Source organism: Centropristis striata, chromosome 13 (assembly GCF_030273125.1).
Source record: "Centropristis striata isolate RG_2023a ecotype Rhode Island chromosome 13, C.striata_1.0, whole genome shotgun sequence".
Lineage (NCBI taxonomy): Eukaryota > Metazoa > Chordata > Actinopteri > Perciformes > Serranidae > Centropristis > Centropristis striata.
Genome location: NC_081529.1, coordinates 13,513,866 through 13,585,954, shown reverse-complemented (window position 1 = coordinate 13,585,954; position 72,089 = coordinate 13,513,866). Strand labels below are relative to the sequence as shown.

Below are 72,089 nucleotides of genomic sequence, written 5' to 3'. Positions count from 1 at the left end.
ACATACTGTAATAAAGTTTAATTTCAACAAATTTCAAATCACTTTTAATTGATCATGTTTTTCACGTTAAATCTCGACCTGTGAAGTAACTAAAGCTGTCATCTAAATGTAGAGGAGTAAAAAGTACAATGTTCACCGTAAAATATATTGGATTAGAATAATAAAGTTACATAAAGTGGGAAAAGTACAAGTTACTCAAAATTGTACTCCAGTACAGTACTTGAGTAAATGTACGTAGCTACTTTCCAACACTGCACTCTCCTTTTTCTATTTATTTGAAGGCAGCAGATTTAAGTTAAAGAACACAATTCTTCTGACATTACAGGATAAGTTCATTATTAACAAACCAAATCAGTAAATCATTGATATACAAACAAGACTAGCCTACATGACATTCACACAATGTCACTATAAGGAATGCACCATGGGATTTTATTTATACTGTCTATGGATTTGAAAAATGTCTAATGTAGTGTGTGCTATTATCCACTAGATGTCGCTCTAGCCTAGAAATAAACAATTTGAAAACAAAAGGGTGCAATGTTTAGTCTCTTTAATGTAGCGAGTATGATTTTAACCCACTCAGTATGAAAAGTGAGTCTCCATGGAATTGAGTGACTGAGATCTTTTATTAATCGGAATCATGATAAGCACTGCTTTATGCATGTGATTCCAAAGTGCTTGTTTCTGCCTTTTGCATAAACAAAGCTTTGTTCTCAAACACACCCAGAGTGCAACAGGGCCCTGCTGCTAGATGCAGGAAATGGTAGCAGACAAACTGGAGACTCATTTAAGCCTGTCAATGGTACAGGAACATGAAGGTGAATTTTTTATCTGAAGTGGCATCTTAACTCTTCATGGAAGTTGTGATCAGCCGCAGTGGTGGAATGCAACTAGGCTAAGTACATTTACTCAAGTACTGTACTTAAGTACAATTCTGAGATTTTATGTAACACTATACTTCTACTTCACTACATTTTGAGGCAAATATTGTACTTTTTACTCCACTACATTTAGCTGACAGCTTCAGTTTTTTCAGGTCGAGATTTAACATAAAAAACATGTTAAATCTAAAGTGATTATGGATATTTTCTTATAATTAAACCACATAACAGCATATTACATAGTTATTAGCCCTACCTTTAGGAAATAAATAATCAATAATAATAATAATAATCTAATAATATATTTAGAATATAGAACAATCTGAGTGGGACCATTCTGCATAACGAATATTTTTACTTTTGATACTTTAAGTACATTTTGATGCCGATATTTCATACTTTTACTTAAGTAAGTTTTGAATGCAGGACTTTTACATGTAGTGAAGTAATTTCACAGTGTGGTATTAGTACTTTTACTGAAGTAAGAGATCTGAATACTTCTTTCACCTCTGATCTGGTGTGTAAAGAAAAAAAATGAGTGTTGATATTCTGAAGCTTTCTTTGTTTTAATTTGCAAGAATGTTAAAATGTTACCTGACAAGAGTTTGCAAGCTCTTCCCATGTCAGAATTGGTTCACTCCGGGTCTTGTAGCTTCATCCCACAGTCCAAAGATTGCCCCAAGATGTGAATGAGTGTGTGCAGTGGTGGAATGTAACTAAGTACATTTACTCAAGTATTGGACTTAAGTACAATTGTTGAGGTACTTGTACTTTACTTGAGTATTTCCACTTTATGTAATTTTATACTTGTACTTCACTACATTTAGAAGCAAATATTGTACTTTTTACTCCACTACATTTAGCTGACAGCTTTAGTTACTTTTCAGGTCAATATTTAACATAAACATGATACATTTAAAGTGATTAGACATTTTTATTAAAAGTAAACAGTATATTTAGTAGTTAAAATGAGCCCTACCTTGAGAAAAAGGAAATACATCAATTATAATCGTATATATTTATAATATATAAAACAACCTGAGTGTGTCCATTCTGCATAACGAGTACTTTTACTTCTGATACTTTAAGTACATTTAGATGCTAATACTTTTGTACTTTTACTTCAGTAAGTTTTGAGTGCATGACTTTTACTTGTAGTAGAGTCATTCTGCAGAGTGGTATTAGTACTTTTACTTAATTAAGAGATCTGAATACTTCTTCCACCATTGAGTGTGTGAGACGAACTGTCTGTATGTGTGTGGCAGATCTGCGATAGTCTTTCAGGGTTCACTCGCCTTGAGTTTGACCCGGGTCCCGATAAGTGGTTAAAGATAATGAATGAATAAAATAAACCATATTACCAAATCTGATCAACCTTACCCACATAGTCCTGTTAAACTCTCTAAAGAGTTACACAGAACTATGTTAAATTCCCAATTGTAAATGTGAGCGTTGTTTATTTAGTCATGACTGTTTTTTTTTTAATACAAACTTTTCTGACAACTACATGTTGTTTTGATTGCAACATTATGGTTTGTGAGATTATAATATATGTGTTTGTCATGGATCATTTATTGATGGCATCTCTCTCTCTGCTTTACAGTTAATGGTACATTTTATTTTTGCGTTTTTACACCATGCCATCATGGTGATAGTCAAAAAAAAAGAGAGAAAGGGAGAGAGAGACATCCACCTGTTTTCCCTGATCACCAAGTCATCCTTTTAATTCAACTTTTTATTTTTTTTTATTTTTTTTTACGCTCGGTTCATGTTGGTATACAAAAAATAAATAAAATCAAAGAACATACAGGAAAATAGATAACATTTTATTAATACATGTGCACAGGTTATCACAAGGACAAAAAAATCTGTGAGATGAGAATAAAGATAACAGATTCAGGATACAGGAGATAATCGAGTCTTAGCACAGCCCCCCCCAAACCTGTCCAGCGTCACTGTGGTATTAAGACACTGGTACAAGGATTGGGAGTGACCAGACCAAGAAAGGCATGAGGAGAACTGGCAGCATACTAGAAGGTAGAGAGAGATTACAAAAAACTTAAACTGAACACTTGAACACTGTTACTGAACACTTAAAAAAATATCTTATTTTGTCAAGAAAATAAATCCCTTCTTTGAAATACAGCAAAAATAAGACACAAATGCAATGCATTCTAAATAAATGACACTGGATATTGAAAAGAACTGCATATTTGGAAGTCAAAAATAAGCAAAATGACTAGTTAACATGAAAAGAAATGCAGAGAACATGAAATGCATGCAGTTCCGACATATTCCACTGCAAAAAGTCAGCTCTTAAAAACAAGGGAAAAAAGTACAAAAATAAGGTGTATTTTGCTTAAAAATAGCAAAATTATCTGCCAATGGAACAAGAAAATTTGGCCTGCCAAGACTTTCCAAAACAAGTAAAAATATCTAATATAATGAACCCACAAATACCTTAGAATAAGTGTATTCTAACTAATAACAAGTTAATTTTCTTGATTCTAATGAAATACATGTGACCTATTTTCTCAATATGTTGAAAAATAATATTGAATTAATAATAAGTAAATGCTCGAGCCATCATCTTGACATAATGATATGCATAGGCATTATATTTCTTGAAACCAGCAAAGTCAGACTAAAAACTAGTGTACCTTTCTTGATATAGCTACAAAGATTTTGTAGAATATTTTTCATAAAATTCTTGAAATAAGGCAAAAGCGTGGAATCTTTATGTCAAACCAGTGAAACAGTCTAAAATAAAAACTGCTTACTGAGAAGAACTATCTTATCAGACAAAAATAAGCATATATCCCCTTGATCTAAGGTATTTAATCTTACTTAGATTTCAGTTTTTGCAGTGACCAATAAGTATAAAGTTAGTTTAGTTCTTGTGAGTGCATGCTTACCTCCTGCAACACAAAGCCATTTCCTCTCTGGCAGTGAAGCGTCTGCTCTCTCCAACTCTCATTCATCTGTTCTGAGCTCTCTTTGCACCGACCGACCTGTCTGCCTTCTGCCCATCCTGCAGCCTTGTCTCCCTGTCCATAGTCCGATCCCTCTATCTATCCTCCCGCGCTGCCCCCCCCCGTCTCCTCGTCACTCTCTCACCCCCCAAAAATCACTGTTCATCTGAGGCCAATAGGGAGCCAGGCGGCAGGGTGAGGCACTTCCTCTGTGACAGGAAACTAACAACAAACACCCAGAAACCACAAGCAGGGGGGAGGGGGTTAATGAGAACGAGAGAGATTAAGGGATGCAGATGTATAATGGCTCTAAACAGAGCTGCAGAGGTCAGGAGAAGGTCAGTAGCTATGTACTGTGTACGTTGATTTCTACTGTAAAACTCAGTTACTAAAATCCATATTTACATTACTGCATAGATTATTGTTAAATCTCAATTATCAATCATTTTATCTTCTAGTCAATACTCAATATGAGAACGTGCTGTATGTGTTACTGGTTACTGATTTGTTTTTTACTCAGATACGTGCACTGTGATTATTTTCAGTGTGAATTTACAGTAAATAACTGCAGAAGCTTCACCTGCAAAATATTCTTTTACACATTCTAACCAGTGGTGAAATGTAACTTAGTACATTTACTCAAGTACTGTACTGAAGTACAATTTGGAGGTACTTGTAATTTACTTGAGTATTTCTTTAGTATTTATACTTTATACTACTACTCCACTACATTTTGAGGCAACTATTGTAGTTTTTACTCCACTACATTTAGCTGACAGCTTTAGTTAGTTTTCAGGTTGAGATTTAACATAAAAAACATGATACATTTAAAGTGATTCAACCCTTTTTTAAATTAAATCTTATAACAGTATATCAAGTAATTAAATGAGCCCTGTCTTTACAAAATTAAAACACTGCTTGCATAAAAGCATCAATACAAATAATGTAATAATATATTTGGAATATATATAAAACAATCTGAGTGGGTCAATTCTGCATAAAGAGTACTTTTACTTTTGATACTTTAAGTACATTTTGATGCTGATACTTTTGCACTTTTACTTAAATATGTTTTAAATACAGGACTTTTACTTGTAGTGGAGTAATTTTGCAGTGTTGTATTAGTACTTTTACTTGAGTAAGAGATGTGAATACTTTTTCCACCACTGATATTAATACAGTAGAAAAAAATAATGCAACACCAACCAAATACAACAAGATTTATTTTAAACATGATAAAGATATTACATAAATGCATTGTTTTGATTTTTGTTTCATGAGGAAGTAATGGTTGACACATATTGTTTAATTTCCTTCATAAATCATCAGTCATCATCAGTACTTTTACTTAAATAAGGGATTGAATACTTCTTCCACCACTGGTTGTTACTATATTTTAGAAATACAGTGTATGACTAGAAATATATTTGCAGTATATTATGGTAATTTACAGTAAATTCCTGAAAATAATGGCATCCCCTTAAGTGCTGTAATCACATTCACTGTACACTTTATTAGTTAGCAAGGTGTACCTAATAAAGAGGCACCTGCTGTTGTCTTCTGCTGTTGTAGCCCATCTGCTTCAAGGTTGGAAGTGTTGTGTGTTCAGAGATGCTCTTCTGCAGACCTTGGTTGTAACGAGTGGTTATTTAAAATACTGTTGTCTTTCTATCACCTGGAACCAGTCTGATCATTCTCCTCTGACCTCTGGCATCAACAAGGCATCAAGGTTCACTGGATATTTTCTCTTTTTCAGACCATTCTCTGTAAACCCTAGAGAAAGTTGTGTGTGAAATGCCCAGTAGATCAGCAGTTTGTGAAATACTCAGACCAACAACCATGTCACGTTCAAAGACACTTAAATCACCTTTCTTCCTCATTCTGATGTTCGCTTTAAACTTCAACAGCTCGTCTTCAACATGTCTACATGCCTAAACACATTGAGTTGCTGCCATGTGACATATAGAGATCTAAGGCCAACGATCAAACCACAAATCTGAAACTTGTGTAAAAATTATATTACACTAGGATAAATAATATGACCAAGGACATTTAAATATGCCAATGAAAAAATAACGCAAAACATAAATGCCATGTGTACATCATGTTTTCCACATATTCCCCTTCATTTGGGGTTTGACTGTCACTCTTTTCATGACATCAACTCATCATAATAATAAAGATGGCACATCACTACCACCAGTGGTGGAATGTAACTAAGTACATTTACTCAAGTACAGTGCTTAAATACAATTTTGAAGCACTTATCCTGATAAACGGAGTCTTAAAAAAGAAAGAAAGCTTGTCTTGATATGTTCTTTTCTAGATGATGCAAATAAGGCAGATTTGTGTTGAAGACAGAAAGAATGTGCAGCAGACGTCAAGATGGGAAATGATGTCGAACAAGAGGGCAGGGCACTGATGGACTGATAAAGATGGGCTCATGTTTAAAGAGTGCAGATAAAGAGAATTGCTCCTGATAACTGCCGGACGGGCGGCCTGTGGGGGATAGTTGTTTATGAAGGGGGTCTAGTCCCACTTGTTATCTGCTATAGAATCCTTTACCACATCATACACTCCAGACTTTATAAACCTCTTAACGTTGTCCAAACGTTTATCTTCCAGATGTTGAAATGGGCTCAGTTTTAAAGCTACTGGTGAGATATTAGTATCATATGAAATTAAAATCCATTGGTAACATGTCATTAGTGGTGGAAAGTAACTAAGTAAATTTACTCAAGTACTGCACTTAAGGACAATTTTTGAGGTACTTGTACTTTACTTGAGTATTTCCATTTTATGTAACTTTTTTACTTCTACTCCACCACATTTTGAGGAAAATATTGTACTTTTTACTCCACTACATTTAGCTGACAGCTTTAGTACTTTTCAGGTCAAGATTTAACATCAATTTAAAGTGATTAAACTTTTTTTAAATTATATGTTAAGTCATTAAATAAGCCCTGTCCTACAAAAAAACATCAATACAAATAATATAATAATATAGTTAGAATATATCGAACAATCTGAGTGGGTCCATTCTGCGTAATGAGTACTTTTACTTTTGATATTTTAAGTACATTTTGATGCTGATACTTTTGTACTTTTACTTCAGTAAGTTTTGAATGCAGGACTTTTAGTGGAGTAATTTCACAGTGTGGAATTAGTGCTTTGACTTAAGTAAGGGATCTAAATACTTTTTCTACCACTGCATGTCATGTTATCTTGTTGGGAAGGGGGGAAAATGACGCTCCAAAGTTACGCAAAATTTTAGCAATTGAAAAATCTAGCATGCCAATTTTTAAAGAGGCCCTTTGACCTCTGACCTCAGAATATCTGAATAATAATGCGTTCTTGGTACCCTTGAGTCTCGCCTTTATACTAATACCATGCACTTTAAGACACATGCAGCAAACATCTAATTTTTTTTATTTAAATATTTTTGCATACTAGAGTCCCTAAACAGTCTTGGAATTGATAACACTGGAAAGCTGGGCCTCTCGTGGATTCAATGAGCCCAATATTATTCATACGTGATGATGTTAGTCCCCATAGCAGCCAGTTCACTGCAGTGAGAAACATATTTAAACTTGACCTAGCTGTATAAGATGAGCTGCTGTGACCTCCATGATAATCACAGGCAGTGGTGGGAAGTAACTAAGTACATTTACTCAAATACTGTACTTAAGTACAATTTGATGAAGTTGTACTTTACTTGAGTATTCCGGTTTTATGAAAATTCATGCTTCTACTACATTACATTTTGAGGCAAATATTGACATTTTTGCTCCACTACATTTAACTGACAGCTTTAGTTACCTTTCAGGTCAAAATTTAACATAAAAACGATACATTTAAATTGATTAGACATTTGTTGAAATCAAACCTCATAACAGTATATTAAGAAGATAAAATGAATCCTACCTTGAGAAAATTAAAATGCTCCTTACATAAATGCATCAAAAATAATAATAAAATAATAATATATTTTGCATATATAAAACAATCTGCGTGGGTCCATTCTGCATAACGAGTACTTTTACTTTTGATACTTTAAGTACATTTTGATGCTGATACCGTTGTACTTTTACTTCAGTACGTTTTTAATGCAAGACTTTTACTTGTAGTGGAGTAATTTCACAGTGTGGTATTAGTACTTCTACTTAAGTAAGGGATCTGAATACATTTTCCACCACTGATCACAGCCTGATGAATCTTTACAACCACAAACTAGAGACCTAGAGCATTCACAGGATGTGCAGTTTTCCTATTGCAGTTTATTGGCAATAAGGGGGTTTCTCAAAAGGTTCCCAGAACAGAAGTGCTCACCATTCAATCACTGAAAAATGATTGCATGGATGAAAAAAGGCAATATTTAGCACTAAATGTGTGTGACAAATGTACATTCATGACTAGAAATAAGTGTTGCATCTTATATTCATCATCAGGTTGCATGACAGCTACTGTTAACCTGCTATTTCCTCCCAAAAGTCCTCTGCTCCCACCCCAAATTTTCTAAAACGGAGCGGAACTTAAAGGGGTTAACTGTGCAACGATACCCAACAACCTAAATACATCTGACCTTATATGGTCTGGGCTGGACCTGCTGGTATGAACTAAGATGATAACTGCAGGGTGTTCTTCTCTTCTGCAGTATGTTTATCTGTGCAAGATGTGACTCTTTCCTCATTATGTTTATCACGATTCATTTTTTTTCTGGCTGTTTGTTTGTTCTTACTAATTTTGTTGACCAAACACTCCACCCTGAATATAAAGATCATGCTCCAGAAATAGTTTCGTGATCCCTTAAAGTTCATTTTCACTAAGATGCTGATGAACCAACTGAATGCAAAATAAAGTCTGTCTTTTAGGTGCCTTGAACCGGTCTAGTCATTACTTATATAAGAACTGAATAAAGAGTAGAAAAGCAGCAACTGTGTCACCCCACCGGTGGTGGAAAAAGTATTCAGATCCTTTACTTAAGTAAAAGTACAAATACTACAATGTGAAATTACTCCACTACAAGTAAAAATCCTGCATTCAAAACTTACTGAAGTAAAAGTACAAAAGTATCAGCATAAAAATGTACTTAAAGTATCAAAAGTAAAAGTACTCGTTATGCAGAATGGACCCACTCAGATTGTCAAATATAGTTTCAGATTATTATTATTATTATTGATGCAATTTTGTAAGCGGTGGTTTATTTTCTCAGGCCAGGGCTCATTTTAACCACATAATATATTGTTATGTGGTTTAATTTAATACAATGTCTAATCACTTTAAATTGATCATGTTTTTATGTTAAATCTCAACCTGAAAAGTAACTAAAGCTGTCAGCTAAATGAGTACAAAGTTCAATATTTGCCTCAAAATGTAGTGAAGTAGAAGTATAAAGTTACATCAAATGGAAATACTCAAGTAAAGTACCACTTCATCAAAATTGTACTTGTGTACAGTACTTGAGTAAATGTACTTAGTTAATTTCCACCACTGCACCCAATTAGTGATTCTTTTTTCTTTTAGGCCAACAAAATGTTATTCTGTGCATCTGTCAGTTGGCGCTTTATTTGCAATGCTGCGTGTAGGGATCTGCTAACAGGAAATCCACAGTCACATAGGCAGGAAATGCTGCTGTTCAGACACAGAAATAAACAAGACATGTAAGAGAAACACAGGCCCTGCTCGCATCACTGTTCAGGATACTAGTTTACTTACCAACCTGAAAGTTTATTGATATAGCATATTTTAAGAGCAGGAGTCACAAAGTACTTCACAGTATATTAACAATTTATAAAGCCACAATGACAGATTGCCAAAAACATAAGAAGCACTAAAGAAATTTTGATTGTGTGCTTACCTCTGGACCGTCATTCTCGTGGCTTTTCAAAAGGGACGGGGATTAAACAGGGACTTTGTCCTGAGTACACTGACACCTCATACAAGTCTCTAGGACAACCAACGGCACTGAGCGCATATTATCGGCGCCAGTAAGGCTCGACACAGCCTTAGCTGTTGGGAGGGCCGCTTGGTTCAGATGTTTTAGCTAAGAATGCCATGCGGGACCAACGACATTTAGCCGTTGGGGAGGGCCGCTTGGTTCTGATGTTCTAGCTAAGAATGCCATGCGGGACCAACGACACTGAGCGTGCTTGTACGGCGTGAGTGAGGCTCGTCACAGCCTTATTCGTTGGTAGGGGCCGCATGGTACTTGCAGTGGTGGTGTAGACAGGGGTTTGTCCACTCCCTAGGACTATCATGGCACAACGGATAGTATCATCTTGTCCTGTGTATTATTGTATGTATTTCCAGAGTACTCGCACTTTTCTTTGCTCTGTCTTTTACAGGGTGTCGAGCTGTGGTCCTGCTCGGCATCACTCCTGCTTGTCTCACTACCGTGGATCTGGTTCGGCCCCAGATGGGAATGCTCCTCTCCTGGTCCACTCTACACTCACCATCAATACTGGACAATGGTGGCGCTTCATCACCTGCTGTTGTGTCCTCCCAGAACTCCTGCTCCTCTCTATCTCTCTCTCAACCGTCTCTCAAATGTATTTTTTGACAATTCTTTCTCTCCCTCTACACTCTACGTGATGACATTACCACTCTAGACTCTCCATTGGGTTACATTGGGGGGATTTTTTGACGTGTTTTTGCCCAATAATTTGAAAACCGTATGTCGAAACCCTTAGAAAAGTCATAGCACACTTGTCATGGGTGAGCCGGTCGATTTGGTACCTTTTTTGTGTATGTGCGGCCAAAACTCTGGGAGGAGTGGTCGACCAAAAAAACACCACGGAAGAAACGGAAGAATAAAAACTAGAAAATTTCTAAAGAAATTTTGATTGTGTGCTTGCTTCTGGACCGTCATTCTCGTGGCTTAAATCAGCAGTTAAACAGGGACTCTGTCCTGAGTTCACAGACACCTCAAACAAGTATCTAGGACAAACGGTTCATTAGTTTACATTTACATTTAGTCATTTAGCAGACGCTTTTATCCAAAGCGACTTACAGGAAGAGTAAAAAGCAAACAATCAAGGTATAGTGCAATAAGAGCTATAAGTTAATAAAGGGGGCGTGGCTAATCAAAAGGGGTGGGACTTTATGAAATATTGTTATGTAGAACTGGTCAGTGATGAACCATCATCATGCATGACAAGTTTGAGGCAGATTGGACAATGTATGGTCAAGTTATAAGTTCTCATGTTTTATGAAAAAACGCCATGTCTGTTGAGTTAGAGCAGTATGGCGTCATATTTGAGTCAAAAGCTATGGTCAAAAGTCGCGCGAGCGATAACACATCTTTACGCGCATTTATTTCGTGCTTGTTTGATCTTCGCGCACATATTCAGCAACTGAGTGAAGCAGATTCTCCCCCGTGCTCGCTCGCGGTGGAGCCCTGCTCGCGCGGAGCGAGGACTTTTTAAACTTTGGGGGCGGGGCCAAGGCTGATCCCAGGCCTCTTATGATTGGTCATTTTACAGCCCTCCACGTGGGTGCCTTTTCAGTTTACTGCTGACAGCTGGTAGCGGCGGCATCTAAACAACAACAACGGTTGTTTCAAGACGTTCACGACCACAACTCTACGCTTCATCACTGATAATAAAAAGGTTAAAAATGCTGTTTCTTGTTTCTAAATGATCATACAGTAGTTAAAGTGTTAGATCCGGAGCTCGTCTGGGGGGCGGAGCGGGTCGGCAGCACCTGGTGTCGGTGTGTCCTGAGTCTATCTGCTGTCAGGAGGCTGACGTGGACCATACCATGCGTGGTGAAGCATGTGTAACAAATGTTCGCACATTTGGAGTACTGTGCCGGGAAGAGGACGTGCTGTCCCTGAAGGATGTCCGAGCTGAAGGATGTCCGAGCGGAGGCACCGGAGCGTCCTGTCAACAGCTATAGTGAGAGAGGAATATGATGGAGAAGATGCGAACAATGTTTCCATTTTCAATAGTTATCAGACGAAAACGTTTTAGTTTATGTCGCTCCATGCTAACGGTAACAGCTAATTACTAGCTAACATTAGCGTTAGCTAACAATGACATCAAATGGCCGGCTAGGTTGAAAGAACACGTTTTCTTGTGGACGAAAGAGTGTGATGCAAAACATTTCTGAGAAGTCTGGGTGACAACATGATGACACATGATGCATAATGATATTAATGACACATTCTTTTAGAAGCCACGGTATTATTCTTCTGTGACTATCAAAAGTATCAATATGCGGTTACTTCTAACATTTATGGACAATCATGTACCTTACTATATTAGCAATAACCACCTGACTTGACTTATGTATAGTGTATAACATATTAACATAATTGTGCACTGTATACAGCACATAGTGTAGCATCGTTATGGTTATATCTCTATATCCAATTATTTTTCAAAACATTTTCCATTTGCATCAAGTACTGTATAATGTTTTATTAATGGTTTGTATTCTGCTCTTCACTTTGTTTGTTTTTTTACGAAGTGATGTAAAAGTTGCTAGTAATAGTATAGAAACTGATTATGATAGAATCTCAAATACAAAAGCCATGTTGATTAATATAATATACTTGGTATACTGGCGCTACTATTGGTTCATGTTGTTGAGCTGTCAGAGTCAGAGCCAATCAGAGGCAGAATAGGGCGGGTCTTAACGGAACACGGGGTTCAAGGGTCAAAGGAACCCATGTGATCTAAGGTCAGCCTCAAGTGTTTTTTTTTAGCTAGGTACTGTCAATACTTCTGTTGAGTAAAATATTTTTCCAAAAGTAAGTGATTGTGCATTGTTTTGGTTCGTGTTGGCGAAGCTTTTTTTATTTTTAAAATCTGCCACTACACATGGAGACGCATTTGAAGCAGTTAGGCCAAGTAAAGGAAAAGCGCATGCTAAACTGCACGCATCACAAGAATATAGCCTGCAAGATGTGGTGAGGGAGGTCGCGGAATTTAGGATAACCTGACTGACTGACGTGGAGAAAGTGGAGTCACGGTAAGAAATAATAAGTAAAAATAATCATTTCTTTGGAGGTTTGCATCAGCTGTGATGAGCTCCTCTGGCCAAGGAATTAAATGATGTTGATGTGGAATTATTTGGGTTTTAAGACAGGTGTTTTTTTATTATTATTGTGGTTACTTTTTAATTTTTGACAGTCATTTCAGACCAATGCTGAGCTGCAGATATGTTCATGTTTAGGCTCAGAGTGGTGAGGGTATTTATGAGGGCTGCTGTTTGAGGTGAAAGGTGTGTTTAATAAGAGGCTCACAGAGGGACAGAGTCGGGCAGCTACGTTTCAATTATTGTGTTTGTGTAAGCGGTTTGTTTTGCAGTATGGACATAGTTGAATGCTTAATACCTGCTGACTTAACTTGACCTGTCTCACTGCCTGTCTGTCACTGCGGTGGATTGATGCCGCTGTACTGTAGCCTACTGAGTGTTGTGCTCTCAGTAGAGCTCCGGTTATAACGGCGGTGAAATTAAAAACACTCCAGCGTCTGTACTTTTCCAGCATTTTCTGGAGGAAGATTTCATAGAGCAGAAGAGTTTTGAGTTTGGCAAGCTAGTGGTCCGCCGAACCAGCAGACTAAAGCCTGGAGCTGCTCTGGCTGTTTCTAAGTTCACCGCCAGTCAGCGCAGCAGTACTGCTCTCCGAAGTTTGTGAAAATGGACTGTTTTGTCCTCCGCCTTAACTTTGTAAAACTTATTTTACACCCCAGTACAATACAGTAGTGTCCTCCCTTCTGTCTTCTCATCTCCTTTGGCTCACCAGTCTCCATCGTTCCCTCTGTTATCCCTGGATAACAGAGTCCCTGGATTTGTCTCCAGTCATTAATGAGATGTTGATTCTCTTCCGGTTATATCACTTGATTACGCGTGAATTCGCGAGATTCACTGATACACTGCACTCTGTTGGAAGAGCATTTAATTGTTCTGCCTCTCACCTCACGCCGCTCACTTAGAGTACCAATCAGGTGAAATCTTCCACGGCACACCTGATGACTTCTTACGGCACACTTGTGTGCCGCGGAACAGCGGTTGGGAATCACTGGATTGGAGCACAGTTATGGGGCGAATCTGATTGGCTCCTTGTGTTTTGGCTTGATGTAAATCCTGTCCGCTGGCGGGACTCGGCCTCTCTGGCTTTTCGTCTGAGGTAAGAAGACGTGTTTTGCTAGCATACTACCGTTACAATTGTGCCTTACAATGTTAGCATTTTCATATTTGAACTTTTAAACTACTGTCGAAAATTTTGTGAAATGTAGTTGCAAGTTATTTGAGTTTCATTTGGACGATGTTTGTCATTTTATTTTGCTAATTTATTCGCGGCTACTGGTCTTAGGTCTGAGCTAGCGCTCTCTAGCGAGCTAGCTTTAGCATCATGTAGAAGCAATTTATAAATGGTCTGTCGAGGCAGAATATCTTCACAGTTACTCCATGTTTCAGTTACCATGATGCTAACAGTTGTTATAACAGTAGATGTGTCTGGTGTTAGCAAACACTATTGAATCTAAGAGTGCATTGGGCGGCTGTGGCTCAGTTGGGAGAGTTGGTTGGCCCCCAACCGAAGGGTTGGTGGTTCGATCCCCGACCATCGCAGCCTACATGTCGAAGTATCCTTGAGCAAGATACTGAACCCCAAATTGCTCCCGATGTGCTGTGTTCATCGGTGTGTGAATGAATTCCCAATGGTGGCAGGTGGCACCGTTTAGGGTAGCCTCTGCCACCAGTATGAATGTGTGTGTGAAAGGGTGAATGAGCGCAGTCTGTAGTGTAAAGCGCTTTGAGTGGTCGCAAAGCGACTAGAAAAGCGCTATATAAGTGCAGGTCCATTTACCATTTACCATTGCATAGTTTGACTGATTAGATGCTACTGACAGACAGCCTATAATGCATTGTGGGTTGATAATCTAGGCCACAACAGTTTATGATTGCTGTGTTTGGTCTTGTGTCTATCTGGGAAGGTGTCATTATGCTAATCATAATATGATAATGCTAAAAAATTGCTAGCTTTTGCTATTTTCCTTGATTAATGTTGTCTAAATGCCATTTTTAATGTAGGGTTTATGTACAATGTTCGCCTGACTAATTTTTTAATTAACTGTGATATGTAGCTAATTGTATGTGGATTTTGATGGTAGCTTCTTGATAATAGTCCTGTTTTTTGTGAGGATGTTTTGGTATTCTTATGTAATAAGGTGTAATAGTAATACCAATGTCATACTCATCAATGGCTAAATTTGAACATTCGGTGTATTTGGATAATATTAAACTGAAACTCATGTCACTTGGTAATGAGAGGTTAAAAAGAAAAGATAATCATGGGGATATACATTTAACCATGGAGTCAGGGCTGTAAAAATTACTGTAATGATGAACTGGTAGTTTACTTCACCATTTAAGATTTACATTGTGTCAATGTCAATGTTACTCACTACTGTTAGCAGACTATTACCCAAACTATTACCATTTATTTTTTCCAATTTGTCATGTCAACTGGTACCTGAAGTATGTGCTCCTGTGACTAATATTGATGTACTCTGTGTGTGTATGTGTTTGTGTGTGTGTGTGTGTGTGTGAGTGTGTGAGTGAGAGAGAGATTTATCGGAAGTTGAAAATGTAGGCTTAAACAGCTTTGGATAAATTCGTGTGTGTGTGTGTGTGTGTGTGTCTGTGTGTGTGTGTGTGTGTGTGTGTCCTCAAGTGGTGCTGTGAAGCATTTTCCTTGTAGGCTTTAATCCTGTTTTCTTCTGATATTAATACTGCAGTACTATTTTGATAATAGAGGTTATTATGTAACAAGGTGTATTTGTAATACCAGAGTCATAGCCATTAATGGCTTAAATTTAGTATAGGGTGCATTTGGGTACTATTACATTGAAAGCTTTTGAAAGTATTCGCCACTATTATCAGATTATTACCTAACTATTACCATGGTGTAACCGAGCTGTGTTGTCAATAGAATTATCAACCTATCCATTCATATTCATCTTCTTTGCAAGCTTTAATCCTGTTTTTCACCTCACAAATTTACAGCTTGGCCATTTATTTACTGGTGAGTGTCTGTCAGAGACTGTTAACATAAACTACTTTCATAAATTATGTTGTTTTTTTTTTTTTAACCCTTGTGTGGTCCTCCCCTCGACTTTATACCCATGGTCCTCAGGGGTCAAAAAGGATCCCATGACACAAGACTATTTTTAGGACATGTAGAAAAAAAATATTTCCGTTTCTTTTTTTTTTTTTTTTTTTAATCATTTTATCATTTAAGGCAACTCATGCCCCCAAAATTAATTGATTGATGTATAATTTTCATAATTTTTTTCTTTATTATTGGTCAATTTTAGTCAAATATTCAAAATTAGGCCTCATTTCAAGAGAGAAAAAAGTAAAAAAAAAACTTGAATACTTTTTTCAATAGTAATAGTGGAAAAAAATAATTCTTGATTGGAATGCACAGAGTAGGTCATGTCAACTTTTAGTGAAACTTATGTTTTGATATTTGTATATTTGAATAAAATTGACCAATAATATTGAAAAAAAAAAGAAAATGAAATATATTTTTTTTTGGTCATGGGTTACCTTAAAAGGTGAAAAAAAAGTTGGTAATATTTTTTTCTACATTTCCTAAAACCAGTCTAATGTCATGAGGTCCTTTTTGACCCCTGAGGACCATGGGTGCTATAAAAATGTATAAAACACGTAAAAATGTATGAAGAAAGTTAAAATTTGTATTATCTGTAAAGGATGCAGAGGGGCACATATGCTGAAAATATTGCTATGTTTCTAGAGGTGCTATGTGTGTATTTAATTCAAATGATTATATTCAGCTTCATACTGATTTTTATGAATAAGTGTAGTACATTAATTCAGTTATTTAAAACATTAATAACACATTATTGTTACATTGCTGCAATGCTCACGGTTGTCATCCTGTTCTAGATAAACACTACTTCACCTAAGAGACTTCAGTATCCAGTTCTTCGTTGACCTTCAGCATTCAGTTGTTTGTCTTCACCTTTTCAGGTAAGCAATTTTAAAAAAATGCTTTTGTAATGTTGAGAAACACTGAAATTATTATTCATAAAGAACTTTCAACCACTGTTCTGTGATGTCATGTATAGTGATATACAAATATATCTGAAGGAACGGTGTATTTGGGATAATCAATATTATTAGTATTATTCATGTATTTATTTATTTTTAAATCAGAGAATGGGGGGAAAATAGATTATAAGTATAACTTGAAAATTTCCTCTGGGGGAAATTTTGAAAGGGCCACGGGGGCTACTGCCGGTGTGTGTACACTATGATGAGATTCTTCAGAGATTTCAAACAATTAATACTAGTAATGTTATGATACTATTCCTCTTCAAGTATTTATTTATACAGCAACCTATGCCCTTTAACCTCAAAATGTGTGTGTGTGAAACATTTGTATCTGGAGGAGTGTGCGCGCTTACGCACGCATGTGTGTGTGTGTGTGTGTGTGTGTGTGTGCGTGTATCTTTAACTGTTATTACATTAAATGACCAGTGTGTGTGTGCGTGCGTGTATCTTTTACTGTTACTACATTAAATGACCAGTGTGTGTGTGTGTGTGTGTGTGTGTGTGTATCTTTATCTGATTACATTAAATGACCAGTGTGTGTGTGTGTGCGTGCGTGTATCTTTAACTGTTATTACATTAAATGACCAGTGTGTGTGTGCGTGCGTGTATCTTTAACTGATATTACATTAAATGACCAGTGTGTGTGTGTGCGTGCGTGTAGCTTTAACTGTTATTACATTAAATGACCAGTGTGTGTGTGTGTGTGTGTGTGTGCGTGCGTGTATCTTTAACTGATATTACATTAAATGACCAGTGTGTGTGTGTGTGCGTGCGTGCGTGCGTGTATCTTTAACTGTTATTACATTAAATGACCAGTGTGTGTGTGTGTGTGTGTGCGTGCGTGTATCTGTAACTGTAATCACATCAAAGCATCAAAGCGTTGGGGTCGACCAATCAGAGCAGAGCAATCAACGGAATTAACAGCTGTGGAATCTTCTGGCAGAGTGAAAGCAGCCAGAGGTGGGCAGAGTGAAATTTCTGGCCTCGAACAGAAAGCATTTTTGGCAAAACCATAATACCTATCATTGATCCGACTTCACTTTGAGCGTCCTGAGTTCTCCCTGAACCTCTACATATGTTTTTTTTTAAGAAAAATGAAAAAAATAGCTTTGTTAGAGCGATCTAAAAAAACAGTGAAATCTCACTTTTTCCGAAATCTTCCTGCGTTTTTAATATGGGACCCAATGAGGCTGTTGGTGGTTTTGGTGGCGCATCTTTGCGTCGTACGCCCAAACTATAACTCTGATAGCTTTACCAGAGGATTGTGAGGGAGAAGACAAATTTTCCTACATTTCTATGTATAAATTATTTCTGTAGAGTGGAATTTGCGGCCTGGAGTGCAGTTTTAAAATTTATTTTTTGACAGTTTTACCTCTCCCTCTACACTCTGAGCGAGGACATCACACACTCTGACACGAACATTCCGTGCAATACACACCCATTATAATCTCAGAATTTCTCCAAAAATGATCATGGTCATTGAACAGGGATTGATAAAAAACTATATGACCTATCGAAACGCAAAGTAATACACCAATACACAAGACTTGTCTACTGTTTAAAGTTTAAATGGAGTCTCTAGGTGAAATTATGCCGGAGAAGTAGACGTCTGAAAATCTTCAATTAATGTTCTTTTTTGCTCATTTTCTTTCGGCCGTCCCATTCATTTCAATGCAAAATTTTGGGCATTTTTTCGCGACTTACGTCGCGAAAAATTCATATTTCGTAGAGAAAAGTAATAGCACACAGATACCGATCAAACCGCACATTTTGATATATAATTTGTCCTGCAACTCGAAGAGTTGCAGGACAAATTGGAACTCTTCGAGTTGCAGGACTAGTAGCGGGACGAAATTGCGTCCGGAAGAGGAATAAGAAGAAATCCACAGTATAACAGTGGTCCACTGGTCCCTACAGCTATTGCTGTATGGGACCAGTGCTCGGTGCGATTGCCCCGAGGACCTAAAAACTAGTAACTAGTAAAAAAAATTGGTAACAATAATGTTCATTCATTAATTGACGCTTGGTCAAACTCTCATCTAATTAAGTATTGCTGTCTCATTAACATGTTGTATTTATTTATTTTGTAGGCTAAAACCTGAGAAGCCATCACCATGTTGTTTTTTGTTGTATTTCACATTATGCAGATTTTTCAGCATGTGGTCCTCAATATATAGGATAGAAGTCACTGCATTTTCTGACTTTTCTAGGTTTCCTGTGTCCAGCATCTTCAAGACAGACTAAGCTAACTTTTCATATTTTTTGCACATTTATATTTAGGTTAGGTTAGGAGTAGGTTAGGTTTATAGTAGAGTATTTAGTTTGTATAGTTTAGCTTTTTATGCTGGTCTAGGGACAGTTAAGTTAGCAAATTAATTTAGTTCAGATCACTTGCAGTTGCATATTATTGTTACAATTGTGTTATTTTGTGGGTTACTGTTGTACAGGCTATTGTAAATTGCAGGACCAAGTGAGACGAGGAAGACCACTGCTTCCAAGATGCCGCTCAGAAAGTGCGTTGGACAAGTCTCGACCTTGCAGATCCTGCCCCACTTAGCCCAACCACTTCCGACCATGGGGTACCTCAAAGACCTCCGTCAACCAGCCAGCTGTGGATGATGGATAACGAACCCACAACTCCTTCTCCAGTCTTTTTCCCCATCACAGTGGACACAGACATGGCCTGATAATACAATCTGCTGTCTTAACTACTTCCTTTGAATAATAAAATATTAATTCACAATTGAGTATTTATAATGTATGAATAAATTTGGTATTGTGTGTCATCAGGTTCTGAAAATACAGACACCCCCACAGTCCAAGAACAGCTGGATGACCTCTGGACCCACTTGCCCCCGTTCACCAGTTGAAAAGATAAGCTTTTTAAAAAATTCTTCAATTGTTAATTCTGCACAAAGTGATACACAAAACATTGTCTGTATTCCATTTCAACAAACACAAACATGAAATGTATATTTAAATACATGACTTAATGCAAGTCAATCATACTAAACATCATCTTTTTTTTTTTTAAACCAACCATTGCACACACTTCCATCCAAGGAGAGGTTACATCTTGATGGTAACTTTTTAGATTAACAAAACTTTTGTGAGATTTGTAATTGTTGTTTCTGGGGAGGGGGCGGAGAGGGTAAGTCTAAACATTGCATGCAAGAGACCAACACTGGCGTCTGAGAGGAAAGCTATCTGTATACACAACTATCAATCTACTTGGTTGCTTCAAAATTTTATGATAGTTTTGCAAATCCTGACCCAGAGAGAAGCACATCAAACAAACAAAAAAAGCAATGGTAGATTTTCAAGGCCTTTCAATGACATTAACATTATTTTGAATGACATTCATTTTGCAATTAACATTAGTTTTATCTTCTAAAACATAACTATAATGACATTCAACTGTAGATTACCACAAACACAATAATAAACTTCAAGTCTCATTGGATAAAATAAAAAATTGACAGTCCTGAAATGATGGGTTAAACATCCTTAATAAGCCCACATTAATAATATATTAATTTCAGGTGAAATATTTATTTTTTTACTTTAAATTCTAATCTCATTTAAAGGAATTGATACTATATAGTATTTTTCATATGAAATTATGTAAAAACAAAGAGAAAAGAAAAGATAAGTCTAAAACTAAAAAGTGCTCTTCCTCGTCTCGCATGGTCTCAGTAGCAGTCGCCAGTTCGCATGGTCTCAGTGGCAGTCGCCGGTTCGCATGGTCTCAGTAGCAGTCGCAGGTTCGCATGGTCTCAGTGGCAGTCGCAGGTTCGCATGGTCTCAGTGGCAGTCGCCGGTTCGCGTGGTCTCAGTAGCAGTCGCAGGTTCGCGTGGTCTCAGTGGCAGTCGCCGGTTGGCATGGTCTCAGCGGCAGAGTTACTGGTTAGCATGGTCTCAATAGCAGTCGCAGGTTTGCGTGGTTTCAGTGGCAGTCGCAGGTTCGCGTGGTTTCAGTGGCAGTCGCAGGTTCGCGTGGTTTCAGTGGCAGTCGCCGGTTTGCATGGTCTCAGCGGCAGAGTTACTGGTTCGCATGGTCTCAGCGACAAAGTCACCGGTTCACATGGTCTCTCAGCGACAGAGTCGCCGGTTCGCGTGGTCTCAGTAGCAGTCGCAGGTTCGCGTGGTCTCAGTGGCAGTCGCCGGTTCGCATGGTCTCAGCGACAGAGTCACTGGTTCACATGGTCTCTCAGCGACAGAGTCGCCGGTTCGCATGGTCTCGGTGGCAGTCGCAGGTTCGCATGGTCTCGGTGGTAGTCGCAGGTTCTCATGGTCTCAGTGGCAGTCGCAGGTTCGCGTGGTCTCAGTGGCAGTCGCAGGTTCGCATGGTCTCAGTGGCAGTCGCAGGTTCGCATGGTCTCAGTGGCAGTCGCAGGTTCGTGTGGTCTCAGTGGCAGTCGCAGGTTCGCATGGTTTCAGCGGCAGAGTTACTGGTTCGCATGGTCTCAGAGGCAGAGTCGCCGGTTCGCATGGTCTCAGCGACAGAGTCGCCGGTTCACATGGTCTCTCAGCGACAGTCGCCGGTTCGCATGGTCTCAGTGGCAGTCGCAGGTTCGCATGGTCTCAGTGGCAGTCGCCGGTTTGCGTGGTTTCAGTGGCAGAGTTACTGGTTCGCATGGTCTCAGCGGCAGAGTTACTGGTTCGCATGGTCTCAGCGACAGAGTCACTGGTTCACATGGTCTCTCAGCGACAGAGTCGCCGGATCGCACGGTCTCGGTGGCAGTCGCAGGTTCGCATGGTCTCAGTGGCAGTCGCAGGTTCGCATGGTCTCAGTGGCAGTCGCAGGTTCGTGTGGTCTCAGTGGCAGTCGCAGGTTCGCATGGTTTCAGCGGCAGAGTTACTGGTTCGCATGGTCTCAGAGGCAGAGTCGCCGGTTCGCATGGTCTCAGCGACAGAGTCACCGGTTCACATGGTCTCTCAGCGACAGTCGCCGGTTCGCATGGTCTCAGTGACAGTCGCAGGTTCGCATGGTCTCAGTGGCAGTCGCAGGTTCGCGTGGTCTCAGTGGCAGTCGCTGGTTTGCGTGGTCTCCGTGGCAGTTGCCGGTTTGCATGGTCTCAGCGGTAGAGTTACTGGTTCGCATGGTCTCAGCGGCAGAGTTGCTGGTTCGCATGGTCTCAGCGACAGAGTTACCGGTTCACATGGTCTCTCAGCGACAGAGTCACCGGTTTGCATGGTCTCAGTGGCAGTCGCAGGTTCGCATGGTCTCAGTGGCAGTCACAGGTTCGCATGGTCTCAGTGGCAGTCGCCGGTTCGCGTGGTCTCAGTAGCTGTCGCAGGTTCGCGTGGTCTCAGTGACAGTCGCCGGTTTGCGTGGTTTCAGTGGCAGAGTTACTGGTTCGCATGGTCTCAGCGGCAGAGTTACTGGTTCGCATGGTCTCAGCGACAGAGTCACTGGTTCACATGGTCTCTCAGCGACAGAGTCGCCGGTTCGCACGGTCTCGGTGGCAGTCGCAGGTTCGCATGGTCTCAGTGGCAGTCGCAGGTTCGCATGGTCTCAGTGGCAGTCGCCGGTTCGCGTGGTCTAAGTGGCAGTCACCGGTTTGCATGGTCTCAGCGGCAGAGTTACTGGTTCGCATGGTCTCAGCGGCAGAGTCGCCGGTTTGCATGGTCTCAGTGGCAGAGTTACTGGTTCGCATGGTCTCGGTGGCAGTCGCAGGTTCGCATGGTCTCAGTGGCAGTCGCAGGTTCGCGTGGTCTCAGTGACAGTCGCCGGTTCGCGTGGTCTCAGTGGCAGTCGCCGGTTTGCATGGTCTCAGTGGCAGAGTTATTAGTTCAGATCACTTGCAGTTGCATATTATTGTTACAATTGTGTTATTTTGTGAGTTACTGTTGTACAGGCTATTGTAAATTGCAGGACCAAGTGAGACGAGGAAGACCACTGCTTCCAAGATGCCGCTCAGAAAGTGCGTTGGACAAGTCTCGACCTTGCAGATCCTGCCCCACTTAGCCCAACCACTTCCGACCATGGGGTACCTCAAAGACCTCCGTCAACCAGCCAGCTGTGGATGATGGATAACGAACCCACAACTCCTTCTCCAGTCTTTTTCCCCATCACAGTGGACACAGACATGGCCTGATAATACAATCTGCTGTCTTAACTACTTCCTTTGAATAATAAAATATTAATTCACAATTGAGTATTTATAATGTATGAATAAATTTGGTATTGTGTGTCATCAGGTTCTGAAAATACAGACACCCCCACAGTCCAAGAACAGCTGGATGACCTCTGGACCCACTTGCCCCCGTTCACCAGTTGAAAAGATAAGCTTTTTAAAAAATTCTTCAATTGTTAATTCTGCACAAAGTGATACACAAAACATTGTCTGTATTCCATTTCAACAAACACAAACATGAAATGTATATTTAAATACATGACTTAATGCAAGTCAATCATACTAAACATCATCTTTTTTTTTTTTAAACCAACCATTGCACACACTTCCATCCAAGGAGAGGTTACATCTTGATGGTAACTTTTTAGATTAACAAAACTTTTGTGAGATTTGTAATTGTTGTTTCTGGGGAGGGGGCGGAGAGGGTAAGTCTAAACATTGCATGCAAGAGACCAACACTGGCGTCTGAGAGGAAAGCTATCTGTATACACAACTATCAATCTACTTGGTTGCTTCAAAATTTTATGATAGTTTTGCAAATCCTGACCCAGAGAGAAGCACATCAAACAAACAAAAAAAGCAATGGTAGATTTTCAAGGCCTTTCAATGACATTAACATTATTTTGAATGACATTCATTTTGCAATTAACATTAGTTTTATCTTCTAAAACATAACTATAATGACATTCAACTGTAGATTACCACAAACACAATAATAAACTTCAAGTCTCATTGGATAAAATAAAAAATTGACAGTCCTGAAATGATGGGTTAAACATCCTTAATAAGCCCACATTAATAATATATTAATTTCAGGTGAAATATTTATTTTTTTACTTTAAATTCTAATCTCATTTAAAGGAATTGATACTATATAGTATTTTTCATATGAAATTATGTAAAAACAAAGAGAAAAGAAAAGATAAGTCTAAAACTAAAAAGTGCTCTTCCTCGTCTCGCATGGTCTCAGTAGCAGTCGCCAGTTCGCATGGTCTCAGTGGCAGTCGCCGGTTCGCATGGTCTCAGTAGCAGTCGCAGGTTCGCATGGTCTCAGTGGCAGTCGCAGGTTCGCATGGTCTCAGTGGCAGTCGCCGGTTCGCGTGGTCTCAGTAGCAGTCGCAGGTTCGCGTGGTCTCAGTGGCAGTCGCCGGTTTGCATGGTCTCAGCGGCAGAGTTACTGGTTAGCATGGTCTCAATAGCAGTCGCAGGTTTGCGTGGTTTCAGTGGCAGTCGCAGGTTCGCGTGGTTTCAGTGGCAGTCGCAGGTTCGCGTGGTTTCAGTGGCAGTCGCCGGTTTGCATGGTCTCAGCGGCAGAGTTACTGGTTCGCATGGTCTCAGCGACAAAGTCACCGGTTCACATGGTCTCTCAGCGACAGAGTCGCCGGTTCGCGTGGTCTCAGTAGCAGTCGCAGGTTCGCGTGGTCTCAGTGGCAGTCGCCGGTTCGCATGGTCTCAGCGACAGAGTCACTGGTTCACATGGTCTCTCAGCGACAGAGTCGCCGGTTCGCATGGTCTCGGTGGCAGTCGCAGGTTCGCATGGTCTCGGTGGTAGTCGCAGGTTCGCATGGTCTCAGTGGCAGTCGCAGGTTCGCGTGGTCTCAGTGGCAGTCGCAGGTTCGCATGGTCTCAGTGGCAGTCGCAGGTTCGCATGGTCTCAGTGGCAGTCGCAGGTTCGTGTGGTCTCAGTGGCAGTCGCAGGTTCGCATGGTTTCAGCGGCAGAGTTACTGGTTCGCATGGTCTCAGAGGCAGAGTCGCCGGTTCGCATGGTCTCAGCGACAGAGTCGCCGGTTCACATGGTCTCTCAGCGACAGTCGCCGGTTCGCATGGTCTCAGTGGCAGTCGCAGGTTCGCATGGTCTCAGTGGCAGTCGCCGGTTTGCGTGGTTTCAGTGGCAGAGTTACTGGTTCGCATGGTCTCAGCGGCAGAGTTACTGGTTCGCATGGTCTCAGCGACAGAGTCACTGGTTCACATGGTCTCTCAGCGACAGAGTCGCCGGATCGCACGGTCTCGGTGGCAGTCGCAGGTTCGCATGGTCTCAGTGGCAGTCGCCGGTTCGCATGGTCTCAGTGGCAGTCGCCGGTTCGCGTGGTCTAAGTGGCAGTCACCGGTTTGCATGGTCTCAGCGGCAGAGTTACTGGTTCGCATGGTCTCAGCGGCAGAGTCGCCGGTTTGCATGGTCTCAGTGGCAGAGTTACTGGTTCGCATGGTCTCGGTGGCAGTCGCAGGTTCGCATGGTCTCAGTGGCAGTCGCAGGTTCGCGTGGTCTCAGTGACAGTCGCCGGTTCGCGTGGTCTCAGTGGCAGTCGCCGGTTTGCATGGTCTCAGTGGCAGAGTTACTGGTTCGCATGGTCTCAGAGGCAGAGTTACTGGTTTGCATGGTCTCAGAGGCAGTCGCCGGTTCGCGTGGTCTCAGTAGCAGTCGCAGGTTCGCATGGTCTCAGCGACAGAGTCACCGGTTCACATGGTCTCTCAGCGACAGAGTCACCGGTTCGCTTGGTCTCGGTGGCAGTCGCAGGTTCGCATAGTCTCAGTGGCAGTCGCAGGTTCGCATGGTCTCAGTGGCAGTCCCCGGTTCGCGTGGTCTCAGTAGCAGTCGCAGGTTCGCGTGGTCTTAATTGCAGTCGCCGGTTTGCATGGTCTCAGCGGCAGAGTCACTGGTTCGCATGGTCTCGGTGGCAGTCGCAGGTTTGCATGGTCTCAGCGGCAGAGTTACTGGTTCGCATGGTCTCAGAAGCAGAGTTACTGGTTCACATGGTCTCAGAAGCAGAGTTACTGGTTCACATGGTCTCAGCAGCAGAGTTACTGGTTCACATGGTCTCAGCAGCAGAGTCACCGGTTCCCATGGTCTCGGTGGCAGTCGCAGGTTCGCATGGTCTCAGTGGTGGTCGCCGGTTCGTGTGGTCTCAGTAGCAGTCGCATGTTTGCGTGGTCTCATTGGCAGTCGCCGGTTTGCATGGTCTCAGCGGCAGAGTTACTGGTTCGCATGGTCTCAGCGGCAGAGTTACTGGTTCACATGGTCTTAGCGACAGAGTCATCCGTTCACATGGTCTCAGCGGCAGAGTTACTGGTTCACATGGTCTCAGCGACACAGTCACCGGTTCACATGGTCTCTCAGCGACAGAGTCGCCGGTTCGCATGGTCTCAGTGGCAGTCGCAGGTTCGCATGGTCTCAGTGGCAGTCTCCGGTTTGCGTGGTCTCAGTGGCAGTCGCCGGTTTGCGTGGTTTCAGCGGCAGAGTTACTGATTCGCATGGTCTCAGCGCCAGAGTTACTGGTTCGCATGGTCTCAGCGACAGAGTCACCGGTTCACATGGTCTCTCAGCGACAGAGTCGCCGGTTCGCATGGTCTCGGTGGCAGTCGCAGATTCGCATGGTCTCAGTGGCAGTCGCAGGTTCGCGTGGTCTCAGTGGCATTCACCGGTTCGCGTGGCCTTAGTGGCAGTCGCCGGTTTGCATGGTCTCAGCGGCAGAGTCACTGGTTCGCATGGTCTCAGCGGCAGAGTTACTGGTTCGCATGATCTCAGCGACAGAGTCACCGGTTCACATGGTCTCAGCGGCAGAGTTACTGGTTCACATGGTCTCAGCGACACAGTCACCGGTTCACATGGTCTCTCAGCGACAGAGTCGCCGGTTCGCATGGTCTCAGTGGCAGTCGCAGGTTCGCATGGTCTCAGTGGCAGTCTCCGGTTCGCATTATCTCAGCGACAGAGTTACTGGTTCACATGGTCTCAGAAGCAGTCGCAGGTTTGCGTGGTCTCATTGGCAGTCTCCGGTTTGCATGGTCTCAGCGGCAGAGTTACTGGTTCGCATGGTCTCAGCGGCAGAGTTACTGGTTCACATGGTCTTAGCGACAGAGTCATCCGTTCACATGGTCTCAGCGGCAGAGTTACTGGTTCACATGGTCTCAGCGACACAGTCACCGGTTCACATGGTCTCTCAGCGACAGAGTCGCCGGTTCGCATGGTCTCAGTGGCAGTCGCAGGTTCGCATGGTCTCAGTGGCAGTCTCCGGTTTGCGTGGTCTCAGTGGCAGTCGCTGGTTTGCGTGGTTTCAGCGGCAGAGTTACTGATTCGCATGGTCTCAGCGCCAGAGTTACTGGTTCGCATGGTCTCAGCGACAGAGTCACCGGTTCACATGGTCTCTCAGCGACAGAGTCGCCGGTTCGCATGGTCTCGGCGGCAGTCGCAGGTTCGCATGGTGTCAGTGGCAGTCGCAGGTTCGCGTGGTCTCAGTGGCATTCACCGGTTCGCGTGGTCTTAGTGGCAGTCACCGGTTTGCATGGTCTCAGCGGCAGAGTCACTGGTTCGCATGGTCTCAGCGGCAGAGTTACTGGTTCGCATGATCTCAGCGACAGAGTCACCGGTTCACATGGTCTCTCAGCGACAGAGTCGCCGGTTCGCATTATCTCAGCGACAGAGTCACCGGTTCACATGGTCTCTCAGCGACAGAGTCGCCGGTTCGCATGGTCTCGGTGGCAGTCGCAGGTTCGCATGGTCTCAGCGGCAGTCGCAGGTTCGCGTGGTCTCAGTGGCAGTCGCCAATTCGCGTGGTCTCAGTGGCAGTCGCCGGTTTGCATGGTCTTAGCGGCTGAGTTACTGGTTCGCATGGTCTCAGTGGCAGTTGCCGGTTCGCGTGGTTTCAATAGCAGTCGCAGGTTCGCGTGGTCTCAGTGGCAGTCGCCGGTTTTCATGGTTTCAGCGGCAGAGTTACTGGTTCGCATGGTCTCAGCGGCAGAGTTACCGTTTCACATGGTCTCAGCGACAAAGTTACCGGTTCACATGGTCTCAGCGGCAGAGTTTCTGGTTCACATGTGAACTCACCACAGTGAGTAAAATTGGCGGGCCCTTTGCTGGCTACGTGTCTGGACTACAGATCTCCAGAAAATTATCTTGTTATCTCGAGAAAACAAATGAAATGAACTCGTTATCATGAGAAAAAAATATATGAATGCATGGTCTTTCACCTCATAAGTTAAGATATGCATCTACCCACCCTAGAAGAAGCAGCAACAATTATGTAAGACAACCTGTTATTGTCTAGGACAGGGATTCCCAAAGTGTGGTGCATGCACCCCTGGGGGTGCGCGAGCTGCCGCTAGGGGGTGCGCGAGATGAAAAATGTAATGGTGGTCTGATAATAACACAATTATATTTTTTTCCCCCACACAATAAAGAAGTGTAAATTAACATTTCCTTTGTAAAATGTAAAATCAAAAACTGTAATATTAAATAATAAATAAATGCAGGCTATTTAAAATGCACTTCATCTTCAAATGAAGCTTAGAAGAAGTTATGTTCTTCCATTTTTCCAACTTGTGTTAAGATTGATGATTATGATGATGGTACAATTATGACGGGTTGTTTAGCTCCACGCTCATTTAAACTTGCTGCAATTTTTGTTCAACGCGGCTCAAAATATTATAACATCATCCCCAACTTATGTGCTTTCTGCCTCTGATCCTGAGCCTGTCATCATCCTCTTTGCTCTTAAAAGTGTAAGCTTGTGTATAACTTTGTTGCATTATATTGAAACTGTGTTCAGGTTAATTCAAATGTGAGACCGCATTGTTGTGATGGTGATTATTTTATTATATGTGTTCTCATTTAAGCATGATTAAACATGCCGCCTTCAATATGGCTATAAAAATGCATGTTGCATTTTGTTTTCTTTGAAGGTGTGGGGGATTGGTGGTGCGTCAACACGGTTGGGACATAGAAGGGGGTGCGCGGCTAAAAACGTTTGGGAACCGCTGAGTTAGAGTAAACTGTTTTCAGTTAAGATGTCCGTGTTGGAAGAGGGGGGGCTTTGGTAGTAAAGCAACCAGGTGGCCAGATGGAGTCGACCAATCAGAGCAGAGCAATCAACGGTGGAGACAGTTCCGCCACACTGAGCAGCCAGAGGTCGACAAACTGGAAATTCTGGCCTCGAACAGAAAGCATTTTTGGCAAAACCATAATACCTATGATTGATCCGGCTTCACTTTGAGCGTGCGTCCTGAGTTCTTCCTGAACGTCTACATATGTTGTTTTTTTTAAGAAAAATGAAAAAAATAGCTTTGTTATAGCGATCTAAAAAAACTGTTACATATCCCTTTTTCAGAAATCTTCCTGCGTTTTTAATATGGGAGCCAATGAGGCTGTTGGTGCGTGTTAGTGGCGCATCTGTGCGTCCTACGCCCAAACTATAACTGTGACAGCTTTACCAGAGGATTGTGAGTGAGAAGACAAATTTTCCTACGTTTCTATGTATAAATTATTTCTGTAGAGTGGAATTTGCAGCCTGAGCGCAGTTTTCAAATGTATTTTTTGACAATTCTTTCTCTCCCTCTACACTCTAAGTGATGACCTCATAACTCTAGACTCTCCATAGGGTTATATTGGGGGGATTTTTTGACGTGTTTGTCGAAACCCTTAGAAAAGTCATAGCACACTGGTCATGGGCGAGCCGGTCGGTTTGATACCTTTTTTGTGTATGTGTGGCCAAAAATCTGGGAGGAGTAGTCGACCGAAAAAAATCCTCGGAAGAAACAGAAGAATAAGAAATAAGCCCACGGAATAACAATTAGTGTGCTTTTGCAAGCAAGCACACAAAACTAGAAACAAAATTCCAGGGCAATTTTGGTGTGCCACGGGACTACTGCCGGATGATTCTAGTGGTTTAAATCAGCAGTTAAACAGGGACTCTGTCTTGAGTTCACAGACACCTCATAAAAGTCTGTAGGTCAAACGGTTCATTAGTTACCAAAAGGGGCGTGGCTTTCAAAAGGGGGCGGGGTCATCAACCACCAGTTAAACAGGGACTCTGTCCTGAGTACACAGACACCTCATACAAGTCTTTAAGACAAACGGTTCACAAGTTAGTAAAATGGGCGTGGCTACTCAAAGGGGGCGTGGCTTCAACCACCAGTTAAACAGGGACTGTGTCCTGAGTTCACAAACACTTCATACAAGTCTGTAGGACAAACGGTTCATTAGTTAGTAAAAGGGGGCGTGCCTAATCAAAAGGGGCAGGGGTATCAATCACCAGTTAAAAAGGGACTCTATGCTGAGTAATCTGACACCTTAGACAAGTTTCTAGGACAAACGGTTCACTTTGAGCGTCCTGAGTTCTTCCTGAACGCCTACATGTGTTTTTTGTGAAGAAAAATGAAAAAATAGCTTTGTTAGAGCGATCTAAAAAAACTGTTGCATCTCCTTTTTTCCGAAATCATCCTGTGTTTTTAATATGGGACTCAATGAGGCAGTTGGTGCATGTTGGTGGCGCATCTGTGAGTCCTACGGCCCAAACTATAACTCTGACAGCTTTACCAGAGGATTGTGAGTGAGAAGACGAATTTTCCTACGTTTCTATGTATAAATTATTTCTGTGAAATTTGCTGCCTGGAGCGCAGTTTTCAAATTTATTTTTTGACAATTCTTTCTCTCCCTTTTGCAAGCAAGCACACAAAATAAGCCCGGTGAATAGAAGTTAGTGTGCTTTTGCAAGCACACAAAATAAGCCCACGGAATAACAATTAGTGTGCTTTTGCAAGCACACAAAATAAGAAATAGACCCGGTGAATAGTAGTTGGTGTGCTTTTACAAGCAAGCACACAAAATTATCTGACACCAACTGAAAATCCTCACCTATTTCTCTGCACATATCATTTGATGGGGAATGATGAGTAGGAGACGTCCAAGTTCTCAATTTAACATAATTTTATTACAATACGTCAAGAAATGTGCAGTTACAGAGATCTCTTCAAACATCACTTCCCTGATACACAGGAGACTGGTTTCAGGTCATGAAGTCTGGACCCGTCTTATTTCCCTCAAACCCCTTATTATATCCTAACAATGGTTTACTAATCATGAAGGTAGATTTCTTCCAGGAAGTGCCGCCCTCTTGATCCGTTGATTCGTCAGTTTTAATCAATATAGGGACACGTCATATCACCAGGCAGTAATTTGCCCAGAACACCATGTCCATGTCCTAACCTGTTCCCCAAAACATTCAACAAAACCTCCTGCCTTGTTATGACTTAGAGATATAACTGGAGACACAGATGTTGCAATGTGCACATAAAATACAAAGCATATAATATATCTTTTTATGATGATGGAATCTTACTAAGTTTAAGCAGTTGGGGTAAATGTATTTAGTTTTGATGTATCTAGAGTAATCATAGTTTCAAAACAATATTAGCGTATGATCATTGTATCAAAAGCATCTTACATGATTATTATATGAATGCATAGAGAGAGATAGCACAAACAAGTTTAGTGGAATACACATGCATAGTGACCTTCACCACACAAAGACAGACAACAGAGACAGAAAAAGAGACAGAATAACAGATTATTTTAACACACTCAAAGTCTAATAAAAACAGTAAACAAGTGGGTCTAGAGAAGCTTTTTTAAAGTCCCTATACAGTCCACAGATCCCAAGTCTAATGGGAGAGAGTTCGACAGTTTGGGAGTTACAACCTCTACAACCTCAAAAGCACAGTCTCCTTTTGTCTTGAGCCTGAAGTGAGGAACAACCAACAAATCCTGATCAGAGGACTTCAGAGACCTGCTGCTAAAAAGTAGTAATAGCATCTTAAGTCTGAATGTTTCACAAGACCAAAAAGCCTTTACAGAACATATCATATGCTATAGTGTCATACACAAAATACATGTAAGTGGAGAATAAAGAGTTTGAGGGTTTCAATTTTATGATAATTATCATTTTTAATTTTTGCGTGGTTGGAAAACAGCTCGAGGCTCTTCTGTGTGGAGTATGCATGGTCTCCCAGTGTCTCTCCGGGTCCTTAGGCTTCCTCTCACAGTCCAAAACCGTAAAACTTAGTTTAATTGGTGATTCTAAATTGGCCATAAGAGTGAATGAGAGTGTGAATGGTTAGTGTCAGCCCTGTCCAGACCTCTCGCCCAATGTCAGCTGGGATTGCCTCCTGTCCCTCGCAACCTAAGTTCAGATAAGAAGTTAAAGATAATGAATTAATTAATATACTGAGCATTATATACTGTAAATGCACAATGTATACCAAAAGACACGAACATTTTAATAACTATGTTTTATAGACTGCTTGGGCTAATTACCTGGGCTTAAAATTGATGCTTGCCCCTGTACCCTTGGCAAGTAAATAATGTTTGGGTCCGTGGAATTTGCAGTTATCCATTAGGGCAAGGGGAAAATATATGTGGTGTCTAATGTTAAGTTATAGGAAAATAAATGTTATTGTTTGAAGTAAAGCTTTTCCAGCTGAGCTCATTTGTGAGTCTGTCTCACTTACATCTGATCTCCATAAAATATATCTGAAACTGAATGTCTTCTGTGATTATTTATCCATTTGTCTGTGTTAAAACAGTTGTGGTTGTTGTAAGCTGTACACTAGACATCCCCAATGTCTTGGGTTGAGTCTGTGGACCAATCAGAACTGATGTTTCAGCTTTAATGTAAATCCCTTAAAGTTTTTTACTCATTTGTTTTGTAAACTGCATTGTCTTGCAGTTACAGTCATCCACCACTAGGAGGTGCTGCAGTGTCCTCAGCACCCCAACTTCCAGCATTGGTCAGGGGTTCAATACCTATATACTTATATACAGTCTATGGTCAATACTGACATTCATATCTCTTACTTAGCTGTGTATAGGGGATGCAAGTAAAGGAGCATTCAGGGACAGCATGCTCCTGTGACAAAGTAAGTTAGAAAAAGCCATTTTCATGTAGTTATTTATTTTTGTCGATTGCAATCTGTTCAGGTATGATTGAAAATATATGGTCCGCTATGTGAAAGTGTTTTTATATGTTACTAGTAATGATTAGCATTATCATGTACCCGTTGTTCAGGAGAGGTACAGGATTTACCGCAGGAACAGTTCAGACTGAGCCTGGATTGATTCTTGCTGAAGAGTCTTTTCTATGGAAGAATTATCCTATCTTTATTCAAGAGCGTAGATTTTCAGTTTGAGAGCATAATTTGTCTTTCTCATGCTCAGATTTGTTCTCCTCTTGCTCACATTTTGCGCTCGCACTCAGATTTCTGCTGCTTTCTTTCAAAATGTATGCGTGCACTTAAAAATCACATGCTTGTGCTCACATTTCTTCTGCTTGGACACAAACATTTCGCTCGCACTCAAATATGTCCTGTGCTCGCTCAAATCTAAAGTCTACGCGCTCAGATCTCAACTCTGCGCTCTCAAAACGTTTGTGCTCGGACTCAGAACACGCAGGTCCTCTCAGGTTGAGGTGTCTGCTCAGACTGAACGATGTCCCGCCCTGCGCTTAAACTAGTGTGTTTCACCAGCCAATAGGGAGACAGCTAGATTGTGGCCCGTCTTAGGTGCGTTCCCTAGCCTTTTTGAGCGCTCCGTCGGGGCGGGTATATGGTCTGTTTGTAAAACTGCTTCTCTCTTAAAATACACCAATTGACCATATTAGCCAGCTATTTGAATCGTCACCTATTTAAGACGCAGCATATTTATGTAGAATTAATCTTAAATAGTCCTAAAAAGAGTTATCGTAGTTTAGATTATATATATATTTTTTTTAATTATTATTTCTATATATATATTTATTGTTTTTTATTTTTCATCACTTCAGTGGTGTCACGATAGTCCAGTGGTGAAGGACGCTACCATCTGTTGCATTTTAAACCATGGGACGCCGGTTCGCATCCCGTCCGCTGCACTCTTGCTGCATGTCTTATTATGATTTACATTTTTAATTGATAAATTAATGTAACAGTAATACAATCCGTGTAACCAGCTGCTTCTCTTATTGAAACGTTTAACATGAGACGATGGGTAAATAGACTTGGCTACGTGATTTAAAAAAGTGTAATGAAAAATACGCTATGATGATGATAATGATTTGAGTTTAACATTGGTGCGTGTAATGCAGTGTATCACCGTCCTATTTACGCGGTCAAAGCCAGGGAGCGCGTAATTAGGCTAATGTTGGTAATACTTTCACTTCACGCACAAGAAGGAGACTTTGAGCAGGATTCGGAGCGCGGCAGCGAATGAATGGGAGACAGATGTATGGCCAAAGACCTCAAGTAAGTTCATTGCTAAATGTTGCTACAACTCAAAACACATCGACCATACAGTAGTTTCAATAACAGTACCGTAATCATTTTGACACTCGTGCTTATCAACATATATAGCGGGCCTTCATTGTAACATGTACAACGAAAGTACAATAATTGGCAACGTATGATCGTACCAGAGGCAGGTCGGCACACATAATGATGCGCGAGCTGAAGGGAATCCCCGCTGACGTCACTTCATTCATAATGAGTTGCTGTCCCCAGTGCCGACAAAGGCCCGCTATATATGTTGATAAGTATGAGTGTTTTGAGTTGTAGCAACATTTAGCAATGAACTTACTTGAGGTCTTTGGCCATCCATCTCGTCTCCCATTCATTCGCTGCCGCTCTCCGAATCCTGCTCAAAGTCTTCTTCTTGTGAAAGTGAAAGTATTACCAACATTAGCCTAATTACGCGCTCCCTGGCTTTGACCGCGTAAATAGGACGGTGATACACTGCATTACACGCACCAATGTTATCCTCAAATCATTATCATCATCATAGTGTATTTTTCATTATACCTTTTTAATCACGTAGCCAAGTCTATTTACCCATCATCTCTTGTTAAACGTTTCAATAAGAGAAGCAGCTGGTTACACGGATTGTATTACTGTTACATTAATTTATCAATTAAAAATGTAAATCATAATAAGACATGCAGCAAGAGTGCAGCGGACGGGATGCGAACCGGCGTCCCATGGTTTAAAATGCAACAGCTGGTAGCGTTCTTCACCACTGGACTATCGTGACACCATTGAAGTGATGAAAAATAAAAAACAATAAATATATATATAGAAATAATAATTAAAAAAAATATATATATAATCTAAACTACGATAACTCTTTTTAGGACTATTTAAGATTAATTCTACATAAATATGCTGCGTCTTAAATAGGTGACGATTCAAATAGCTGGCTAATATGGTCAATTGGTGTATTTTAAGAGAGAAGCAGTTTTACAAACAGACCATATACCCGCCCCGACGGAGCGCTCAAAAAGGCTAGGGAACGCACCTAAGACGGGCCACAATCTAGCTGTCTCCCTATTGGCTGGTGAAACACACTAGTTTAAGCGCAGGGCGGGACATCGTTCAGTCTGAGCAGACACCTCAACCTGAGAGGACCTGCGTGTTCTGAGTCCGAGCACAAACGTTTTGAGAGCGCAGAGTTGAGATCTGAGCGCGTAGACTTTAGATTTGAGCGAGCACAGGACATATTTGAGTGCGAGCGAAATGTTTGTGTCCAAGCAGAAGAAATGTGAGCACAAGCATGTGATTTTTAAGTGCACGCATACATTTTGAAAGAAAGCAGCAGAAATCTGAGTGCGAGCGCAAAATGTGAGCAAGAGGAGAACAAATCTGAGCATGAGATAGACAAATTATGCTCTCAAACTGAAAATCTACGCTCTTGAATAAAGATAGGATAATTCTTCCATACTTTTCAAGCTGATGTTTCTGGCTGTGGCTGGGTTTTCAACATCAGTGTAGAGCTGTAAGAACATGATGGTAATTTAATAATAAAAAAGCTAATTTAGTTATGTTATGTTGTTATGGGTTGGGTTTTGATCAGTTAAGACAAATTAACTTTATTTTTCTTTGTATGCATGTTCTATACTCTTTAATATACCGTTTTAAATGGAAAAACAAAATGCACTGCATTCAAAAATCTCGACTGGTCAAAGAATGTAATAAGAGAGATTTTAAAACACTGAATCAGTGGTAATAGTGTTTAAAATAAATTGGATAAGGCCTTCATGTATGTCACATACAGAGTCAATATTCACGTTCCCAGAATGTATTTTAAATTGTTGAATCGAGTTTTTTTTTAAATGTGATTTTAAATTGCCCTTACAATTTTACTCCACATACGCCCCCTTGTGGACAAAAAAGAGCAATTGCAATTAATAGAGAAACCTTGTACTGGAAACGCATATAGCAATAAAACCTTGAAGTTTAAAAAAAATATGTACAGTGTTCCTCCGGGGAGTTTAGTTGAAAATTTGTTTTGGTCTTCAAGTCCAATCGCTGAGTTTTTTTTTCGTAGACCTGGCTGCTTGTTTCTGTTACACGATCTGGCAACAGACCCTTCTCATGCAACAGGACGTTAACAAGGACTAAAACCAGAAGGGGGCAGTAATCAAAACCTCCATTAAACCCCAAAGAAGAAGAAGAAGAAGGAGGCGGATGCAGGAGTAAAAGAAGAACAAGAGGGTCTGTCGATAGTTTGGATGGTTTCATGCTTGGTAAACTGTAATTTCTTCCCTGTTTGACCACATTAAAAGCTGTTCTGTAGCTATAGCTCGCTTTTTTAAATTCATTTTCTAACGTAAAATTCTCCTAATTCCTTAATTTGAGCAAGTGTTTTGTATGTTTACATTTAGCAGCTATTTTAAGCGTCTTAGAATCCAAACTGCTAGCAACAATAACACCATATTCCTCCTTCAAACGGTTCCAGATTTGGCTAACTAAAGTACAAGTACAATGACTCGCCATGGGAAGAACTGCACAGCCGGAGCTGTTTACACATACCACGAGAAGAAGAAAGATACAGGTGAGAACCATGACAAGCTGGAAAACTCTTTCAACTCGGTGTCATTAAAGTAATATTCAAGGGGCTATAATACGATATACAATTTATACGGAATGAATTTCAGAAGCTGTGTTATAGTTATTATCTGTTATTATTAGTAGTAGCAGCAGCTAGTAACTGGGAGTAGGTTTTAGGTCAGGAGAGGGCAACCAGTCAGTAAGAGCCAACAATATAGTACTACTCTAAAGAGCAACACCACCACACACGCATATTATAATATAATATATATCTTTACTTGAGTCACGACACAATATTGCAATTTTAGATATTTTGCGATATGGTGAGTACAATATACACAGGGCTGCCAAGTTTCAGAAAATGACAAGAGTGAGACTCTAGCACCATGATGACTTTGGCCTTTTAACGTCGATTTATTCCTTAAGACTGATGTCCTCACCTACATGCCAGCGGCCAGGGGCGAGTCGAGGGTCAGAGCTTTAGGGCTGCTGAGCACCCATTGAGCCCCGCTGCCACCACACACCCTCAATCAACAGTCATTAGAATTGATTAGATTGAACTTTATTGTCACTGAACAAAGTAACAGCTACTTGGACAACAAAATGCAAAATATAGGCAATCTTTCTCTCTTTCCCTTGGCACTTTTTTTGGTCATTTTGTGTCTTTTTTAGTTATTTTGTGTCTTTTTTCTGTCATTTTGTGTCCTTTTTAGTTATTTTGTGTCTTTTTTCTGTCATTTTGTGTCTTTTTTGTCATTTTGTGTCTTTTTTAAGTAATTTAGTTTTTTGTCATTTTGTGTCCTTTTTAGTTATTTTGTGTCTTTATTTGTTTTTTTGTGTCTTTTTTAGGTCATTTTGTGTCTTTTTAAAAGTAATTCAGGTTTTTTCTGTCATTTTGTGTCTTTTTTAGTAATTTTCTGTCTTTTTTTCTGTCATTTTCTTTCTTTTTTTTAAAAGTAATTTAGGTTTTTTTCTGTCATTTTGTGTGATTTTTTTTTAGTTATTTTGTGTCCTTTTTTTTTTATCTCGGACGTCTGGTCACTTATAGCATATAAGAATATTCAATTACTGTTAAGCCAACTATGAATAATAAAACATGCCAAAACATGTGTCCTTTATCATAGCTACACGTATGACAAAAAAACGCGTGAAAATCAGTAGTATTCAGTGAGGTAAGATTAATGAAATGCGCTGACAGTTATATGCTCCTGTCAAACTAATTACACTGAGTGGAGCGGATCACCACTCCAAGACGGCGGCCGAATTTCTCGCGTCACAGCAGCTGATGCTGCGTCTATTTGTCTATGGGCGTGTCTGCTCCGCCTTCCGCCATGTTTGCCAAAAGAGAGAGAGAGCGAGAGCGCGAAGGAGAGAGATTTAATATGAAATATATTTAATGTAAAATATTTAATGTTTGTATTAATATTTAATGTGTTGTATTAATTGTATTGTAATTGAATTGCATGTCTGTATGTATGTTCTGCTTTTGGCAACAAAGGTTGATACCATTCATGCCAATAAAGCTAATTTGGTTCCATTTGTACACTGTCAGAGTTAAGGATAGACCTTGAAATTTAGAATTTTGAGAAACACTGCTTTAGGGGGGTCTAAATTGATATTCACAAGTCTGTAACTCTGACATACACACACACACACACACACACACACACACACACACACACACACACACACACACACACATTGAGACTAACGTTAGAGTCTCTTTTTCAAGTGTGAACTGGTCAAGAGAAGAGGCAAATAAATGTTACACAGCTCTGCAACAAATACAGGACAGTGATAGACTTATAGCAGCCTTAAAACAGTACATATTAACTAGGAAACTCAAGGAGAAACAGTGAATCAACTGTCAACAAAATTGAGTAGTTAATTACCATCTGCCTTCAAGCAACGTCGAGTGGGTTTTAAATGTCGGCGCTGTTGTGTGTGAAAGAAAGTTAGAGACGCCAAGACCCGCCTTTCGTTGCTTCTGATTGGTTTATATTGCGTGGTGCCTTCCGCCAGGGCCGGTTCTAGCCCATTGGCTGCCCTAGGCAATATTGAGATTTTGCGCCCCCCCCCACCCCGAACCACATCCATTCCATGATCCATCCATCCATCCATCTGATATAGGTACACTATGTTATATGTATTATGCTGTACACTAATATTTGATACATGAACTACAAGCAAGGTAATGGTCTCAGAACATTTTTATTTTTAGAAACTTTGGAACTTTACCAACAACAACTGAATTGAAAATACGAATAAATAAATAAGAAAACACAGATCTTCATCAAATTAACAATGGCAAAGACTGAAAATAAATAAAATGTAGACATACAAATGCAATAAAAATAAACATAAAAATGAAATTTAAATGTACATTTATATTTGATACATGAACTACATACAGGCAATATAATGGTCTCAACATTTTAATTTTTAGAAACTTTGGAACTTTAAAAACTTCTAAAACACAGATCTGTTGATTGTAAAGACTGAAAATAAATAAAATGTACAAATGCAATAAAAATAAATATAAAAAATTAAGAAATGTAAAAATGTAAGTACTATGGTATTTCACCATCAAAGGTTAAAGTAATATGGTATTTCACCACCAAAGTTCAACACCAAAGTGTAAATTACTATGGTATTTCACAACCAACTGCTCACAATGGAACACGCCTAGCCTTCCTAATCGCGAATTCAAGCAACAAAGATGTATGCTTAAGGGCGCCACAAGGGGGCGCCCCCTGCCAATTTGGCGCCCTAGGCAGCCGCCTTGGTGGCCTGTAGGAATAACCGGCCCTGCCTTCCGCGGTTGGTTAGATTTAGGCACAAAGGACTGATGGATTGGTCTGGGATTGGTTATCTCGGTCAGTCAATCAGAGTTACTCGAGATACGGCAAGCCGCGAGGACGAAAGTTTATTATCATGAAAAAAATAAATACAGAGTATTGAATGGGGAAATATAAGCGTGAGAAATGTCAAGTGTGGCGTGTGAGAATGGGTTAAATTGCGTGACTGTCACACTCAAAGCGTGACACTTGGCAGCTCTGTATACAATACAATATATTGCGACTTAATTGTTTGACTGCATTTTGTGTCCACAAAATTAAACTCAATCAAGAATTGTTTTGTCAAATAAGAGAAAATTCTCAGTCTATTCATCTCACTTCAGTCTTTTTATTTCTCCACAATGAGAGTCAAACCCACAGACTGACCATCAAAGTATTCAGTTAAACTGAACTGAACTGATATCAAACATGTATGGACGACAACAACTGTAGTATTTTACCAAACTTTCCTCAACTTAAAATTTCACTGCTCTGAATTTTCTTGTTAAAGTCTTTAGACTTTAACAAGAGGCTTGCTGTGGCCACTCAAAGCAACCCCTCCACATGAACAATGAACAAGAGGCTTGCTGTGGCCACTCAAAGCAACCCCTCCACATGTGCGTCTGTAGGAAAGATTGATGTACAGCTTACACAATATAGAGCAGACGCTCATCATTCTCCAGTAGGAGCTGAGCCAAACAATGGCTTCTCATATTATGTGTGGCACAGTTCTGAAAAAACTCCAAGGTCCCTTCCCTCAGAGGGGATTTATTTCCTCACACAGTTCACTCATGTCTGATTGAGATGCTGCCTTATCTGCCAGAAATGGGCTTTTAAGAATACGGTGAATGGAATGTATCTTCTGACCATTTTTCTGGTTTTGGTATTTCTGTTGTATAACACATAAACTGAAGGCATAGGAATGGCCTATTGCCATTTCTTGATTTGATCAAAAATCACCAGAAACAAAATGTTTCAACACTTAAATTAGTATGGTATATTCAGGTGGATCCATTGAAACTATATGTATCACATAACATTTAAACATATTTAATTTGTTGTTACAGATTCCAGTACTATATTTCACTGCAGATGGAAGTCATGTCATAATCTTTAACTTCCAGTACACCATGTAAGCATGTCGTGTGTGCCTCTCTTCCTGCTCAGCGGCATCTGGCTACGGGACACAGAGCATACGACTGGGCAAAGATGCCATCAAAGACTTTGACTGCTGCTGCCTGTCCCTGCAGCCCTGTCAGGACCCCGTGGTGACGTATGTTTCTCTCTCCAACACACATGATATACATACTGTGTAATCCTAACATGTGACCACATATTGTATTAAGACCTATTCTGCCTTTCCTGTCCTCAGTCCAGATGGATTCTTGTATGAGAAACAGGCCATTCTTGAATACATTTTGCACCAGAAGACAGAAACTGCCAAAAAAATGAAGGTAGGCCCTGCATTATGTCCACAGTGCACCATCTACTGACTTCGCTGTTGTTTCAGGTTGTTTTTGTGGAGCCCTGTGTGCACAGCAGTGGTGGAAAGTAACTAAGTAAATTTACTCAGTACTGTACTTTAGTACAATTTTGAGGTACTTGTACTTAACTTAAGTAAAAGTACAAAAGTATCAGCATCAAAATGTATGGAAAGTGAAAGTACTCATTATGCGGAATGGAGCTCATTTAATTACTTAATACACTGTTATAAGATTGAATTAAAAAAATGACTAATCACTTTTAATTGATCATATATTTTATGTTAAATCTCGAACTGAAAAGTAACTAAAGCTATCAGCTAAATGTAGTGGAGTAAAAAGTACAATATTTGCCTCTAAATGTAGTGGAGTAGAAGTATAAAGTTACATAAAATGGAAATACTCAAGTACAAGAACCTGAAAATTGTACTCAAGTTCAGTACTTGAGTAAATTTACTTAGGTACATCTCACCACTGTTCCACATACAGAAATTATCATGAAATTATCCTTAATGTTTGTTTCTTTTTGTAAAATCCAGAAGAATTTAAGCACTCAGCTTTGTCTTCCTCCTCTTGTACTCTAGGCGTATGAGAAGCAGAAGCAAGCACAGAAGAGCAGCAGCCAACTTGAGTCCAAGTCAGAGGAAAGAGAGCGGGTGGAGAGGTTTAAAACCAGGGAGAACAGCATCGTGTCCAAATTCATCAACCCTTTCACATCTGGTACATGTCTGTGGTGTTTGTCCTCATCAATCTGTCAGGATAAATCTGGGTGGGGAAAGAGCAGCGCATTCATACTTGTTGCTGTAGGGACGTCAAATCATTGCGTTCAAAAGGTAGTGAAGTTAAGGTACAAAAGTAGCAGTAACAAAATGTATATAAAGTAACAAAAGTAAAAGTAGTAAAAGTTGAATAAAACATAAAAAAGCCTCACTTTTGCAGCGTTATTTCGACAACTCCCTGACATGGTGCATATAGATTCCTTAGATCTTCTAGTTTCATATTATACCAGTATTTCCAGTATACTCATAAAAGTGAGCCCGCCACGGACTCATGGGGTGAAAAAGAAGGTGAACATATTAACGGGCTGCCAGAAAAGGAGTAAAAGTATCCATGATGCAAAATGACTCCACTCAGATTGTTTTATATATTCTAAATATTGTTGGAATATTATTTTTGATGCATTTATATAAGTAGCATATTACTGTCGTTGAGGTAACCACTCATTTTGACTACTTAATATACGTTTATGTTGTTTAATTTATAAAAATGTTAAATCATGTTTTTTATATTAAATCTTGATGAGAAAAGTAACTAAAGCTGTCAGCTAAATGTAGTGGAGTGGAAGTATAAAGTTACATAAATGGAAATAAACAAGTTAAGGAGACATGCCTCAAAATTGTACTTAAGTACATTACTTGAGTAAATGTACTTAGTTAAATTCCACCACTGACATTTGCAGTATTATTTTTTATTATTTTCTTATCTGAAGAGTCCAGAGTAATTTTTTATCTATTTGGCAACTTTTGAGATTTGCACTTTCCACCACAATTTATTTATTTATGGTTGATTTTTTCATTTATTTCGTTGTATGATTTTTATCTATACAGACTCAAAATCATATTTTCTATATGTTTTTCAGTATTTAGTCATATCTGAAATATCCTGATATTATTTTAGGTTGTTGTATTGACAACACCTGATTAGCTCTTAATGACTAATGCTTTCAGTCATAACCAGAACTATTATTTGTGATTGTGATAACGTTTTTCTTCTCCAGGGCAGGGCAAAGGCAGTGAGAAAGCCAGGACAGACAGCGGCTCAGCAGAATCCTCCACTGCTGCTTCAGCTTCCACCTCCAGTCAGAGCCTGCCCAGCTTCTGGATCCCCTCACTGACACCAGAGTCCAAACCCACCCAGCTCAAGAAACCGGTGAGTGACTTCTCCTTCTGACAGACATCCCTGTGTGCTGAGTCACGGTCAGCAAATGACTTTCAGTTTTACAAAAGAACATTTAAGTGAGTGCTCTTATGTCTCCTCAGCAGCAGGTTGGTGATGTCAGAAAAACAGAAAAACACATCTTTACATTATTCTAATCACAATTTACATAATATGTTGTAACATGTTGGTGTCTGTCTGAATAAGCGCCATGGTAACGGTTACACGAAAGGCATGAGAGTAATCTAATTATTAGGGGTGTTGAAAATAACTGAATAATCGATGCATCGCAATCCAGATGTGGATGATTCTGCATCGATGCAGTGACAGTCCATAATCGATAATCAGACAGATAATGTGGGTAGTCGACTAGGCCTATACTATTTATTTCGGTTTACAGAAATTTTGGTTGTCAAGAATGTCCTTAGATCAGAAGGAAGTTGTTAGAAGTTAAAAACTTGATTCCAAAAGTCAGCTATACATTTTGTAAAGCACTTTAAATAATAAAAAGTGAACCCACATTTATCAGACCAGTAGTATTTAGTGATGAAAAAGTAACCTTGTGTTGTAATATAAAAAAAATCAAGGATGTAATGAATCGTGATGCATCGGGGAATCAAATCGTATCAAATCATGAACTAGATAATCGTAATTGAATCGTGAGACCAGTGAAGATGCACAGCACATGCAAACTACTTATCAGGTGATTTTTTTTATATCTTCTTTCCTAGCATCACACGACAATTCTACTCCTTAAAGAATTGTCACTAGCACTTATTGCTGCACTAATGGCTCTTATTGCACTATACCTTGATTGTTTGCCTTTTTTTCCCTGTAAGTCGCTTTGGATAAAAGCATCTGCTAAATGACTAAATGTAAATCCTCCACTTAAGGCATAACACATGGCAAGCTGCAGCTTCCGTGTTGTTGATCAAACCTCACAATCCTCATGGATTTACGACCCAGAGATTTATTTGTCTTACAGATTTATTACAATCTCAGATAATAATCTTTGCCCTCCTGCCTTCAGTAAAACGCTACAGGTCACACAAATCACAGACAAACAGACTAAAGAACACTTGCTTTCCCACAGCAGTACGCACCCTAAATGGACCATAACGCATCATTTGCATCCATCGCCACTTTATCTTCTACCTTTAAACTATTTATTATCTTTTAGATGATCTATTACATGTGCATAATGTCTGAATGTCTTTTTAAGCACCTTTATATATGAGAAGCACACGTAAATTTTGTTGTATATTTTTTTAATACAATGACTTTAAAGGAAACCTCAGAATCTCAGACAATATTCAAGTTCTTTCTTATACATTTTTTTGTAACTTTGCTACAATACTTACAACTTTAAGCTGGAAAAATTCTGAACTATTTTCTCACAATATTGCAACCCTCTACAGTTTTGTAATAAGAATAATTACTTTTTAAATCTAATATGCCCTTAAATGTGCAGATATAAGGAACAGTTTTAAAAGTCACCTCTGCAGTCTGTCACTATGCTAGGAATGTTACATATTCCATCTGATCAAAACTTTGACTCAAACAAAGATACATCTACTATTGCGTAATAGATTACAGGGTAAAACGTCCCTAGACTCTCTTTTAACAGCATTAAGCAGAACCTGCTATTTAACATCAATACAACCAAGAAAGTAAGAAATTGGATTGAGATGATGTTGAGATCACCAGACCTTTTATTTTGATGTTGAAAATGTGTTGCAGAAAAGACAGCAGAGCAGTGAAAAACGTCAGTGAGTTTTGGCTTAACGTGGTTAAAACCTGTTGTCCAGCAGGTGTGATGCAGATCGTGTCATGCACCGTGTGTGTCTGAGTGTGTTCCTGTGTCTCTGTGTGTGGAAATTTTGCCTGGTTTATCTGTTGGCTTTAAATGTCATGATATTCTGTGTTTATTTTGTGTTTCTGACACTATTTTGAAGGCAGGCTGACCCTGGATCCAAAGTTCAAAACCTGTCTTTGGCTGCCACTGAGCGATCCCTGAAGTAATATTATGTGTAATGTGCAGTGGTCTGTTTTCTAATCACTCTCCTTTCTCTCTCCGGCCCTCGTGTCTCTCAGAGTAAGGTCGTGTTGTGTCCCATGTCAGGACGACCCATAAAGATGAACGAGCTTATCACAGTACGCTTCACCCCGCTGGACCCGAGCCTGGATCGAGTGGCTCTGCTCACCCGCCAGGTCAGTTCATGTCAGCACTTTATAGTCCACAACATTTGTCAGTGTTTAACAGATCATCATAAAAACACATCATTGATAACATCATGTTAAAATAACTTCACCAGAATGTACATTTACTTAGAAACGCCCGCTAGTTGATGATTAACCTCTTCAGTCTTTTTGGTTGAGGGTCAGAGGATTTGTCAGGTTTAACAGTAGATGCTACATAGAAGCTGGAAAGCTGAAGATTAATTTGAGATGCAGCTCAGCACTGTGTGTAAAGGTTTCCTAGTCATAAATCATAATCGTGTAATAAAAAAATAAAAATACGATTGTATATGAAATTTATTATAATAGTGGAGCGGCTAAGTGATATAATCTTTCAGTTTATGATACAAGCGTGAAAATTGGCATGAACACTCTCCATGGGTCACTTGACAAGAAAATTGTCCGAGACATTTAAAATTTTAAGATGGCGGCCATTTTTCAAGATGGCCGACACCTAAGTGGAGCAGTTAAGTGATATAATGGTTTATTTGGTGATACAAGCATAAAAATTGTCATGAGCAGTCTCTGTTGGTCACTTGACAATAACCCACCCACAGTTACTTGAAATTCCAAGATGGCGGCCATTTTTCAAGATGGCCGACACCTTAGTGGAGCAATTGAATGATATAATGGTTTATTTGGTGATACAAGCATAAAAATTGGCCTGAGCAGTCTCCATGGGTCACTTAACAAGAAAATTGTCCGAGACATTTGACAGTGTAAGATGGCGGCCATTTTTCAAGATGGCCGACACCTTAGTGGAGCAATTAAATTATATAATGGTTTATTTGATGATACAAGCATAAAAATTGGCATGAGCAGTATCTGTGGGTCACTTGACAATAACCCACCCACAGTTGCTTGAAATTCCAAGATGGCGGCCATTTTCAAGATGGCCGACACCTTAGTGGAGCAATTGAATGATATAATGGTTTATTTGGTGATACAAGCATAAAAATTGGCATGAGCAGTATCGTTAGGTCACTTGACAATAAGCAACGCACAGTTACTTGAAATTCCAAGATGGCGGCCATTTTCAAGATGGCCGACACCTTAGTGGAGCAATTGAATGATACAGTGGTTTATTGGGTGATATACGCATAAAAACTGGCATGAGCAGTATCTGTGGGTCACTTGACAATAAGCCAGCCACAGCTACTTGAAATTTCAAGGCGGCAATTTTTTTTTTCAGGATGACTGCCGCCTGCCATGTGGGCCTTTTAAATTATGAATTTTCTCATAGAAATGTATTGTGTTCCTCAAGAGAGGTTGTTTGACTGTGCTTTGTCTGACTCCTTGCCCACGACCTGTCCAGTTTGGTAAAACCTGACAGGAGTTCCCTCCCACCGGCGCAGCTCTCCGGGTTCACCGAGGTACACATGCTCCCTTACCATGAGGGCTTTTTTAAATACTTTTTAAAATTACTTTTTTTGTAACTAACCATTACTACTGCCATTAAACATGCCAAATAAATACCAAGGGGTGGGCAAACACAGTTGTGGTGCTGAACGGACAGTGCTCCAAAATAATAATTGAGCAATGGTTAATACTGAATGGCAATAATGACAGATCAAGAGGCAACAGCAGCTTGACTGACATGGAACCATGACAAACAGTATCTGAAACTATACTAGGGAACTAAACTGAAAATGTGAAAGCAATGTTACAAAGTAAAAACTGAACATGTCACAGTAATAGGCTGGTGACAAAATAGAACATGATGTGGCGAGGGGAAGCCGAGCCATAGGCCTACACTTGAAAACACAAAGGACAACAAGGAATAACACTGGCAAAAGAAACAAGCAAATAAGTTCTAGCAGGGGCAACTGAGTCCATATCTGTAGCACTTACACTTTCCAGTACAAGCCTTGGTGCACCCACATTTTGTCAACTCCCAACAACTCTCCGCAATAGGTGGAAGTGGAGTCCAGAAGACTTTCCACTCCTTGTCCTGTTTAACCCATCCCCAGTCAGACGGGCTCGGCATTTGTGGGTGTCTCTTCAATGCCTGTCCCCACACATATCCAGCCTCATAAGAAGTCTGGGATCTTCTTGATCTCTTGACATGGATATCTTTGGTATCTTCAGTGTCTTTGGCAGCAGTGGATGCCTTTTTTTGTGCCCTTTCCAGCTGTGTGTTGTTGAACATAAGTTTACAGCTTGAATGATATTTTGCTCTGTTTCTTGTCAATGTGCTTTCTATGCCATCACCTTCATCTAGTCGGGTTGGACTACGTAAGGTAGGCAGAGCATTTATTTTATGAAATTATGGAACATTTGTGGCAATGGTATCATAACCAGTATGATCTTGGTGTCCTGCTGTTTGTTTTCTCAACTGTTATGATTGCTTCTGCAATGTCTGCAGCAAATTCAAAGGCAGAGGCCGAGGGTTTAGCCTTTTACCACTTTTTAATAAGCACTTTGATGTATGGGATACAACTAAGTTCATGCCTTAACCCTACACTTAGTCCAATTGTTCATCCAATGCCATTTTTACCCTGTACGATCTGTACACCACCCGGTTAACTAAAACTACTCAGAGAGTTGTCGTCTCTTCTTTGACTAACTTTACAATTGGCTGACACTGAACCCCACTCTGAGTTTAACAGCAGTCATATATCACCAGTGTGCCCTGGTAGTGCAGATACTCACTCTTGTCTAATCTGTCTATGATCAACAAATCAACACAACTGTATTATGATGTGTTAAAACTTGTTTTCCAGAATAATCTAAAACCCAATACATTTCTATGAGAAAATGTATCTTTTGAGGATCCAGGGGGCAGCCATCTTGAAAATAGAAATTTCAAGTGGCTGGGAGTGTTTTTTTGTCAACCCAAGTAACTGTGGGTGGCTTATTGTCAAGTGACCCATGGAGACTGCTCATGCCAATTTTTATGCTTTTATCACCAAATAAACCATTATATAATTCAAATGTTCCACTAAGGTGTCGGCCATCTTGAAAAATGGCCGCCATCTTGGAATTTCAAGTAACTGTGGGTGGGTTATTGTCAAGTGACCAGCAGAGACTGCTCATGCCAATTTGTATGCATGTATCACCAAATAAACCATTATATAACTTAACTGCTCCACTTAGGTGTCGGCCATCTTGAAAAATGGCCGCCATCTTGGAATTTCAAGTAACTGTGGGTGGGTTATTGTCAAGTGACCAGCAGATACTGCTCATGCCAATTTTTATGCTTGTATCACCAAATAAACCATTATATCACTTAACTGCTCCACTTAGGTGTCGGCCATCTTGAAAAATGGCCGCCATCTTAAAATTTCAAATGTCTCGGACAATTTTCTTGTTAAGTGACCCATGGAGAGTGTTCATGCCAATTTTCACGCTTGTATCATAAACTGAAAGATTCCGGCAAAAATCAGCACTTAGCCGCTCCGCTATAACTCTGAAGTCATGCAATGGTTCATAGGTTGGTACTGTGTGTGTGTGTGTGTGTGTCATATACCACTTATATATTTAAATGTTTATTCATTGATGTTCATACCACTACATGCAACAACCTTTTTTAACCTATTTAACATGCTAAGATATATTTTCTCCTATGTGCAATATCTGAAAAAATGCAAGGTACTTTCAGGAAAACAAACAAACACAAAAAATATATATTAATAATAAATGCCAAATACCAGAATGTATGTATATAATGTATGTAAAAGTATTATTTTATATATTTTTATTCTGTCTTCTATATCTATGTGTCTGTATCTTGAGCTTCTGTGACAACTAAATTTCCCCACTGTGGGATAAATAATACTGATAATGGTGTATAATCCTGTCTTGTCTTTTCAGGACAGGTATGTATGTGCAGTAACCAGAGACGTCCTCGGCAACAGTGTCCCCTGTGCTGTCCTGCGACCCTCGTAAGTGTCTGCATATCTCCCTCCCACTCTGACATGCAGATGTTAAGTGTTGTGTGGGAGGATAACCAACACTCTCTGTCCCATGTTCAGGGGTACTGTGGTCACTCAGGAGTGTGTAGAGAAGTTGATCAAGAAGGACATGATTGATCCCATCTCTGAAGACAAATTGACTGACAGAGACATCATCCCACTGCAGAGGGTATGTGTACTCCATTGTAGAGGTGGGGGACAATAAAGATTCTTCAGGATTGTTCCCTGAATTCCAAAAACGTTCATATTTGTAAATCAGACAGCAAGTACAATCCTGATTCCAAAGAAGTTAGGCTGCTGTGAAAAGTGTCATAAAAACTGAATGGCAATGATAAGCAAATTCTCTGTGACCTACATGAAATTGATTACACTGCAAAGATAAGATAACTCGTGCTAAACAGTTTGTTTTTTGTAAATATATACACATTCTGAATTTGATGCATTCTGTTTTTATTCACATTTTACACAGCTTCCATTTGGAAACAGGGTTTTTGTCTCCTGCCTCCATTGTTTCTGATGTAAATATGATGGCAGGAGAGTGTCTTTGGTCTCCCAAATTTCTCCAAACTGTACTCCAATGTGAACATGAAACATAAAGTAACGAAGGGCTCAAATATACTTTACAGCTTTTAACTATGCATATATGACATCAGCCATGCGTATCCTGCAGTGGTTTGGGGTAGAGGTGTGAATCACCAGAGGCCCCACGATATGATTTTATCCCGATACTTGAGTCACGATACGATATTACTGCGATTTTAAGCATTTTGCGATATGGTGAGTATTGCGATACAATATATTGCGATTTAACTGTTTAAAATTAAATTCAATCAAGAATTGTTTTGTCAAATAAGAGAAAATTCTCAGTCTATTCATCTCACTTCAGTCTTTTTATTTCTCCACAATGAGAGTCAAACCCACAAACTGACCAACAAAGTGTTCAGTCAAACTGAACTGAACTGATATCAAACATGTATGGACGACAACAACTGCAGCATTTTATCAAACTTTCCTCAACTTAAAGCTTCACTGCTCTGATTTTTTTTGAATGAGACATTAAAAAGCCTAACTTTGCAGCATTAAATTTATGTTTATTTGTGCCTATAGATTACTTAGATCTTCTAGTTTCATATGATACCAATATCTCCAGTATATTCCTAAAAGTGAGCCCGCTACAGCCTCCGGGGAAAAAAATGGGAAAAAATACTGACGACTCGCCGGAACACTAAATATCGATACTTGGCGGCCATGAATCAATATAATATCGCCACGCAAAATATTGCGATACTATGCTGTATTGATTTTCCCCCACCTCTAGTTTGGAGCGTTGGTTGTGCACGTCCTCAGAATATAGTGCTACATTCCCGCAATATGCAAATTACCACTAGGAGCAGTGTAGAGTTGTATGTATCAACATCCTAGAGTGTCACCATGTTTGTTTACATTACACCATGCGAAGTGCATGCAAAAGCTCTACTTCTGTGTTTTTATTTGAGTCATTTCGTGGTCTGATTTATGTGGTGCTCCCTCTCAAGAAATCCTCCACTAACACGTCTTGTACATAAGGCAAGCAGCTGAACATTTATGTTCACAACGCTGCCGGTTGTCTATGCGTACACATGGTTTAAAAGCAGGTATATTTGAGCCCTGAGAGTGGTGCTGATGGTCTGTCGTCTGTTCTGACAGGGTGGAACTGGCTTCGCTGCCTCTGGGGTTGACCTCAGTGCCAAAGAAGCTCGTCCAGTGATGCAAGTGTGAGACAAGACTGAGGACTACACAGGACCATCACATCAATGTTTCCATGTAAATCCTTACTGTGGATATGTTTTTTCATGTTTGGATTTTTGTAACCAACTCCTTGAACAACTTTCCCCTGTTTTCAGGCCTTAGTTGTATATTTTTCTTGCTCTTGTAGGTAGCTGGTATTTTTCCCTCAGAAAAGTAATTCCTCCAGATGCATATTTTGTCTTTAAGAGATAGATTTTGCTTTCTCTCTCTTGACAAGTTAGAATTTTTCCTTCATGTTGCATAGCTGATCACTGGCAGAAGACTCTTACCTTTCATGGACTTTTCTTCACTATTCAGCCTGTCTCTTTTGTAGAAACACTTTCTTATATGGCTCTACACAAAAGTAGAAACAAATGTATCTTATTTTTTAAAGTCCTATTCATTTGCTGGTCATTGATTCATTGCAGTTTGCTGCATAAAATACCAAAGTAAAACTAAATTCAAATTCAGAGCCATTGGATTTGCAGCCAGTGATAATAGAGCCTGTCCGAATTTGATGACAAGATAAATTTGACTAATTTAATTCACTAAATGTAGGTTTAAGCAGCTTAGCTGTCATAGGGCCATGCCAGCGTTGACTTTATGTTTCAGGCAAGGACTGGATACAATTAAACTGTATATTGTTTTTAATCATTGTTTGTCTGTCTTGGTGTATTTGGGGGGCAGTTCAACAGCAGAACATGTTTTTTTCATTAAATCTGAAACATATGGAAACCAATGGCTGTGAATTATTCGTAATATTGGCCAAATCATCCCTGACTGTTCTGCAAGAGGGGATGTCCTTACATTCATTATATATATATATATATATATATATATATATATATATATATATATATATATATATATATATTCAAAACACCATTAAAGACATTATTATTCTTGTTTTATGGTACATGTTTTACAGTTCATCGTGCTCATCCACCCTCATGCCCCCATAGTCGGTGATGGTGCTGGTTATGATGTAATCCCTCTTGTCAAGCAGCTCAGAAAGTGTCAGACGGCCATCCTGACAAGCAGAGGACAGGGAAGGATAGAAATGTGAAAATAAATACATATGGCTTTTATTCTACAGGTCACTGAAGGGTGTCAGCCGCGAGAGGCTTCAGGAAGAAACGACGAGGTTCAAACAGTCACACTGTAAAAGTCTCCTGAGGACAAACTTGGGGACTGTTTGTTCCTGTTGATGATTGAAAGAGCAAAATTAAATACTGTAACTTCATCACTCAGGGACAGACTAGTAGTTTACAGGGCTGGGCAGCTTTTACTTTTGATACTTTAAGTAAATTTGGTGCTGATAGTTTTGTACTTAAAGTTTTGAATGCAGGACTTTTACTTTTGGAGTAATTTCACAGTGTAGTAGTAGCACTTTTACTGAAGTAAGAGGGAAATTTCTGAAACATTCTGTAAAAATGTGTACTTACTTCTGAAGTTAGAAGAAGAAAGGTCAACAACAGGCCACCCAAAGATATATGGTTGTACTGTGGAAGCACTTTGTGTTACATTTTATTAGTATGAAAAGTGCCATACAAATAAAGTCTAATTATTTAAATGAAAATCGAAAAATTACAAATAATCAAGCTGTTTAAAAAGCAATAATATCCAGTGGTGGAAAAGTATTCAGATCTTTTACTTCAGTAAAAGAGTAAAATTTACAATATTTGCCTCAAAATGTAATGGAGTAGAAGCATCAAAATGTACTTAAAGTATCAAAAGTATTCCTTATGCAGAATGACCCCACTCCGATTGTTTTATATATTCCAAATATATTATTATTTTTTCATCCATTTCTGCAAGCAGCATTTTACTTATCAGGGTAAGGTTAATTTTAACTTAATATACTGTTAATTTATAAACATGCGCTATAATTTTAAATAAATCATATTTTTTCATGTTAATATTAAACCTGTAAACTGAAGTTGTCAGCTAAATGTTTAAAAAAAAAGTACAATATTTGCCGCTAAACTACTGGAGTAGAAGTATAAAGTTACATAAAATGAAAATACTCAAGTAAAGTACAAGTAACTCAAAATTGTACTTAAGTACAGTACTTGAGTAAATGTACTTAGTAACTTTACATCACTGATCCTATCCTCAAGTGAGTTTTGTAAAATAAAATTGATTAATTCATTCATTCATTCTCACTACTGATAACATGGTGATATGATTCTGCTGAAAGTAATAAAGTAAAAAAAGTCCTTCCTCTGCTTTAGCAGTAACACCTTCAAACCAAGTGTAATGTTTTATTGTCGGCAGGGAATAGTGAAGGTCAAATAAATCTCAACCTGAATTTTCATGAGTGGATAGAGCAAAATTGAAGAACCCCACATTTGTAGAAAAAACAAAACTTTAATCGTCAAACCTGAAAAAAAGTCAGTAACACAGCCCTTCAGTCACCATCTCCCCTCCCCCAATTGAGTAACACTTTTTGACAGAAAATGTCCACATGCTTCTAGCAAATGTAACCATGTCTATCTAAAAACTCCTTATCCCCAATTTTTTTTGTGGTCTTTATTAAATAAGAATAATTTCATCCCCATGTATAGAGACCACTTTTGAACCTCAGGCTCATAGAAAAAGCGTTGTTTCAGCTGGATGCCAGTGCATATTGGACATTATCCACAGTTTTGTTAGTAAAATTTTGGAGATACAGTTTTCACTGGACAACAGGAATAAGGCACCTATAAGGATCTGCATCACAGATTTAAAAAAAAAATCCCACAGTTATGCAAGTAAAGCAAAGAGAGGAGTGTGTGTGTAGTATCATCTGTATTCACATACACAGTATGTGAGAGCATGCTGAGTTTGAACTGATTACTGTGTGCATGTGTGAACGAGGGTACATGATTATATCCTCGTAACCCAGAGTCAGACCCTCACTTTACCGAGTCCCACCCGACCCCAAACCATGGTAACTAAATTCTCCATAGTAGTAAAATAGAAACTGAAATTAGCCCATCAAAGCTCATCGTGTCTCTTCGTTAAGTCTTCCCCATAATTGGTCGCCTGGCTGCCCACAAACATGTTCCAGTTGGCCAGAATCTCCTTCTTGGTGATTTTCTGGTCCTGTTGTTTGATCCCCAGATTCCGTCCAACATTGGTTTATTGGTTTATGATCGAAAGAAAGAGAAGGAGGGATACATGAGGTAATGATGACAAACAGGAGTAAGAGAAAGCAAGACACATATAGAAGCTTGTTAATAATTAAGTACCCAATTATTTGCACCATGTTAATAAATATTATATAGATGTATTTGTCAAGGAGGCCCCCAGTGGGCGTGGTCTTCAGAGTATGGCGGGTGAGGGTGTATTTAAAAACATTATTCAGGCAGCAACTGTATTAGATGTTGGAGCATGACTAGATGTTTCACCATACTCCCTGCCTACCACTGCATTAACAAATACTTGAAAAAATGTACATTCTTAATTAATAAAGATGACTTAATGTATTAGAAGTTTAATCTCTCTGTTATGGGTTTTAACATCTGCCTTAAATTAACCTAAAATGTTCTGATATTAGAAAATGGTCAGCATGGAAATTATGGTTCAGTTTTTATGGTGTACCAAAGGGTTAAAGCAGTCTACCTTGTCAGTATCTGTCTCGTGGATTAAGTGCTTGGCTTCATTGTCAGCATGGTCCACCTCTCCCGGCAGAACCCAGTGGGCCACCTCAGAACCATCCAGGTAGCCATCCTGTAAAACACACAGCTGCTTTACTGAGGAAGTGACTGGAAGAACACTAAATGTGGCATAAACATTCATAAGTCTACTTCTAATTCTGCTGTCAGCCTGTGGAAGCTGTAGACCTCCTTATTTAAACTTCAGAAAATTTCAGAATTGTATTTTTAGTTTGAAACCATTTTCTGGAAATCTTTGTTTGGAGTGTATTTGGATATTTTAGTTCGGCCTGTGCTCCAACTGCTAACATGGAGGGGGTGGGATTTGTGACCTACATGCAGCCAGCCACCAGGGGGCGACCCAGAGGTTTCAGCTTCACGTTTTGGGAGCGGTCATGTTGGTTACCCATCATTATATACAGTCAATGGTGATGATTCAACTGATATTTCTCTGAAGGTTCATCACTATTAAAGCTGCTTTAAATAGCTGTAGTCAAAGTTCTCAGTTCATTGCATTTGTGTTTTGAACACCGCACATCTTCTATGTTTAATCTGGGACTGAAACACTAGCCCCTTTCATAGTGTGGTCCTGCAAGTGTCCCGTAATTGCAGGAAAGATCTGTGCCGGCTTTTCGCCTTAGGGCGTTCATAGTGATCCCGCAAAGGCTACAGTTAGCTCTGTAGCAGTACAGTGTGTATGTGCTGCAGCAGGATGTGTTCACTTAGCGACCTCCGTTTGTCTACAACAAGAACCAGACATTCTGTGCACAGTTAGTGATGCTGGTTTGTTTACTATCAGCAGCAGACACCATGTGGACAGTTACAAAAAGCAGCGGACACTCTTCCCAATTAGCCATGGTGGCCGCAGTGATTCGATGACTGACCAAGTGGGAGGTGTGTGTTAGACGCCACGCGCGACATCAAATATCCCGATTCGCCCCGATGGCCCTTTCATAGTGGTCCTGCTTCCAACAGTCCCACCAATTTTCCGCCTCTGTGACTACCTCTGGAGGCATAAGATTGGTGGGATCATTTCAACTCGGCATCCCGCTTCTGGTGCTTACATAGTGGAGGTGAGACGTTACAGAGCAGTAAATGTCCCGGCATGAAATGGCACTATGAAAGGGGCTAATAACTTTTAAATGTGTTCTGGAAAAAACAACAACTTGATGATCAAGCGCTCCAATTTTAAACAGCTGAGTATCTTTTACCTTGTTGGTATCTCTGAACTCTGAGAAATGTTTCCTCTCTGTCTGGACCCAGTCCGGCTCTTTTTCCCCATTCTCTGGTGTGTACATGTCACCTATGGAGCAGCAGCACACACACATTTAGGACTGATTGCTTCCAGGTTGGGGGTTGGGGTGGCGGGGTATGGACAAAATGGAAGTCACCTACCAATATATTCATCTATGTTGACCTTTCCATCGCCGTTCTTATCAATGTCTTCCACAGTTTCCTAAAATGAAAATTTTTTTAGTTCTCATATTTATTCATTGGTGTTCATACTACTACATGCAACAACTCATTTAAGCTATTTAATATGCTAAAATATATTTTCTCCAATGTGAAATATCTGTAAAATGCAAAGTACTTTCAGGAAAACAAACAAACACAAAATATATATATATATTAATAATAAATGCCAAATAGCAGAAATTATTCTGTCTTCTATATCTATGTGTCTGCATGAGATGCTGTGACGACTATATTTCCCCACTGCCGGATAAATAAAGTCATATCATTATATTATATTCTTATATGCTGATGCTGATACTTTTGTACTTTTACTTCAGTAGGTTTTAAATGCAGGACTTTTACTTGTAGTGGAGTAATTTCAGTGTGGTATTATGGAAGAATTATCCTATCTTTATTCAAGAGCGTAGATTTTCAGTTTGAGAGCATAATTTGTCTTTCTGGTGCTCAGATTTGTTCTCCTCATGCTCACATTTTGCGCTCGCACTCAGATTTCTGCTGCTTTCTTTCAAAATGTGTGCGTGCACTTAAAAATCACATGCTTGTGCTCACATTTCTTCTTCTTGGACACAAACATTTCGCTCGCACTCAAATATGTCCTGTGCGCGCTCAAATCTAAAGTCTACGCGCTCAGATCTCAACTCGCACCCAGAACACGCACGTCCTCTCAGGTTGAGGTGTCTGCTCAGACTGAACGATGTCCCGCCCTGCGCTTAAAATAGTGTGTTTCACCAGCCAATAGGGAGACAGCTAGATTGTGGCCCCGTCTTTGGTGCGTTCCCTCGCCTTTTTGAGCGCTCCGTAGGGGCGGGTATATGGTCTGTTTGTAGAACTGCTATAAATATATAGCGGGCCTTCATTGTAACATGTACAACGAAAGTACAATAATTGGCAACGTATGATCGTACCAGCGGCAGGTAGGCACACATAATGATGCGCGAGCTGAGGGGAATCCCCGCTGACGTCACTTCATTCATAATAAGTTGCTGTCCCTAGTGCCGACAAAGGCCCGCTATATATGTTGATAAGTACGAGTGTCAAAATGATTACTGTACTGTTATTGAAACTACTGTATATGATCGATGTGTTTTGAGTTGTAGCAACATTTAGCAATGAACTCACTTGAGGTCTTTGGCCATCCATCTCGTCTGCCATTCATTCGCTGCCGCGCTTCGAATCCTGCTCAAAGTCCTCTTCTTGTGAAAGCATTACCAACATTAGCCTAATTATGCGCCCCCTGGCTTTGACCGCGTAAATAGGACGGTGATACACTGCATTACACGCACCAATGTTATCCTCAAATAATTATCATCATCATAGCGTATTTTTCATTATACCTTTTTAATCACGTAGCCAAGTCTATTTACCCATCATCTCTTGTTAAACGTTTCAATAAGAGAATCAGCTGGTTACACGGATTGTATTACTGTTACATTAATTTATCAATTAAAATTTTAAATCATAATAAGACATGCAGCAAGAGTGCGGCGGACAGGATGCGAACCAGCGTCCCGTGGTTTAAAATGCAACAGATAGTAGTGTACTTCACCACTGGACTATCGTGACAACACTGGACTGATTAAAAATAAAAATATATAAAAATAATAACAATAATAATTAAAAAAAAAAAAAAAAAATATATATATATATATAATCTAATATAACTATTTTTAGGACTACTTAAGATTAATTCTACATTAATATGCTGCGTCTTAAATAGGTGACGATTCAAATAGCTGGCTATTATGGTAAATTGGTGTATTTTAAGAGAGAAGCAGTTTTACAAACAGACCATATACCTGCCCCTACGGAGCGCTCAAAAAGGCGAGGGAACGCACCAAAGACGGGGCCACAATCTAGCTGTCTCCCTATTGGCTGGTGAAACACACTATTTTAAGCGCAGGGCGGGACATCGTTCAGTCTGATCAGACACCTCAACCTGAGAGGACGTGCATGTTCTGAGTGCGAGCACAAAAGTTTTGAGAGCGCAGAGTTGAGATCTGAGCGCGTAGACTTTAGATTGGAGCGCGCACAGGACATATTTGAGCACAAGCATGTGATTTTTAAGTGCACGCACACATTTTGAAAGAAAGCAGCAGAAATCTGAGTGCGAGCGCAAAATGTGAGCATGAGGAGAACAAATCTAAGCACGAGAAAGACAAAATATGCTCTCAAACTGAAAATCTACGCTCTTGAATAAAGATAGGATAATTCTTCCATATGGTATTAGTACTTTTACTTAAGTAAAGGATCTACATACTTCTTCCACCACTGGAAAATACCCCCACTTGTAAATTTTGGAGTTTATATGTGTCCTTAAAAGGGCGGTTGCCAACAAGTGGCTAAATGAGACTACAGTGGTTGCAAGGGACATTAAACATCATCACACCGGACAGGGACAGGAAACTCTCTCACTAGTCCGCCTCACAGCCTCGACGCTTTTGTCAGTGCTCTCCATCTGAAGCCAACCAGTAGTGATGTAGAAGTAATGCGACCATGGTGTAGTTCGCTATAGCAAAAAACAAGCTTTTTATGTTCGTCAGCTGCGTTAACGCTTATAAAAGTGGTGTTCATTTGTAGCCTTATTATTAGGCTAATTATCATCAGATCCCATGGCGATGCAAACTTCCAGGTTGGCCTACAAAAATGTCATTTCTTTCGCTCTCTCTTGCCATCTAATGGGTCACTTAATCAGCATGAAAGGAAAAGAGTACTTGTGTAGATTCTACCTGCACCACCACATCTCTCATGTAATCAAACTCCTCCGGGTGAAGGAAGGCGGTGAACTCCTCACGTGTGGCGATACCATCACCGTCTCGGTCAGCTGTCTTGAAGCGCCTTTCGTCCCGGTTGAGCATGTTTTTATAGGTGGCCTTGTCTTCAATATCATCAAAATCCTCACCTGAAAAGAAAGCTATAATTAGCAGCAATACAGGCATTCCAGAAAAATGGGAATTAAAACAACCTAGTTGGTTTTGATTTGGTATCAGAGGGAAACATGCAAGTCATTTTGAACTAGAATTAACCCCTCGTGGTTGAAAGCCTCCACCAACCAGTCAAGTGTCAGTTTACATTCATGTCAGATTAGTGTGAATTAATTCAGTATCAGAGCGATTGTTTCCTCTTCTGTTCCTGAATTGTGGTGTTAAATAGTGGACAAAAAAGTGTTTTTGATGATGGCACTTTTGAATATAAAACAGCACCTTTTTATATTTTACCCTATGAGACGTGATGTAAAACGTATTTTGTGAGGCCATCATCACCTTGACCCTCTAACCAGTGTTTATGCCAAATTTGAAGAAATTCCCTCAAGCCGGTCTTGATATACATTGGTGGAATGTAACTAAGTACATTTAATCAAGTACTGTACTTAAGAATAATTTTGAGATCCTTGTACTTTACTTGAGTATTTCCATTGTATGTACTTTGCTACATTTTGAAGCAAATATTGTACTTTTTACTTATTTTATTTGATTAAACCTAGTTACACTATATTAGTTATATATATTAGTTAGAATGAGCCCTACATTGAGAAAATGAGAATGCTGCTTACATAAATGAATCAATAATAATAATAATAATAATAATAATAATCTAATAATATATTTAGAATATATAAAACAATCTGAGTGGGTCCATTCTGCAAAACGAGTACTTTTACTTCTGATACTCAAAGTACCTTGTGATGCTGATACTTTTGTAATTTATTAAGTAAATTTTGAATGCAGGACTTTTACTTGCAGTGGACCTTGATCCTTCAACCTATAACTTCAAAAAATAAATCACTCCATCCTTAAGTCCAAGTTAATGTTTGTAACAGATTTTAAAAGAACTTCCCTCAAGCATAACTTAAGTTTAAAGTCCCAATGTCACAAAAATTAGGTTAAAAAAAGAAGTAAGTAGTAGAAAAAGAAGGAGGTAGTGAAGGAAAGAATGGGGGGCATGAAGGAGAATGGAGGTACATCTTTCATAAGCAAAGCATTACCCAGATAAAAGCCGTAGGTGGTGTTTTTGTACTCCTCCCAGGCGATCTTTCCATCTTGGTTTTTGTCGTATTCGTTCCAGTGTTTGTTCACATTCTCCTCGATGTACCTCCTCTGCCTGTGTTTGATCCAGTAGTGCAGCTCTGAATGGTTGATGTAGCCGTCCTTGTCAATGTCAATGCGGTCCACAATCTTCCTGTGAGGAGAGATGTGTTCAAGTAAGTAGTTGATAAGAACACAAAAAAACTGTGTTTTTGTCGCTGCTGTTTACATGCCTCCTGATGTAAATGGAAAAAAATGCACTAGAGGAACACACTACTGCTCATGAACCTACGCTAATTTGTCTTTGCTCTCCTCAGGGGTCAGCTGGTCAAAGGTCTTGGCCTCCTCCTTGCCCAGGAAGGCCTCGTGGTCGTACTGGAAGCCGTGAGAGTCATCGTGGGCGTGGTCGCTCAGATCAGCCTGGTGGTGGATGCGCTTCTCCTGGGCAGGGACGGCAAAGGCGACTGTGGCCAGGAGGCAGAGGGATGCTAGTGACAGCATCATCATAATTGACTGGTGGGGGTCTGGGGGTGGAGTCAAGAAATGTTGCATGTGTGGGGGCGGGGGGTTGGGGGGAGGGGATTCAGAATCAAAGAAAGAAAAGATTAGAACTTTATTGGCCACCAAGATAAAAAAAAAAGTATTTTGCTCACAAAACATACAAGCAATATAATACATACATACAACATATGACACAAGAACAAATGTGGTAACACAGTATGCTATAAAAACAGTGTATATATACTCAAAGTCTAAGACATTATGCAGAAAATGAAATATTGTGATTTCACAGCTTGGAATAAAAAGGCGACAGCGCCTCCCAAAGGTCAAAGATCAAATTGAAGGAATAAAGATCCAGAAGTTTCTCCTGGCAGCTTAGACTCTAGAGCCTGACTGATATGGAATTTTTGAGGCTGAAGCCAATACTGATTTTAGACGGTGAAAATTCATCAATAATTGATACGGTGGCTGATATAGTAATTTTTTTGAGCTGGAAAAAAAAATAGACCTAGAATTTTTTTAAATCGCTCTGCAAATATCCCCAGAGAGGCACTTTCTCAAACATAAAATTCTATTATATAATATTTGTCATTGTTATATGTCAGCCAGTTCGATAAATGACAACTGAGAAAATAAAGAATAGGAATAAAATAAATATAAAATAATTATTACTGTTCAGTTTCAGTGACTATTAAAAAAATAGAAAAATAAAAAATAATAGCAAATACTGTTTCTATATTACACCAGGCAACATTTTCTGCATTATATATTGTGCAAAATATTCATAATGGCACATATGAGACAGCATATACACTGATACCTAGTGAAGTGACAACAAAGCTTCATGAACCATTTTCTTTATTTTCTGATCCCACTAGATGGCGTTCTTTGTTCAACAAAGGGCTGAAAACACACTCAAGCTTCGTTGTCACTTCACTACCAATACCGATAATATCAATCCTCGATATATTTGTCAGGAATGGAATGTAACTAAGGACATTTACACAAGTACTGTACTTAAGTACAATTTTAAGGTACTTATACTTTACTTGAGTATTTCCATATTATGTAACATTATACTTCTACTTCATTACATGTTGAGGCAAATATTGTACTTTTTACTCAATTACACTTAGCTGACAGCTCTAGTTACTTGTCAGGTCCAGATTTAACATGAAAACATGATAAATGTAAAGTGATTAGAGGTTTTATTAAATTAAACCACATAACAGTAAATTTGGTGGTTAAAATGAGCCCTGGCTCAAGAAATAAAACTGCTGCTTACATAATTGCATCAATAATAATAATAATCTAATTTGAAATATATTTGACAAACTGAGTGTGGCCATTCTGCATAACGAGTTGATACTTTAACTACAATCTGATGCTGATACGTTTGTACTTTTACTTGAGCAAGTTTTGAATGCAGGACTTTTACTTGTAGTGGAGTAATTTCACATTGTAGTATTAGTAATTTTTAATTAAGTAAGGGATCTGAAAACTTATTCCACCCCTGGCTAAAGTACAGTAGGCTCTGCTGTGAAATCCTACCTGATAAAAAAAAAACATTTGTCTTACCCACATTAATTTCAAATATGGTCATTTCGCATGACACAATTTGTTATAGAAGGAAATAAGACCATGTCATCAGCATACCTAAACCATCAAACCCCATGCTCTTTACCTATACATTTATATTCAGGCAGAGCATTACAGATACAAGAACAAATCCTTTTTTGACAGTGAAATCAGTCCACTGACTGTGATTGACAGAAAGAAAATCAAGTCACTTAACAACCAAGATAACGGTACAAGGATGTGTGTCTTCACCGGCGATAAAACGGAGCTAAAATCCACAAACACTTTCTCTTATTAACGTTCAAATTGATAACAATTCGTTAAATAGTGCTATATTGATAATAATGAGCCTTTAATGTGTCAATTTGCAAAGCCCTGCAGTCCACAGGAACCCCATCATTCAACACACATTTAGTTTCATGTTGCTGAAAGTTCAATTGAGCTACTTGCACTGTATGACGCTTATTACTCCTAATATCAAGACAAGAAAAAAGACTCACCAGTGTCTTGGCAGCTTCTGACAACACCTTTCTCTCAGTTTGCGAACAGCGGATCAGTCTACGTTGGCACTCTCCACTTTTAAATAACAATCTCAAGAAGGCGGTGCTTGTTTTTCAGATAGCCAATGAGCATCGCCCTAAAGGGGATTCTAACCAATAGAAAGCAGGACACCGTAGTGAAATATTTTTGGATACATTTTGATTGGCTGTTAACCGCCACGTTGTCACGGAGCCTTGAACGTATAGAGACAGAGCCACGGCACGTTAAAGCCTCGCCCCCACCGGAGGAGACGACAATTTATCGCTTTTCATTGCTTTGGTATTGCGTGAGGTTGCAATCAGCAGAGAAAAAAAGTCTATACGTGTATGGGTGGTGTAGTTCACAACAAACAGGGCAAAGAACAAAGAACTAAATGTTTATAATAAACTCTGAAAAATCAAAAGTAATACGAGTGGCATCAGCAGGAGGGATAGGCGGAAAAACTTTTTTCACATCAACTTCATTCATACGGAAATCAGTACAATGACAAACTCAGTGCTGATGAGTAATACACAGGATTCTCATAATTAGCATTCAGTGGTGGAAGAAGTATTCAGATCCTTCAGTGAAAGTACTAATACCACACTGTGAAATTACTCCACTACAAGTAAAAGTCCTGCATTCAAAACTTTCTGAAGTAAAAGTACAAAAGTATCAGCATCAAAATGTTCTTAAAAGTATCAAAAGTAAAAGTACTCGTTATGCAGAATGAACCCACTCAAATTGTTTTATATGTTCTAAATATATTATTAAATTATTTGTATTGATGCATTTATGTAAGTGCTTTCATTTTGAAAAGGTAGGCCTCAAGTTAACTACTTGATATACTGTTATGAGGTTTCATTTAAAAAAAACGTCTTATCACTTTTAATTGATAATGTTTTTTATGTTAAATCTCGACCCGAATAGTAACTAAAGCTGTCAGCTAAATGTAGTGGAGTAAAAAGTCCAATATTTACCTCAAAATGTAGTGAAGTAGAAGTTTAAAGTTACAAAAATCTCCAAATTGTACTAAAAGTACAGTACTTTTTCTCTTACATTTATAGGATATAACTTGGTAATTTTTGAGAGAGAATAAAACTAGGGGGGAAAGGGAATTAGCACAATTTTATTGCAGTGAGAGCTTTTTATTTTTTTTATCTTGACCTCTCCATATAAAAATGAGCTGCTGTGACCTCTCGGATATGCTGGATAAGGCCTCATGAAACTTTACAACCACAAACTGGAGACCTATAGCATTCAGAAGATGTGCAGCTTTTCCAGGTATATTGACAATAAATGGGGTTCTCAGCAGTTTCCACAAAATATGTGCTTGTAACTCAACTGATGAAAATACGTATACATCTAAAATGTCTAAAAATTTTAAAACCAAATCACAGCATGGATTTTTCCTTGTTCCTCAAGGTCTAAGTGTGTCGATGTAATATTCTCAACGGGCTTTTTGATAATTTCTATTGATTCTCACATACAAAAAAAGACAATATTTAGGACCAAATGTGTGTAACAACCCAAGAAGTGCTGCAACAACAAATAGGACATAACTGACCTCAATCCTTATAATCATCAATCATTTTTAATGAATTGATTCATTCATTACATTGTGAAATCCACTGTTGACCTGCTGCATACATAGGTATTCAGGGCCGGTTCTAGCCCATTGGCTGCCCTAGGCAATATTGAGATTTTGCGCCCCCCCCCCCCCATATCATTCTGATATAGGTACACTATGTTATATGTATTATGGCAAGCAAGGTAATGGTCTCAGAACATTTTTATTTTTAGAAACTTTGGAACTTTACCAACAACAACTGAATTGAAAATACGAATAAATAAATAAGAAAACACAGATCTTCATCAAATTAACAATGGCAAAGACTGAAAATAAATAAAATGTAGACATACAAATGCAATAAAAATAAACATAAAAATGAAATTTAAATGTACATTTATATTTGATACATGAACTACATACAGGCAATATAATGGTCTCAACATTTTAATTTTTAGAAACTTTGGAACTTTACCAACAACAACTGAATTGAAAATAAGAATAAATAAATGAGAAAACACAGATCTGTTGATTGTAAAGACTGAAAATAAATAAAATGTACAAATGCAATAAAAATAAATATAAAAAATTAAGAAATGTAAAAATGTAAGTACTATGGTATTTCACCATCAAAGGTTAAAGTAATATGGTATTTCACCACCAAAGTTCAACACCAAAGTGTAAATTACTATGGTATTTCACAACCAACTGCTCACAATGGAACACGCCTAGCCTTCCTAATCGCGAAATCAAGCAACAAAGATGTATGCTTAAGGGCGCCACAAGGGGGCGCCCCTTGCCAATTTGGCGCCCTAGGCAGCCGCCTTGGTGGCCTGTAGGAATAACCGGCCCTGTAGGTACTAATCAGGGAAACAGGAGGCTGATATCAGAGAGACAGACGTACAAGCAGAGATTTCTGTGTAGGAAACTTTTAAAAGTGAATAAATATGAATGACAACATTATTGTATTTGCTTTTCTTCAGCAGTTTGTCTTTTAATAGAAGTGTCTGAATGTGAGCTTCTTTCAATGAGAGAAATTTTATAATTTATTTTTTGAATACCACTTATACTTTACTGTGTATATCTCTGCATATATTAAAATATATTTATTAATTGATGTTCAAACTACGATACATGCAAAAACTTATTTTACCTATTTAACATGTTAAAATATATTTTCTCCAATTTGCAATATCTGTAAAATGCCAAGTACTTTCAGGAAAACAAAAAACATAAAAAATATACTGTATATCATGAATAATAAATGCCAAATAGCAGAAATGTATGTATATAATGTGTATAGAATGTATGTATTCTACATGTCTTATTTTTACATACTTATTTTGTCTTCTATATCTATGTGTCTGTATGCTGAGCTGCTGTGACAACTATATTTCCCCACTGCGGGATAAATAAAGTCATATCTTATCTTATCTTATCTTATCTTATCTTATCTCTGAACATGTTATTATACAGTATACATCAGAGACTATATGATTAATCAATCAAAATTACTTTATTTATCCCCGAGGGGAAATTCAGTTAGTCTGGTAGAATCTCTTGAGGACTGAGACAGCCTGATGGCTGTAGAAGTGAAGGATCTTTTGAATCTCTCCGTCCTGCAACGGATAGAGGAGCCGTCCACTGCTGGGTTTTTTTTGGTCCATAAAGGTTTTGTGTAGCAGATGATCCGGGTATTTCAGGATGGAACATCTTGACAGTGCATCTCTCCACCACCTCCTCCAGTGTGTCCAACCTGACTCCAACCACAGAACCAGCTCTTTAGACCAGTCTGTCCAACCGTCTTGCATCTCTGTGTCTGATGTTGCCTCCCCAGCAGACTGCAGCATAAAACAACAATGGAGGAAATGGGAAGGATCAGATAACAGGTTCAGGTAGAAAGTATATTTATATACAGGACATCAACACGTTATCTTAACCTTCTGGAGTCCATCTATTTATTGAAAATACACATTTTTTATTTACAGTAATAGCTTTATTTATATATGATATGTAGACAAGCTGAGAAAGCCAGTTGAAAGTGCAATCATAGGAGCTTTCACTGTGTGCCATTTATGTTTCTAGACCATTTTAAAATGATAATTTTCTTTCTACAATGAAAACTATTACTATTTTTAATTTACATGCAAATAGACAGTTCAGTAGTTTTATTATTTATTATTTGTTCTGCTGTTTTTGTGTGTATGAATGGTAAAAAAAAAAAAATAATAAAAAATTGTATTGTATTTTGGGTTCCTGGCAGCTTTATACTTTGTTATTTAAAATAAAATGAAAAATCTGACTGATAGCCAAGTTTGTGTTGAGAAAAAGAAGCCATGCATGTGATGTAAGGACAGACTGAAATATGCTAAACAGAGACAGAAATGAATGCATAGGAAGTTGAACCAAAATCTCATGGACTTCAGAGGTTTAAATGACAGAAACCTTTTTTGTAAAAAATGTATTTGACCTGTGCTTTGAGTTTGGCTCATGTCCCATCCACTACCATGGAGGGGCGGGATTTACGGCCTGTACCGCGGCCCGCCACCAGGGGGCGAACGAGGTGTTTCGCTGTCACGGTGACCCGGATGAAGTTCCGCTCAACTTTATATCCCACAATTCTTTTCTACTTCTTCCTCTTTCCCTACTGCAGCCATGTCTAAGAGAGGTACGAAATCCACCTTGTAAAATCCATATTCATCTGTTGTTTCTTACTCCCCATCAGCTCTTAAAATGTGGTATGCGAGTGATAGGATAGGCAGGACAACACATCTACGCGATTAGTTTTAAATTCCTGTGATCGGTTTGCAATATTATAACGATAGCAATTTTCGCTAGCTGGTCGGCACTGGACATGTTTCGCTGTCAGCGCCGTGTGATGAAGTAGAGCTAGATGTAGGAAGTATGTATTTTGCACATGCTTTGAACTTCAGACAGATTTAATAATAATGCTTTTATGTCCCACCTTCACGTGAATTCAAGGTAGCAAAGCAAACTTTTTCAGTAAGGTGAAGTTGGTTGGAGCTAGCTCAGGCTAACAGTTAGCCAAGCACCGCCGACAGCGTTAATGCATTCACTTTAGTCTGAATCTGGATATTCGTGTCAAACTTTGAATTCTGGCGTTTAGTCGGAACACGTGTATGAGTAAAAACCCGGTGGCAGCCAGCATTTTTTATGTGTAGCGTGTTCTCTTGTGCATGGCTTGTAAAACGTTTATTTTCAAGTAATTTGTGGCCTTCAAAATTAAAAATCAAATTTAAATAAAGTATTAATAATTTGAGGAATTCCAGCATATTTCCGTCAACTGACTTACTATATCAGCTGCTGATTCTCAATGTTTGTACGATTTGGCTGCACTTGTTTACTCTTGGGTGTTTAGGTTTGACATGTAGTGTTAAATCACTTTCTTGACGAAGCATGCCAAAATAGGTGATCACCTTTAAACTTGCTGGATCAGGCTGTCTTTGTGAAAAGCATCTTAAATGAGAATCATGGTGATATGGTAGGAAGAAAAACCTTTACTGGCAATAAATGTGCATGTAATACTTAAATTTGTATAACATTACCTATATTTCAGAAGCTTGTTTTAGAAGTGGTACAGGGATTGATATATTTCTGCCAAGGAGGTTATGCTTTCGGTTTGTTGGCTTGGGTGTTCAATGGAAGAGATTAGGGGGAAAACTACTTGCCTGATTTTAGTAAAACTTATGAGTGCCTTTCTACTTTTAATTGTTGTTGTTTTTGTCTTCATTCAGGACGTGGTGGTTCTTCTGGAGCCAAGTTCCGCATCTCACTGGGTCTCCCAGTGGGAGCGGTCATCAACTGTGCTGACAACACAGGTATGCTTCAACCAACCTATTATATTGTCATGACTGCTAGTTTCCTGATGGTTTTAGTTAAAATGATACTTAAACTGCAGAATTAATTAGGAAGTTTCACAGATAAGATATGACTTCATTTATCCTGCAGTCAAAAAATGAGTTGTCACAACAGCTCAAAATACAGATGCATAGATATGGAGAAATGGAATATAGAAAATAAGACATACATTCTATACACATTTATTTATTTATATATATATATATATATATATATATATATATATATATATATACATACATACATACATACACACACTTCTATCTGGTTTTTTTGTTTGCTTTCCTGAAAGTACTTTGCATTTTTAGATATTGCACATTAGAGACAAATATTTTAGCATATTTGGTTATACTTATTTGCTTTCTTGCTGTTAAGTAAATATGTTGGATCCCATTTTAATATCGGTGTTTAATATGTAGATGTAGCCAGAGATGGCAGGAAGTTACTGCTCCTGTAATAGTTTCAGCAAAAAAATGTGTGGAGGTTTAATGAGCTCAGTTTGAGCTGGTAAAGTAGCATAGTTGACTTCAGAGTTTTACTAATTATGACACTAAGATTAAAAATTTTGGCCGATCTTTATTTAGTGGCCTCCCCCTTTCAAAAGCACTTGCTTTGTCTGTTCAGTGGCTGGGTGAGTTGTCGTAAAAGGGAATATTAACCTCATCACTGTGGGTGAGATGGCAGCCACACACTGTGGCTGACTAATCTCAATCAGTGACGAGACAATCTGACCGTCATGTAGCACTTGTCAGTTCTGAAATGCATGAATGATATATACTTTAGAAATCCAGTTTGTTCCTCGCATTGTACCATGCTGTCCTTAATTTTTATGCATGTTTCCCCTGTGTCTTTTAGGTGCCAAGAACCTGTACATTATCTCTGTGAAGGGCATCAAGGGGCGTCTGAACCGTCTGCCCGCTGCAGGAGTGGGTGACATGGTCATGGCCACAGTCAAGAAAGGCAAACCAGAGTTAAGGAAGAAGGGTGAGTGGAACCAACTATTGTCTTTGCAGCTTACTGTAGTGTTAATGTTAAGAGGCTAAGACAGTTTCACTCTCATAGACATTTGTTTAGATGCTTGTGGAGGACCACTGCTCATCCTGCACTCAGGTGTTGGCAAAAATGTCATCTGGCCGCAGCATCAACATTGCAAGCGGAGGTTTCTGTGGTTATAGTTGTAATTAGTTGCAAGTTGCCGATTTAAATCGTGATGAAATTGGTTACTCCGTGCTCTACCTACACATAACGATGAAATAACATTGGATTAAATAGCAATTGAGTATAGGTCAGTGCTGCTATTCAAGCAACAAATGTCAAGTAACTGTGATTTAGATACTTGATTTAAATTGTAAGCATTACTACACTTACTCACAAAACTAAAAAAATTTACAGTAACCAGTTACTTTATAATTAGTTACCCCCAACACTAAAGTTAAGAAGGTTGCCGCGCCAGTTGCAGATCAATGTTTGTATTAAATATTGTGTAGGTATTAAAAGGTATTAAATGCAACTAGTATTTCTGTATATACCCTGTTTTTACTTCCAAAACAATTTGGCTGAGGTCTATGGTTCTGGTAGCTTGCATTATGAAAGGACTGGGAGACTCTTTCAGCTGCGCTGCAGTTAAGTGAAGCTGGTTGAAAGTCCAGTTAACCTTTACCTCTTTATTTAAATCCCTCTTGTAACTGTAAACTACATTGTTTCACAGGACTTTTAGTACAGTACTTGGTAGGAGAAAATGTTCTTGTTACCTTCCACTACTGCCCATATCTACCAGTTTGAACTGGTAAAGTAGCAAACAGTTAACGTCATAGATTTTTTTTAACTAATTATCCTACCCCTTTCAAAAGCACTTGCTTTGTCTGCTCAGTGGCTGGGTGAGTTGTCGTAAAAGGGAATATTAACCTCATCACTGTGGGTGAGATGGCAGCGACACACTGTGGCTGACTAATCTCAATCAGTGATGAGATAATCTGTTCTAAAATGCATAAATACCAGTGTTGGGAATGAATTCAACCTGTGTTGGACCAGTTCAGAGACTCTGGGTTATCAGTGAAGTTTATGAAAGGGAGAATTGTACAGTTTGGGCTTCATGATGAAAGTTTTTGCATCTCGTCTATACTCGGGCACACGCTCCCTCTCCGTTACATTTGTTTTATAAAATTGATAAGGTACCACTCCAGTGCAGAAATGTATTGACATTTGAAGCCATCTGCATTGATTTTTAACTCTTATGAGCTCAGAGTGAGGAAGACTTGGCTGCACAGGCTGTGACTTACATCTTGACGACAGTTTAATCTGCATTAATTGAAGTGGATTAATTGATTCCTCTGCCTCTGTTGCCAAATCAAAGTGTTTGTGTTGTATTAATTATCCACATTGTCTCTACCTACAGTGCATCCTGCGGTGGTGATACGGCAGCGGAAGTCGTATCGGCGAAAAGATGGTGTGTTTCTCTACTTTGAAGACAACGCAGGGGTCATAGTAAATAACAAAGGAGAAATGAAAGGTGGGTGTGTTTACTGCCACAGCAAGCTCATTTTTAGGTCCTTCGTGATCATGTTAGAAGTGTCATTTACACAAGAAATAGATTTGATATTTGGTTATGTATTGGTGTACTATGACCTCAAGCTCAGAACTTGGAGCAGAGAGATGGATTGTTTCAGTCAAAATATGTCAAAGTACCCTCGGAATTATTGTACTATTTACTTGGCTACAGACATAAGTAATCTGTTCAGTAGAGATCTTCACAAAAATCACACACTGACATTTTAATTTTAATCTTTCATTCAAAATGTGATTATCCCCTCTTATATTGTGAAGCAAATGGATATTCTAGATATTCCTTCCAAATAGTGCAGCCCACCTGCTGCTTCAGCCCCTAGGGTTCGGTCAAGCGTGATGATATAGGTTGTAGGGGCAAAAATTGTTATAGATTCTGACCTCTTCACCTGCTATGCTCTTGCTAACATGTTGAAACCAGGCGTACTGTTTTTCTGTGTGTTAAGATTCAGTTTTTCAATAGCTTTGTTTTACAACATTTATTCAACCATCAGGACATTTAAGTGTTTCCTCATGGTGGTGATGCAGGTGGTAGGTGAATAGGAATATATTTCCCCCCTTTCAAAAGCACTTGCTTTGTCTGCTCAGTGGCTGGGTGAGTTGTCGTAAAAGGGAATATTAACCTCATCACTGTGGGTGAGATGGCAGCGACACACCGTGGCTGACTAATCTCAATCAGTGACGAGACAGCTTTAACTTGCTCAGTACAACTAAAGTCTTAGAAGTCGAGATGATGTGATAAAGTCAAAAGGTTGGGATTCTGTACGCGAGTGGATATTTACAAAAACAAAATTTGATCAGATTGACCATAAAATATGTCTTGAAACAGTTTTTAAATTGAATGTCCAATATCTAATTCTGTATTCAGTTCAGGAAAAAAACATTTAAGCAAGTAAAACAATTAGTTTGTTCCCTTTTTGCAGGCTTTACTTTTTTTCTCCCTGTTGGTATTAATGAAAATCATTTTAAAGCGCAGCAGTCATTTGTTCTGGACAAAACTAACTTTCCTCTCTGTATCTGCAGGTTCAGCCATCACAGGCCCAGTGGCCAAAGAGTGCGCTGACCTTTGGCCCAGAATTGCCTCCAACGCTGGCAGCATAGCCTGATCTGGACCCTGCACCTTTGTTTCAATAAAACTGTTGGTAATCCAGCCTCATGTCTTGGTGTTTTCATTTGCATTTATGTATAGGACACATTATTTGGTTAACACTGGGCCAATTTTCATATCTGTTAATCAGAATGCATCTTTATCTTGCAACATGTTTTCTGGATGTACCTCCACCTCAGACCTACTATTGGAGGTTGTTAAACTTTAATGAGACTTGGCAAGATGCAGTGGTCTGTAAAAGCTTTTTTTTTTTTTACAACCTGAAGTTTGCAGATAATGCACTTATGTGCAGGTGTTGCACATTAACTGTAGCTATTTACAGAAGGATGCATAACGGCACATTTAAATATATAAATAA

General features: G+C 39.4%; 3 protein-coding genes across 5 annotated transcripts; 2 read left to right on the top strand and 1 right to left on the bottom strand.

Moving 5' to 3' along the window:
* Window positions 1-36,314: 36,314 nt before the first annotated feature.
* Window positions 36,315-51,529, top strand: nosip (nitric oxide synthase interacting protein). Of its 2 annotated transcripts, XM_059347935.1 has the most exons (10): window positions 36,315-36,402; window positions 36,615-36,710; window positions 40,711-40,816; window positions 40,916-40,997; window positions 41,609-41,744; window positions 42,802-42,953; window positions 45,054-45,170; window positions 49,011-49,081; window positions 49,172-49,280; window positions 50,798-51,529. In XM_059347935.1, the coding sequence occupies exons 2-10, from the start codon at window positions 36,641-36,643 to the stop codon at window positions 50,867-50,869; spliced, it is 915 nt and encodes a 304-aa protein (XP_059203918.1). In that variant the 5' UTR covers window positions 36,315-36,402; window positions 36,615-36,640; the 3' UTR covers window positions 50,870-51,529. The 2 variants fall into 2 exon arrangements, with proteins under 2 accessions (XP_059203918.1, XP_059203919.1); XM_059347936.1 differs by lacking the exon at window positions 36,315-36,402 and having other exon boundaries at window positions 36,410-36,710.
* A 200-nt stretch (window positions 51,530-51,729) lies between these two features.
* Window positions 51,730-62,684, bottom strand: rcn3 (reticulocalbin 3, EF-hand calcium binding domain). Of its 2 annotated transcripts, none has more exons than XM_059347934.1 (8): window positions 62,594-62,684; window positions 60,307-60,538; window positions 59,975-60,168; window positions 58,719-58,891; window positions 55,912-55,972; window positions 55,728-55,819; window positions 54,485-54,592; window positions 51,730-51,908 (listed from the first exon to the last, which is right to left on the bottom strand). In XM_059347934.1, the coding sequence occupies exons 2-8, from the start codon at window positions 60,519-60,521 to the stop codon at window positions 51,801-51,803; spliced, it is 951 nt and encodes a 316-aa protein (XP_059203917.1). In that variant the 5' UTR covers window positions 60,522-60,538; window positions 62,594-62,684; the 3' UTR covers window positions 51,730-51,800. The 2 variants fall into 2 exon arrangements, with proteins under 2 accessions (XP_059203917.1, XP_059203916.1); XM_059347933.1 differs by lacking the exon at window positions 51,730-51,908 and adding an exon at window positions 52,962-53,965.
* A 4,094-nt stretch (window positions 62,685-66,778) lies between these two features.
* rpl23 (ribosomal protein L23) lies at window positions 66,779-71,773 on the top strand. The gene is made up of 5 exons (XM_059348922.1): window positions 66,779-66,850; window positions 67,938-68,021; window positions 68,917-69,045; window positions 70,457-70,570; window positions 71,647-71,773. The coding sequence occupies exons 1-5, from the start codon at window positions 66,838-66,840 to the stop codon at window positions 71,727-71,729; spliced, it is 423 nt and encodes a 140-aa protein (XP_059204905.1). The 5' UTR covers window positions 66,779-66,837; the 3' UTR covers window positions 71,730-71,773.
* The last annotated feature ends 316 nt before the right edge of the window (window positions 71,774-72,089 follow it).

Excerpts from the sequence above, each read along its gene's own strand:
- nosip (XM_059347935.1), top strand. The coding sequence starts at position 36,641 with ATGACTCGCCATGGGAAGAACTGCACAGCCGGAGCTGTTTACACATAC. Across the intron at positions 42,954-45,053 it reads CCACCCAGCTCAAGAAACCG|AGTAAGGTCGTGTTGTGTCC; the intron begins GTGAGTGACTTC and ends CGTGTCTCTCAG. Across the intron at positions 49,281-50,797 it reads ACATCATCCCACTGCAGAGG|GGTGGAACTGGCTTCGCTGC; the intron begins GTATGTGTACTC and ends CTGTTCTGACAG.
- rcn3 (XM_059347934.1), bottom strand. The coding sequence starts at position 60,521 with ATGATGATGCTGTCACTAGCATCCCTCTGCCTCCTGGCCACAGTCGCC. Across the intron at positions 55,973-58,718 it reads TGAGAGATGTGGTGGTGCAG|GAAACTGTGGAAGACATTGA; the intron begins GTAGAATCTACA and ends TTTTCATTTTAG. Across the intron at positions 54,593-55,727 it reads AGTTCAGAGATACCAACAAG|GATGGCTACCTGGATGGTTC; the intron begins GTAAAAGATACT and ends TGTGTTTTACAG.
- rpl23 (XM_059348922.1), top strand. Across the intron at positions 68,022-68,916 it reads CAACTGTGCTGACAACACAG|GTGCCAAGAACCTGTACATT; the intron begins GTATGCTTCAAC and ends TGTGTCTTTTAG. Across the intron at positions 70,571-71,646 it reads TAACAAAGGAGAAATGAAAG|GTTCAGCCATCACAGGCCCA; the intron begins GTGGGTGTGTTT and ends CTGTATCTGCAG.